The sequence below is a fragment of the Tinamus guttatus genome, unplaced genomic scaffold (assembly GCF_059628265.1).
Source record: "Tinamus guttatus ecotype Peru unplaced genomic scaffold, ASM5962826v1 Tinamus_guttatus_pri_ptg000086l, whole genome shotgun sequence".
NCBI classification, from domain to species: Eukaryota; Metazoa; Chordata; class Aves; order Tinamiformes; family Tinamidae; genus Tinamus; species Tinamus guttatus.
The window spans coordinates 2,533,373-2,605,461 of record NW_028288620.1 but is presented as its reverse complement, the minus strand read 5'-3'; the positions used below and the strand labels follow the sequence as shown (position 1 = coordinate 2,605,461).

The following is a 72,089-nucleotide window of genomic DNA, read 5'->3' as shown; positions in this document are numbered from 1 at the left end:
TTTTTTTTAATCACTTGCACATTCTTTGATCTTTTAGAGTCAGAAGCTAAAATAAATGAACCCTAGTCCTTCCTTTGTCTTGTTTATGCATCTAGATTTATCTTGCAGTGAACTAAGGTAAATGTTTCTCTATTTTTAGCTGAGTAATGATTTTTCCTTTAAAAAAGATTCAGCCCACAAATTATTAGTAACATCTTGAAATGAGACTCTGCTAATTAATCAAAAACTTCTTTTGAGCTCAGACAAGCCAACCCCAAGCGACCTCAAAAGTATATGAAAGCACAGAAGTAAAAACAAGAATTTCTTAGCCAAAGAAAACATCTTTATTCTTTTAATAGGCATGGAGGAAAAGGCTGCTTAGTGCAAGGAACTGTACAGCTGAGCCCTTTTATAGCTTTAGATACAGCAAATGAAGCATTGGCTATTGAAGACCAGCCATTTCTAAAGCATCCAGGTCCTCACTGAAGTTAGCAGTAAAATTTCCTTTTATTCTGAGAAATTAGAAGACCTGCTAGTCCTAGGCAGATATGAGAGTCCTGTGTTAATGGTACTGTTGTCATTACAAGTGTTTTTCATGCCAGGAAGACACTCCCTGCATGAATTTACAATGGCCAGCTACAATGTAATGTTGAGTTTCAGCATCCCACGTGTCATTATATGGGAAGAATGTGTCACTTTCCCACCCACTTCATATCTTTCTTGCAAAAGAATTAGAAAAACTCTACAGAAACCATTTCACTCCTATTTGTTGAATGAGCATAAAGCTAAGCACGAGCGAAGACCTACTTAAACTTTGGGGATTCACTGTTGTAGAAAGAGCACTGGAGAAGGACTTAGCAGTTTCTGTCTTCTAACCTCTCCATTGGGCCAAGTGACTATTAGTGGCAGGGAAAAGTTTTTTCAAGAAGAATAGTCTAAGAAAACTATTAAAGAGTTAAAGGGTTTTTTCAAGGTAACAACTAATTGGGTTATTATCAATTGGTTTCTACTTAAAGCAGTCTGGAGAAGATAGTCAAGAGTACTCCAAAATTCAGAGATGTGGCTAAAAATGGTCACAAAACAAAATAAAACTCTTCTTGGAAACTATTAGTCATCAAAACTTCAAGAAGAGAAAAAGTAGCATGTAATAAGTATCGACTTTCCCTTGTCCTCTGTCAACAGCTTAGATCAAGGACTTTAAACAGGTGTACTGTTGTAGCAACCCATTCTTGATAGCACTCTCAGATTCATTCAGAGAAGACCCAGCAACTAATCTCATGCAGTCCTTTAAGGAGACCTTTTGTAGATACTCAATATAGTCCTCTTGTACCAAAATGTCTTTGCAGAGCCTTAATGCCTAGCAAGTATATTTCTGCTTAAGGCTTCCATGGTTTTCTGCTTCTCTGCATGAAGCAGCGTGATGCAATTGCCATGTGACTTAGAGAAACAGCAGAACTGCCCCATTGCAATCATCCACTTTGATTTTGGGATCAAACCTCACGTCCGCCAGAATTGCGCAAAGTGGTGATTTAGAAAATTTTCATGGTGTGTGAAGGAAAATATCTTATGGTAATTAGTGATGTCCTACGGATCGAGGGGGATGGTGTCCAGAAGAGTAGTTGTGCACCTGTGTTTGGTCTTTTGACCTTTTGACTTTTTATGGAGAATAACAAACCAGTTTTGATGTTCACAGCCGTGGCCTAGATTTTGCCTTGGACTCTGCAGATATGAGGTTGTAAGCACCACATAAAGGCCTTAAAAGTGGAAAAGCCATTCTTTCAAATGTTGTCTAGGGCATTGCTCCAAAATAAGTGGGGAGTTAAGGCTCCTGCCTGAATGGCAGGAAGAGGGAGGGCATCTAAACCTGGCTTCCGGAGATAGTCACTGTTCCAGTGTCACTATAGTGACAAATGTAGCTACCTCTATTTCACAAAGCTCGAGTGACCCTTACTCTGAAGCTGTCTCCCTATTTTAGCTTCCTATCCATGTTTTCTGCACACCATATTCCTTACTTGGACCCATCTATATCCAAAAATGAGCTTTCAGCATTCAAATGGCTGCAAGTCATTTCACTATATAAACAACTTCTGAAGAAAGGCATTCAGTTTGAAATAACATTTTTAGGCTTAAAAAAAGAAGCAGCTTTCTTTCAACTTTAAAAAAGATTTGCTCGTGGGCTGAGAATAGACATCAAGCTTTTTCTTTTCTTTTTTCTTTTCTTCGTCTTTTTGAAGATGGAGTCACTGAAGAGCCCAGACCTAAGCATATGGAATGAACTGTTCTGCAGTTCCAGGTTGCCTGTAATTTTATTCCTCCCTCACTGTCCCAACATCTAAAAATAACATGCCTTTGTAAAGGATGCATATAATTTAAGATAGATTTTGAATACTTTTTTCCCCTAAAAGCCTCCTTTTTATAGAGAAGTTGGTAGATTAGTCTTTAAAGTAGTGCCTGTTTAAAAATTATCTACTGTTATGCAAACAGTCATGTGGTGTCCGCAGCTTTTATTTGGTATATTCATCCTGAAGAATCCAAGACCCTAAATTTAAAGATAAACAAAAGCTGCCTGTTCCCCAAGGAATCTGCTCCACAGATACAGGAGCAACCGCGCACTAAAATGGCAGCAGCAGTGTCACAAGTTCATTTTTATACTAGACCATCTTGAATTGCAACACTAGCACAAGCTGGGTGCTTCTGCTAAAAAAATCAGGGTAGAGGGGGAATATGCTCACAATTCAAAATGTAGGCAACAAAATGCTTATAATTTACTTACAAACTAATGGAAACATAACTATCCAAATACCTCTGAATATTTAAAGCTAGGCTCTTCAATTTCAGTGTTTCTGCTCAGAAAGTCCTTCTAAGATGCTCTCCCAACAGTGGCATTAATATGTTGCTGCCAACTCTCTAACACTTATAAAAACCTTTTGTTATATTTTTTAGCTCTCTATTCTTTTTCACTTGCGATGTGGATTAAAGTCTGTAATCACAACTCTGGTAGTTTGAAGACATTTGATCCTACAGTATTTATCCATTATTAGCTCTGTTTACCCAAGGGAAAATTAAGTGCTGTGCCTTCGAACAGTGAGATATGTAATACACTGATGCCTGCAATGATCTGTGGCAGATGTTAGTCTTTGGGAAAAAAAAAAGAAAAAAGAAAATCAATGTCACTAACTTGGGAAGCCAGTTTTTCAAGCCGTCTGGCTTTGCAGGTGCACTCATAATTATTTGCCATGAAAAGTATACAAAGATGAGAATGTTTCTGATGAATGCTGATTCAATATTATTTTATTTTTATTTCACCTACTTGGAAGTAATTAAGTAAAATTGTTTTAATATGGAAAACACTTCCTTCGTTTTCCTCATGCTCATCCTGGGTAGAAAGGCCCATCAAGATGCAGCTAGGACATTGTTTGCTTACATGGCAAGCAAACAATAAAAACAGCAAAAATCATTCTGAGAAACACAGGGAATTTCTTGGCTCTCAAATTAAGAAAATGCAGATTTTCTCTAGCAAGGGGTAGAACTTGTGGACCCTGAATGCCAGCTTCTCTATAGTGCTGTGTGTTCACATCTTAAGAACTGCTAGGAAATACAAACGATCTATTTATTAGCTTTTTATCTTTAAAGTAGACAGAATAGCTATCTGTAGACAAAATAACTATCTATCTTTTACCTTTATTAATATACAAGCACATGTCTAATACATGGCTAATTGTTGTCTAATTGATATATTGTCTAATTACAATAGTGTTGTAATTAAGCAGTATTTCCTTTTTGCAATACTATATCTGGGATAGGTGGCTTTGATAAACCCTGGTAGACCCGGCTTCCGTGGCATTTCTAAACTATTCAATACTCCACAGGTTGAAGTCTAAGAGTATCTGAACCCTAGGGAAGCTTGGCAGTATCTGTGGCCATCTCTTTAAATTGATTCATGCAATAGTACAAAACACCAACCTCACAAAGCTGTTCTCATACATTTGATTAGGTGGCAACAGGATATATTAATGGCTTGAGTCATTACGGCAGAAGAGCAATAAGGATAAAGGATATATTAAAAAGTAAAGCCTTTTTCTACTCATATTTAACATAGGAGAGCTGTTCACTGCTATTATGTGATCAAAATCCTATAAAGATTGAGGTGATTTCTCCTTGAGCAAAACATCCCCATTGTGGAGTATTTGCTTTAAGGGGACCTAATCTCTTGCTTTTACCCAGACCAAATAGGACAACTACTACATGAACTGTTCCAATGAATTAGAAGCAATCTGCAGTAAAGCACTTCCACTAATGGAAAAAAAAAAAAGAGGTCTTTGTGATTTTTTTGATTTTTTTTTTAATTTATAAAGCCACTCATAGGAAAGCCTATGAACAGATCTACAGACTAAGAAACTTCCTGAGAAAGTAAGATCAGAGCCTGACAACTAGCATTCATCAAAAATGTGCCACGAATGGGAAGACAATGTTTTAATAATGATGCAGATAAGGCTTGAGGGAATGCCCAGAAAAAAAAAAATCCATTTTTTGGGGAGTAAATGTAACATGAGTATAAAAGGGCCAGATCTCTAGTTGAAATAAATCAGTATATCTTTCCTAGAATCAGTAAAACTGTGCTAGCTAAAAGTCATCATTTGATGTGTACAAAAATGAGTACAATAAAAAAATGCAGAATGTCAAAAAGCCTAGTTACTTGCATACACACATAAAATTAACAGTTTTGGCCCATAAATGGGAGTCAACAGAAACATTTAAGAGAATTCAGCTTTGGTTCCAAATACACACCTTAGCCTCAGCTTAGTGCGCTCCAAAGAAATATTTCCTGTATACAAAGCATTTTAATTGTTTTCACATATGACAATTACAAGTATGCATCTCATTGGTAGGATGGATTATAAATATTATCCATGAATAATGATTTGTATTTCAATAGATAGCAGCTGCATTTTGGTAAAGAATGTGGTAGAGACATTTCTTCGATAAAAAAATTGTGACAAAAGACAAAAAAAAAAAGTTAGTCAGGTAAAAGAGAAAATGTAAGTTCCCAGCTCTGAGAAAAGAAAGGACTTGCCTTAAATTATCTGTTCAGCTTGCAGTACTCAGCCCTTTTCAAATATGCAAGAATGATTGATTTAAGGCACCGCAAAACTTCCTTCTCAGTAAGGGTACAGTTACTATTGAAACATGTGTGCCTTGTTTTAAACAATCTCCATGAAAGAAGGGCACAAAATCCTCATTTGGGCTAAAATTATTTCACAGATTATGGAATTTACTGTGTCTTATTTATAAAAGTGGCTACCATCACAGATGTGAACTGCACAAATGGTCAGAACTGATTGATTACTCCATAGATAAATTAATTTCACATATAATCAAGAAAAATTAACATTTGAAATATGGGAATAAGTACAAAATCAATTCAGATTCAAGCATAATATGAAGTGGTTCTAGATGTATAAGAAATTTAATGAAAAGAATGTCCCAAGTAAAAAGGAAAATGATTTCATGAATGGTACATTATGAATATAGTTTTCATTATTAACTTTTTTTAATATTATCAGACAGATAGTCCTATTTTAGAGATTTAATGTCACTGCTTCACTAAATATCAAACCTAACAAATGAATTTCAATACATGAGTAGAGTATGATGAAGGTCTGCTCTTCTCAGTCTTTCTGATAGCTTCAAGAGAATAATACAGTTGTTTGTGGCATGAATGCCAGTCTGACTTGCATACATAAAATCTGGTTTGGAGAACAACCTAAAATTTAATCAATGTTAAAAAAAGGAAGTACGTTTCTTTTTAAACCTTTCTCCGAGAGTTCAAGATTAAAATCTCTGTTGAAGTAAAGGGAAATTTAGCAATCAACCATCAGCCTCTGTGAATTAAGACTTCCCTCAGGAATTCCCCTCTCTCAGGAATAAGACATTATTGACTAATAGTCATTTACAGGGCAACAGTGTCTAGAGGTGCCAGCAGAAATCAGAATTCTCTGTGCTCTTCCTGCTATCCAAGCCCATGTGAGAGGGCACACTGGGAGATACCATCACCTGCCTAGACAAAGTGGATTAAGATTTGAGAGGCAGCAGAGACAGAGAGAGGGTGATTGGCCCAACCAATACAGCCATGTACCCCATGTCCCAGTAGGGTGCTGTGTGCTGCATCTGAGTTTGTCCACCAAACATACTCCTTAACTTATACACAGATGTTATCTATGGCAATGAGCTAAGACAAAGCAATAAGCCTTAGCATTTTTTTCTGCATGTTTCATTTTCCATGTTACGCTCTAGGGGAACAGTTTTCATTTGCAGTTGGGGGATGGAAAGAGGAGGATAGAAATAAGTTTAGTTCTTACTGCCCTCTGCTCAGCTCATCGCTGTCTCCATCCTTCCTTCTTCCTTGGAGAGTTTCTAAAAGCTATGAAGCAAAACCAGGAAGGAATGAGGAATTCCTCCTCCGTATTCTCCAGGTATATTATAGGATAAGCGACATTCAGCAACCAACCCTTCTCATACCCAACCTAGCAATCTTCGCTCTTCTGAGCTGTAACTGATCATTTCAAATGATACCTTCTGAGCTGCGCTGCCTTGGGCCCAGTGGCAGGACCTGAAAAATCTTGTTTGCTCATTTCCACCACCAGCCGTTAGCTGCTTGCTCATCACTTCTTGAAATCAGACTTCTTGTTCGTGTGAGCCTCAAGCCAGCCTTAGAGACATGACTTCACCATGTCCTACACAAGGAAAACTAGATCAGAAAAATCCTCACAAGTACAACACATTTCTATGAGTCTGCAAAAAGCACACAGAGCAATCCAGGAACAAGGAATATGATCAGTATGGGATCAATGCTGTGATCTACATTCAAAAAGCCCTGGGTTTTCTTTGAAGCATAGGCATAGCCAAGCATTGTGGTTCCTTAAGTTAGGCCATATGAATAGTATCGTAAGTTCAGCTTATCTAGACCATTTCCTAGAAATGTCACTTCTTGACAAACTAATTAAAAACTAGGCTAAAAAGAAGGCAGTTGCTAACAAAATGTTAACCCGATAGGGTAACTGTAACTTAAGAATAAATAGTCAGAATATTTATATATATATATATGCATCATATATATATGCATATGCATATATGTGTGTGTGTATGTATAAAGTAAAAAGAAAAAAAAAAACAGAAAAAGAGATAAGATACTGTCCTTCATCTTGGCAAGTTGCACACTATCATCTGTCCATCCCCAGCCATAATAATATTAGTCAGAATCAACTTTTAACTGAATGACCAAATCCACTTGACTGCTAGGGAAGCCTGGGCCTTTTACTGCTTACTAGTCACCTAAGTGGGGCAAGCCCACAAATAAAATATTAACAATGAAAGTGTACCTAACATTCAGTCATGCAATCCTGCACATTATTTTTGCACATTTTACTATGTGCTAGAGATCTGCCTCAAAATATTTTAGAAGCAAACCTGAAAGTTTATACATTTTTAGTAGCTTCTCTTGTGGTACTAAACACAAAGCAAAATAAGAGTTTACTCACAGCCTCCGTGACAGTGAAAGTAAAACCCATCTTTTTCAGGATGATGGAATAACGAACACCTTAGTTTTTTCTTAGTAGCCCCCACCAGGAACAAGGTGATCTCTGTGAAGAAAATGAATGTCCACAGAAATGCTCAGATGAGAAATTGTGCCATACCATCCCCTAAATTTATTTCCATATAGTGCTTGCCTGCTGTTTGCTGGCCTTTTCTGAAACTTAAAGTATATTTTATATTTGTCTTGTGGGCAACAAGCTTTGCACACAGCCATTCTTGTGTGAGGTCTGAAGCTGGTTATCACAAAGTCAATCAGACACACGTTCAGACACCTTCCCTGTAGGTCCCTGGGGTATGCAGAGGGTTTTTTGATCTTTTTTTTTACAAAGCAAACATATCTCACTGTACCTCTAATAAACGCAAGCCATGTCTCATATTTTCATCACAGACGTAGACATACCATGATTCCCTGCAGTCCTATACAAACCCTAGATCGTGTATGCTGAGAATTTTGTCATTTACTTGTTTTGTGAAATTGAGCTATATATTGCTCTGTGTTTCTACATATGGACTTTTCAGACATGTTACGTGCAGGGCTTGCCTGCGTTTGGGAATCCGTGTGTGATATCTGCATTTTATTTTTTGGTGTACATTCTGAGACCCAGGCAGGATTCTCTTTTCCCTGTATCTTATTTATTTTCTCTATTTTCCAGTTAGATTGTCTGACCACCCACTTGCTCAAACAGAAAAATCATTGTCAAACGTATGGACGGTAGTGATCAAGAACTCTGGTTTTCTGAAGTGGAAAGTGTTTTGGGGTGATGGCCTGCCAGAGCTATCTGAGGGAAATACTGCATGTAAAAGATTTGCAGAATCCTGGAGAATATTTCCAAGGAAACCTTAGCTCTGTGCTGCCTATATTCTCAAGAGTCTCTTACAAATGAGTAAGGAGGTGCTGCCTTCACTGAGTTTGTAGAACACTTTTAACTATGGTCGCTGTCTAAAACACAAGGTGAAAAGTCCTGTGATGTTTGCTACTACCCACATCTAATTTGAAGCATTTAGCAAGGCCTCCAGCTCATTGTTTTAAAATCATACATCTTAAAACTGCACAGCTGTTCACCTCTGATTGCCAGCTAGATAACAGCTATAAAATACAAACCATAAGACAAATATTTCTGCAGATTTGCTAAGTTATTGCCAACTGAAAATATTCCCTCTGCTGCCCAATATGCAAACACCCTTTCTACTGTTAGGTTTTATGACTGCCGAGGATGGAAGTTGTAAAGAATGTGATACCATTGTGCTATACCATAAACTGCTATTCCACTAGATTCCCAATTTCTTTGGGGAAATCAAGCACAAAAAAGCAATTATTGTGGAAAAAGCTAATTTATTGGAAATACCTTTCTTCTGGGATACAGTCAACTACATTACCATAAATATGTTTTTCAAATACAGTGCTCTGAGTACAGACCACCCCTATTCCTGCTGGTAGGATGAAGTCTGAGGTTTGCCTGTGTAATAGTGCTTCTCCAGTTCTAACAGTTCTGCATTAATATGGTGTGAAAAACCTATATATAGAATGCTTTTGTTAAAATCAGATTATACTAATTCTATATGAAGTGCTTTAATGAAAAATGTTTAATGGCTGAAATACTATAAGACTGCAGTTAGAGTGCAGGTGCAAAAATGATATTCTACACTCCCTGGAGAGCAAACTTGTACATACTGTGAAATATCAATTAAAGTTTATAGTTGCCTGTACCGGTTAAATGTCTTTTTCATGGGAAATTTTCATCTTCTCTTATGAAGCAATCACTTGGGTTAAAATGTGTACTGAATTATGTGGGCATTTTGAGTTATTAAGGAATAGATTTGTTTTACAAGCAAGCTGCAAGCATTCTTTGCTGTTTTTATGAGGTCATCTACATGACTTTTAAATGGCGCTCTTGGCCAACCTTGATTCTCAGATCAGTTCATTAATTCACACAGCTGTCTTTAAAAACTACAAGAATAATATATACCGCCGTCTAAAAGAAAGGGGTGGATTTCAAGGCTGTATTTCAATCAAGGGGCCTGTTGACATCAGAAACTACGAGAGGACAGCCTAAGCTGTTTCATGAACAGCAGCAGCCTCTTGATTGAAATACAGCCTGGTTAACTGATTTCTTTGAGAATATATGGAGAGAGGATGCACAATTTCACTTGCAAGCAAGTGCACCTTTTGCAAAGGCCGCAGCTCTAGCAAAGTGTTATCTGGGACACATGTAACATTAAGTGCTGGCAAAGGTCATCCCAATAAAATCTTATATTCTTCAGTATATGCTGCAGTAGTCGGCCTGGTCACACGCTGCAGGATTAGGATGGGGAAGATCTGGTTTTAATTTCTGACTCTGACACATTTTCCGGGTGATTTCTGGCCCAGCATTTGATCTCAGCTCTGCTTTGGTTCCACACTTTTCTATTTTTGTATCCTTTTTCTCTTCTTTCTCCTGCTATACTTTCTTGCTTACCTTTCTTTCTGTCTTGTCTTGTTAGCATAAAAGGTTAATGTGTCAGGGACCATCCCCCAACACATGTTCATATAGTATTATTTAATGCAACCAGGCCTAGCCTGCACTGAGAACTTATGATCCTACTGCAGAGCAAATCAAATCCTAAATATACTGTTACACACACACAAACACACACACATACCAACTATTAATAAGAATGTTTAAGAGAATCCAACATTGTCTGGCAAATTTAGATCAAACATCCTAAAAACATCAATCTACCTACCATGCTCTTCTCTTTTGCTTTGCATCTTTCCAAAATCTGGTACAGACAGAAGTCAAAATTTGAGAAAAAACTGCAATTAATCTGGTACACAGTGCTATGGGGACAAACCTGAGAGAGCTGCATTCAGAATGGGACTAAAAAAATAAGGATTCATTAAGGATTCATTACAATATTTTCTTTTTCACCTTGATTACAAGTAGAAAGTGGCACAAACTGTCAGTAAAGAGCTACATAGATTTACACTGTTTTTTTTTTTTTTTTTTTTTTTTTTTTGGCTAAACATGTGAATTTGAGTTGAACGTCTTCCAGCTAATTCACCAGTAATATTTTATTTTAGACTTCACTCTTCTGCTTTCTAAATGTCCTTGAATTGAGAGACTGGTCTTGGTAAGCTGCAACCCTTTTCTCCAACTTTTAGTTCAAACCAAGTCGAGAGCTACCAACAGCTATTTCCATTCAAGAGTCATTCTGTAGCCTGCATGGCAAGGTGGGAGATCTGAACCACCCTTCATGTCCAAAGGCCCACTCTAATCTCTATTTGGCTGTTGACCTCAGTAGGTAGGTCAGAGCCAGAAAGTGTCCACTGCTCTGAGGGAGTCATGACAAATAATGTTAAGTCAGTCTCAGCAGGACTTTGCACTGCTACTGATATATCCAGTTGCCAAGTAGCGTTTGAATGCTGATCTTGAAGTTAATCTCACTGAAACCTTTTTGAGAAGTAATTTGGTAAGAACTACATTTTTTAATATAACATTTGTTTCTATAGTCATAATTGAATATAAAAGCATAAATATATGTCAAATTTGCTGTTGTTTAAGGCAGCCTTTTAATAAATCTATAGATCAGTAGGCAGCTCTGGTAGAGTATATAACCTGGAATCTCTCAGTTCAGTGTTCAGCTGGAATATTAAGGTGCATACAGGGCCAGGGATCTCACCCAGATTTCTGCAAATATTTGAATCAAGGGCTGTCAAGAACATCTTAATAAGTCTCAGTTATTGCATGGAACAAAGAAAGAGCCCATCTCCTGATTTCACTTCAAAAAAACTACAAAAAGAAGAAGATGGGAAAGCTCAAATAGGAGAAAGAGAACATGTCGTTAAAATTATATGTGGAATTTCCCTTCAATCTCCTCCTGACCCTGACTTATTTAGCTGATTTCTGCGGCAGAAACTGGAAAAATGCTGTCAGTGACACACTCATCACCCATTATAGTTGTAAATGTTTGGCACACAGATCATTTGCCTTCTATTTGCTGGCTGTTTGGCCACAAAAAGACTTCAAAATGAAGCAGCAGATGAACTGATGTCCCTCCGCAGCAGACCTAAGGCTAGATTTTCCTGAGGGTGTGTGCCACATCTACACGTCCTGTGGTCCAACTGTTGTCCACCACTCCACTTAGCCTGATCCAGGCCAAAGCAGGCAGGAGGTTTAACAGGCTGCATCACAGTGGAGGAAAGCAGCCAAGTTGGGCTGGAAATCGAGTTTTTCCTGCCCCTCAGAAAGAGCCATAACGATGGGTTATAGTCCGCAAGCCCCTGGAGCGCTGTGAAGGTGCAATGAGAGCATCTGGCAGAGAAACTGTCACCTAAACAGCTTGTATGAGACACTGGAAATTAAACTGTGGAAACTGGCTACTGGTCAAGCCTATAGACTCTGAGACAAAAAAAAAAAAAGAGAATTAATAGGGTCCTTCATTTAGAACATGGAACAGTTAAACACAAATGAAGGAGGAACATGAGGGATGCTGAACAAAGAGCGGTGGAGTTACCATGCTAAGCCTGCAGGATATGACTTTGTTAACTAGCCTGAAGAGAGCCTGTAAGGAGATAGCTGAGACTCTGTTACCACATCCTGTGAGGAAGTTGCTGTGCGCATTAAAATCTATGGAGAGCCCATAAATGACACTGTAGCAGTGCAAATCCCCACAGATCAGATATAGCCTGTTTTTTAACTTAGAGCAAGGAGGAATAGCACAAGTTATTGAAATTGCTTGAGGAAAGGCCCAGATAAGTGCAGGATCTATGCTCGGAAGAATACGGGAACTGCTCTGTTCCCATTTCTGCCAGAGCTTGTGGCATCTTGAGGGCTGGAAAGAGCTGAGCATGATGTTCCTCCAGCTCCGGCGCTGCAGGAGTTCAGGAGAGGTGTGAGGTCTTGTGAGGCTTGCTGTAGCTGGCACTCTGCCCTCCTGCTGCCTCTGGGATGCCCAGACCAAATGGGCTATTTAATGAGATTCAAATATTTTAAAAGCCAGCTTGCTTCACCGAAGAATCTTGCTAAGGGTTATCATTTGTTCTGCTGGCTGGTTCTCCTATTAATGTTCCTCCTTATTAGTTAACTCTCTGTTCTTTGGGTATCTCCAGAAATACAGTGAATTTCTCTCTTTTTTTTTTTCTTTTTGAAAGAATGAATGAATGCATGAATCATATATGTAATATACAGCCAGTCCCAGCTCCATGTTGTGTTTCGAGCATTGACAGCCAAACACGTCATTCATGGTACCCTTCGCTCACCAGTGCTTTCTCCTGGGCCTGCCAGGGGACAAGAGGCAAGTCTTCAGCACACATCACTTCATATGCACAAAATAGGTCCAAAGACCTTTCAAGTGCTTATTTTCAGTCTATACATTTACTTTCAAATCTTGCAGTTTAAAACTGAAACTTTCAGCTTCATGTCTGCACAGGAGCTCATGACAAGTATATGTGTCTAGATTGCCCTTAAAATATCTTTGGAAGTGTCTGGAAAGAGCCCTAAGCTCCAGCCGCGCTTCTGGAAACCTCATTATGGTCCCTGACTCATTCAGAGCAAGCAGGCAAGGCCTCCATCACCACGGAGGGAGTGAAGAAAGCTGGATGGGACATGGGCGATGACATCCCACACATTGCACAACCTCTGTCTTGAGAGGATAAATGGCTTCCCCTTCCAGGACAAATCCCTTTTTCATTATTAACCAGAATCCCTGCCACAAAACGCATTTCATTAAAAAAAAAAAAAAAAGTAAAAAGGAAAGAACAACTAACCCAAACCCTGGGCACAGGCCTTCTTTGCTCCTTGACAGTCCTGGCATGTTGTGGAAAACCAATCGCACAGGTCATAAAATATTTTGCAGCAGGCCATTTGAAACTATGAAACAGGGAAGGCTGTGGCAGCACATATGCATCTCCAGACACACTTTAGAAAAAATCCTTTAACTTAACCACTGCTTCTTGTTCTGCTATATTTGCCACTGGGAAATAGGCTGATATGTGAGGAGACAACAAAGAGAACATGACCCACTCCTCAAGTCTTTATATCTACTTTCGGCTTCAAAGACCCAAATTAAAACTGGCTCTTGTTATCCGGACGGTTACTTTCTTTTTTGCAGTCTTTGCTGTCTTTGGCTGGCAAAGGCCATTAAAAGGAAAGAATAACATGGCTGCCCAGCATTGCTCAACTTGTCTGCGTGCTAAGTGCTCACATTTACACGATACCTTTATTATATAACTCTGCCATATAATGTTCAATTGTCTGGCTCAGTAGCTGGCTTCCTGCAAAGAAAACGTACCTTTCCAAGGCCAGTTTCTTCCACGGAGTGCAATACAAGTGATTTTGCTGATTTTGCTGAGTAGTTGCTTTCTTTTTTTATTTTCCCAGTGGAATTTGTAGCATATCCCCAGCACCTTTGAGCCTGCCACATCTAGCAGTTGAGAAGACGGCACCATTTCCAGTATTTATTTTTTTCAGCACCATTTGCTTCCAGGAACATTTGAAAGTATTAAAGTCACCTGCTCCAGTTTTCTGCCAGTTCCCTTCCAAACTCAGACTGCTTCAGTTAGTCCATTTTTTCCCACTTATGTACTTTATTTCTAACACTGTGTAAAAAAGACATGACACAGGAGTTTTGGCAAGGCTCCTCAGGGCTTTTCCTCCTTAGGTCATTTCCAGGACATAGTCACATGAGACTAGCAGTGATTTTAAAAAATTCACCCCTGCTGCGGGCATGAATTGGCTTCAGTAAGTGCTGTGCTACACAGATGCTTTTGCCCCTCTCTCCTACTTAACTCACCAGGATTTCAAGCCTCTCGGCAAAGCACACGGTGCTTAGCTGTCGTAACTGGTCTTACGTGACTTCCTCTGCTCCTACTGGCTAGAAGTGAGCAGGAAAAGCAAAAGGCAACACTTTTTTTTTTTTTTTTTTTTTTTGCAACAGTTGTTCTAGTCTGCAGCTGCGTTTAATTAATTACTTTGGTAACTGAGATGGATAGAAGAGCTTTTGAAAGCTGTTGAGAACAGAGCTGTCTGCAAGCTAATTATACTGTTATAATAATCCCTTGGCATTCCTGGACTTTTTATCCTCTCACTGAATACCAAGATATCCAAGGATTCATTATATTTTTGAGTAAACAACTGGGAATAGTTTGAAAGAAATGTAGGATCCTTTTAGGATCAGCTAAATGTCTTTCATCTTGCTCACAGGGAAACCATAAAGATTCAGATCCCAAGAAATACACAAAGGATTTTTAAAATACTTCCCATTCTTCCAAAATTTCTGTATATGCCATTTTGTGAATATTGTAGCTTACATGATTCATTTTAATTAAAACACTTAATGATTATCAGAACCACTTAGGAAATCTCCTTATAATGACCAGCATGGCCAAGGTACCAAAGTAGGAAAAATGACCAGAATGTAATGGAATATTTTTGCTCATATTAGGAAGAAAAATGTGAACACAACTATTGGAATACTAAGACCACAGAGCCAAAGAAGAAATTGCTAAAAGGCTTCATAGCATGTATTTGTTTGCCAGAGGAAACTTTCATTTTAGAGCAATACCACTTAAACCTGAGAAATCAAATGGTGGAGAGGAGGACACTCTCCAAGCGTCTGATAAAAGCGACAACAAACAGGACAATTTTGGTAGTTCTCTCACAACTGCTGTGAGACACTTCTCTTTTTTTGTGCATGAAACTATTTGCTCTGAGTTATGCAGCAGATGCAAACAGTAAGCATGATGGAGAAAAGCAAAGAATAAAAATGAAAAAGAGCTTCCAATTTGTGACCGCCAAAGCGTTTTTATTTTACTATGTTAGTCTCTTGTTAAGCCTCATTGAGCTTTCAGCACATAGGTCAGTCTTCAGTGCAGCTACTGGTTTTAAGCACACCACACTCTTAAGAGAGGCATGCATCCTATGCAAACATCCATGAAAATAAATAGCACATAAGTAATCAGGGAAGTGAGTAAAATCAGTGCCAGCCAATGCCTAATGATATCCACCAGAGCCCCTTCTATTAAAGGTTTTCTCTCTTGTTTCTATTCAGCAAGAAAAAGTGATTGAAGGTCATATTAATTCAAGCTATTTGTCAGTTTAAGCATCACCATTTTTAATCCTACTCTATGAAAATAAAAATGTTAGCTGAGTATATTCTCTAGAGCACATCAGCCGTAAATATTAATGGAGGCGTTAGTTCTGTAGGTGTAAGACACAATACTAAAATTGTTAGAAACAGCACCTGAGCTGCTTTGTCTGTGAGGGATATTATTTAAGCATTAAAGTTTTTCCGCAGTGATCAAAACAATAATAATGACCCTATAGTGCATTGATACCCTCTTGATTTCAATGCACATATCCAAAGCTCTGGTATTTCCAGCTTTAGCACGGGTAAGCCCACCGATGTTGTGGATACAACAGCCTTTGCATTAGACATGCGTTTCCAGAGGTCAGGGTACAAAAACAACTTATGACTTATGTGATGATACCACCTCAGTTGTCAATACTGTAGATAAACAGTGGAGAAAAATCTCACTTTTTCTTTAATAAGTCTATGCTTGGATAGGCCGAAAGGGGCAGATAGTGTGAGGCATGGAGAGCCAATTGAGAGGCAACCCAGAGATTTTATCTGACTGCTTGACTGGAGGGACTTTTCTGCAGTACTTCAGGGTTCTGCACATCTAGCAAAAGCAATATGTTTTTTCAGGCTCAAGTTATGCCTAATGCTTTCACTTAGGGCAAATCATTAATAATCTGGCCAAGAGGAAGTACGCCAACACCCAGAACCAATAGCGGGTTTCCAAAAGCAGCTATTGCAACACAACAGTTTCAAAATCCAGCTGACTATTTCTCATGCCTTGATAAGGCCTGTCAGACAGGAGGGTGAGCTGGACAGTGAGCAGTGCTTCCTTCCTGCCCCTCTGCCAGCTTCCTTGTGGAAGCACAAGGCTCTGCTTTGACCTCTTGAGGCTTCTCAGGGAGCACTGTCAACAAGTGATGTCCTAGAGATGTAGCTCCCTCTGCCCAGAGGGCCACATGTGCTCCTGGTAGGGCCCTTTGTAGTGCTGGTGTCCTTATGACTTTCTCTCAAAGTGTCTTCACTGAGGTAAACCTCTGCCTGGGCAGATGTGAGGCTTTCCATCTCCTGATCCCTTTTGGATGATGTGAAATTAAATTGAGTAAGAGGAGGGTGATGGAAAGGATAAACTTACACTTACTGCTGGCTTGTTTGTTCTTCTGATATCCCTTTGGGACTTATATATTCTCAGATTCTAGCTTGACAGTTCAACCCTCTCAAAAGAGAAGACACCTGTGAAGTTCCATCTGGAATTAAATACTTGTCATGAACACAAAGACTGGATCCCTTACAGGACTAGCTTTCAGTCCTCTATTTACAGGTAGGCAGCTCTGTTTAGCTCGGTGCCACGACAGACACCCTTGTCTCTAGCCACACTACAAGGTGTCATTGATTCAACCACAACAATACACTTTAGGCTTTGTTTCATCTCCTTTAGACTAATCCTTGCAGAACTTTCCACAGCTTCTATAGTTGTAGCTCCTTGTTAGGGGAATGTTTAGCATACAGAGACACGCACATAATGAAAACCTTCCTTATGCTTCTTGCCAGGATAAATTGCTTTTATTTTTTCAATTACAGGGTCCAATTAGTTCCACGGACCACCAGAAGGACCAATTTCCTATATAAAGGCTGAGAACAGACAGCAGCAGATGAATGTCACCACACCAAGTGCAGAAGATACAATCACAGTGCTAATGTGAGCAAGACATGGCACCCAATCCCCTTTAAGGTAAAGCAATTTCCATTTGAGTTTTCCATTGCTAGTTATAGCTGAAGTCAACAAACCACTATTTTGGAGATTTTTACAGCACATATCATGGTACATGCTGAAAAGTGGATTCTCCAGTGTCAGTGAATTCAGAAGATTCCAAGACGATCTGTGATCGGGTATCTGAGACTGGATTTCCAGACTCAGTTTGCTTCAGAGTGCTCTAGACAGCATGGACAATACAGATTGTTTAGGTAGTGCTGTAATAGCGTGGTTACAAAGAAGCTCCTCCCTCCCTCCGAAAATGGCAAGGGAACAATAACCAATGATGAAAAAATAAAATAAAATAAAATAAAATAAAATAAAATAAAGACCAGAGAAATAAAAGAAGGAACAACACATCTGCATATTTCTATGGTCAGGAATGTAGAGTGCTTGATCCCATAAAGACGTGGGGTACATGGGGTTTGTTGCATTTTCAGTTGTTTGTCAAAGGTAATTTCCCATTTTAGTGAAATACTTCAATAAGGAGACATTGCTCCCTGGAAAATTCTATCCCAGTTCTTGCAGGCATCCAGCTCCCAGTGGTGAATGATCAGTATATGCTGAAGCAGATAATAATCAAACACTGTCTCTCTCTCTCACCTGGCCTTGAGGTTATTCCTTCAAAAGATAACACTGCCAAATAACTGCTGAAGTGGACAATGCAGCAAATATGAAAAAAGAAAAATCCTCTAATGGTTCTACCAGTGCTAATCACACATGACATTTATTAATGAACTGTATATAATACAGTAAGGCTTTGTTGATTTGATATATAACAGGGAGGGGGGTTCAGTTTTTCTGTCTTACCAGCGTATTTCATGGCTCACTTCTCTTTCCAGTTTTGATTGCATAGCATTCCTGGTGCAGCAATGATTGCTTACATGGTAAGCTGATATTGAGGAAGCATTTGCAGTATATTTTGGCTTTCTCTTAGCAAAAAAAAAAAAAAAAATCAAGATGGAGACAAGGATAGGAGTCAGCAGTATGTGACCAGCTAGCCCGCCGCAGACCAGGGTCTGTCATCCGACAGTCACTAGCCTACATTATACAGCCACCATGTGGAGGATTGGTTACATGGAGTGTTAATTGCTTCTCCAGTTAGATAATAGTATTTTGGCATGCATAGAATTATTGGAATTGCTTTTTGTTTATGGCAGAGAACTACTATAGGAAATGCTGTAGCTACAGTGTAACATTTACATTAATCTGGGGTAACTGAGTTGTTTTTAGGCCAATCGGCCTGAAGTTTACGCCCTCCATATAGGAATGGTTTAACATTAAGAAAATACAACTAATTCTAATCAAATTTGTTTTAGAAATGAAACTTAGGTTCTAGTGGGATTTAGAGGACTGTACGCATTTCATGACTTGAATCAGAGATTTTTGACCTGGAACCAAACAATGAAAAATCCTACGGTGCTATTAGCTCATTTTCTCTTTAATTTTTTGCCAGAATAAGGCTGCTGATTTAAAAAAATACATTCCCAAGAGTTTTGTCTAATCTATTTTTAAGTGACTCATATGATAAGACTTCTGGCATTCCCCTTCAGAGAGTATTCCCAAATCTAATCAACCAATTAGGGTATTTTTCCACTATTACAATGAAATTTGCTGCCCATAAACATTTTTTAACAAGTGTTCAGGTCAGTTCATAATTTGGGTGTGTTGCTATATCAAAATAAAAAATACTCTTAATAATACTATTACTCTATGCTGCACTCTAAGAATATAATGTCATAGTACACATACAAATACAAGTAGATTTTTTAAAAAATCTACTCAATTCCTCTTCATACGAGTTCCAGTGTCTGTGTTGGTGATACAGCTAACAGTGCAGTAACTGTGTCTTCTACTTAAAAAAGAAATCATCCAAATTTCAGACCTACCCTGATGGTCAATGGCTCCCTAGGGGGATGAAGACCAAACTGAGTGGCACCCTGTCAGAGGAGGCACTTCAGAGGTGAAATGAGGAGCAAGCAAGGGGTCCAACAACCCAGGGAAATGTATCTGATCGGCTGCGCAAGATCTCTTTATCTTCTGCCGCCTTCCAGTTTCCCCTCCCCTGCAAGGTCAGGCACTCCAAGGAGCAATTTATAAACTCACAGCTCATATTCTGGTTGCAGCTCCAGAACTGACACAAAATTAAATCAGTCTTGAGTGCAGTAGGATACAAAAATTACCTTCCTAGTTTACTGAGCCCTTCAAGCCTTCCAATAAATCTTCTGGAGGCGGCATTCCAGTGTTGGTTGCCTATCTTTCTTTCCTTACAAAAAGGACTTGAAATGGAAACATAAGGGTTTTCTTTGAAGTCATATTTCATAGCACAGAAAAAGACATGCACAGAAGCAGCTGACTTAAGTGTTTTCTCCCTCTTGTTCAAAGTCTTTTCTGGAAAGTTTTAAATGGGACTTCTTCCTTAATCCCTGGCACTCCTAATTCCTGCAGCCTCATCACGTGAGAGAGAAGGGGCTGATGTCAACAAAAGGTCCTTTTAAAGCAGATAAGGGCAAAGCTCTTTAAAAATATGCTGGCTAGCAGAAATATCATTGGGCTTCATCTAATTGCATTCCTCCACTGAAAATTATAGCACTCCTCCCTAAAAAATATTAAACTCCAGCAGATACATTCACTTCAGCTGAGACTTGGCCCTGAGTGCAGATGCAATATATCTCTTTGTAATTGTTAAATAGAGAAAGCCATGATTATCCCTACTAAGATTCCCTGGACTTCAGGAGGGATGTGTTTAAGCTGAACTCTTCCCTCTTGGAGAAACCCTTCTGTTTGCACTTTGTGAAACAACGAATAGGACTCAGTGCTGACTCAAGGTGGTTGAGAGACTCTTCTCCTGGTGTGGGGCCCAGTGCTGGTCTCCCTGTGCTATTAATACTTATGGGGAAGGGGAGACTGAGCGGTTTAGGCTAAATTCCCTTCCTCAAGAGCTTGATGAAGCTAATAGACCAGCAGGCCCGTTGAGGGGCCAAAGAGACCCATTCACTCTGAATATTTCCTCATCAATGAATATTATATATTCGCTTTGAATATTCCCTCATCGGTGAATATTATGCTCTTTGGTGAGGGGGGAATTCACAGTAGGAGCAGAGCGGGCCCTGTATTGCAGCTTCCTTCTCCTGGCTGACTCTGCTGGGAAAGGGGAGCATTTTGGGGCCTCTTCAAAGGCCAGCCCCAGGACTATTGCGATTTCTTGGGTGTCAGGCTCTCTGTTGCTTCAGCCACCTCTAATATTTTATAGTGGAAGTGGGCTTCGGCCCTTGCACCTCCCAAGCCTCGATCCTGATACCGATCCACACTTTGGCCTGAGGCCTGTGTCTATTTTATGCGCAGAGCTTTCTCAATCTGTCTTTCTTTGTACCAGCGGGCTCCAAAAGGAATTCCCACGTGAGAGACCCGTGAAGACTTCATTTTGTTTTAGGCTGCCTAAAGTGTTATTGGAAAATTTTGTGAGGCAGCTCAAGTGAGTGAAAATGATTTGCTTAGGATGAATGTAACCACCAGTGCATTACTTCACATAATCTAAACAGAGCTTCAGGAACACTTCATCGATCATTCCTTGAAAGAGAGAGGCTGAGTTAATGCTCCCTGACAAATATTATGTTTCTCAGGCAGCCCCGGTGCTGTCTTCCGCGTTTCCTGACCTACTTTGATTAGATATATAAACAGCACGAGTACAACACAGGTTGAGTTTTGCTGTTAAAAACACAAGATAAGGATTGCATGAGGATTCCTCAACACCCGGGTGCTTTCACGCTGCAGCGTGTGCTGCAGAGCACTCAGGAGATCAGAGATTCTTTCTCCGTGCTGTAAGATGAGTCAGTTGGCTCATAACAGTAATTTATAGGAGTGATTTAATAGATCCCGGGGTGCTAGTGCAGCAGAGGGTAGGGTGTTGCACCTCAGGATGATTGCCTCCAGGGAGGAAGGAAGAAGAGGACGAAGAGTAAAACAGAGAGCCGCCTTGGCAGCAGCGAGGAATCTGGAGTTGGACTGTGTTGATACTTGCAGCTGCTGATAAGCATCACTCAGACCATTGCTGATGAGAAGGACACACCACAAAAAGCGGAGCACAAAAAAAAGCAGGGTCTCTACTCAGTGATGAGCGTGTAACAATGGCCTTGCTAAGCCTGGGACTTTCTTCTGAATATGAAATGTGCCTCAGGGCCAGGGTTTAGCACTGAATAGTGAAGAAAGAAAATTATTTCTCATAGCTACTGTCTTCGTTACAAAATGCCCTGTGTGACTGGTGAGTCTTTCTGCTCTACAGTCTATGAAATAAGCCACAGAGTAGGTTAAACTCCCCTTAAAAACACCCAGGGCCCCGAATGTATTTATTAATTAGTTCTAAATGGGCTCATAGCCATTTCTCTGGGCATATGTACAAAAAAGCAATCACGAGAAAACTGGAACATTTTTTCCAAACATGAAAACCTCCCACATTTGTCAAACTAAGATTCCCCTAAAGTGAATCCTGACCGCTCACTTTCCCAGAAAGGAGCATTGCAGAATGGCTTGGACGTCAACAAACAAAGTATGAGACACGCAAATTAACCATATTCCTAATCCAAAGGGCTTGGGGGTTAACTGAGAGCTGGCAGGAAGAACAAAAAAAAGTTTTCTGTATCTGGTTTCCCTGATACCATCATGATAAAACATTGGCTGAGGGAGCGAGGGCTTAATACAGAGCTCCAGAGAGCTGGGCTTATGCCCTATCTTCAGATCTTCTTTCATTTGTTCGAGCAGAAAAATACAAAATGAGTTACTTCGCCTTCCACAGGCTGTCCAGAGAGGGGGGTGCAGCTCCTTCTAGCGGAGCCACATGGTGAAAACTACCGTCTGACCTAGGGGTCCTAGACTCCGTCCCCTTGCTGAGGGACAGCTCGGGGGCATGCCAGGCAAGCCAGGCATGCCAGCAGCTGGAGCTGAGCACGGTGTAGTCCCCTGTGACGCTCTGCAGAGCTTGAAAATACGTTTCACAAGCCAAATCAAGAAAACGAATGAAAGCGCTCAATCTGAAGCAATAATCCTAAAGCTGACAATTGAAATTTAAAAATCAAACAGTGATCTATCAAATTCGGATACCTAATTCTGATAATTAGAAAATATTTTTAGTATTTAGCTTTTCTTTCTTTCTTTCTTTCTTTCTTTCTTTCTTTCTTTCTTTCTTTCTTTCTTTCTTTCTTTCTTTCTTTCTTTCTTTCTTTCTTTCTTTCTTTCTTTCTTTCTTTCTTTCTTTCTTTCTTTCTTTCTTTCTCTTTTTTTAACAATAAACTGACTCAAATTTCAAAAACAAATATTAAACTGGCAATCAGGATCTTCACATTTAAAGATATCAAAAATGAGATGTTTTCACAATTTATCAGTTTCGAGGGGAAACCAATATATTTTGATGAATCAGTATTTTATGATGAAAAATATTATGTAAAAAAAAATTAAACAATCTAATGATATGCATTGATGTTTCCTTGTCTGTGCCAAAGTTAAGAGCAGTGACTTCATGAAGATGCCATGAATAGAGCTTACAAAGTACTTATCTTTCTGGGTGCTATAGTACTGGAATGCAGCGTTTTTATGCATGGTTTTATTCTTAAGAAAAATCTGAAGAGTGGCAATCACTATCTAAAAGGTTCCTTCAGGTGGCTAAATTGCTAATTGCTATAATTAAGAATACTTTGTGTATATAATCTGATTAAATGAACCTCAAACTTTTATTTGTTGCTCTGTAAAGGAAAAACCTCTTCTTATAAAATCTTTTCTAACAGATACCCCATCTTAATTACTACTTAATATTGGGATAGGGAGAAGAGTATGCCAGGATCACTGGTATTTTTTCTCAGATTTGTAATATAGAATCATAGAATCATAGAGTCATTATGGTTGGAAAGGACTTTGTCCTTCTGTTACTGTATTTAGTGAAATTATTATACAGAAAAACCAAATGTCCCAAATTTTATGGGAAAAGGGAATAAAATATGTTAAACAAAAAGACTGCTATTCCTAAGGAATCAAAAAAGCAGCAATTGAGAAATATCTCTTGTGAAATACTTGCTCTTCTGTAGGTGTGCTGGTTTACGAGCCATGGCGATAGAGCAATTTTCAAGGTAGTTTCAGCTGCCTCTGGAAATTATCACACCAAAAGCCTGAAGTGGAGTCTGTGAAGCTTAGGTTTCACTCGGTCAGATACCACTTCAGTAACCAAATTTGTGATTAGGAGAAATTTATGAAAGAGAGGTCAATTTATTAAGGACTGGATTGTAAAATTAGTAAACACCCTTCAAAGAGTTAGGTACTAATGAAACAGGGGTCAGAGGACAGCTAACAGTCCAGCTAATGGTCTATAAAGTAAAAAAGCAAGCAGAATCACCTAGTTGCCTCTTTTACCCTATTTTTTCTGCAGGAAGAACAAATTGACTTCCCTGAAGCCTAATTTAACTCTTTCAGTATGAAGATTAAAATCTAATGTTTCCAATGAATATAACGAAGCTCTCCATAGGAAAGCGCTTCTCCGTACCAGGACGTGGCACTTCCTAGCAGTCCTGAGTTAGGTCCTGGCTAGCATGAGCGAATCGTTAACCCTGTTTCTGCACTCCTTAAGCCAAACCAAAGGCACAGCCCTGACAGGACAGTTTAAAGCTGCTCATCAGAAACATTTATAAATGACAACTGATGCATGAGCTGCTGTACGTGCAAATTCTGGCAGTAAACATGAAAGAGGCCAATATGCCTCATGGCTTTGGGCTTTTCCTGCCTTTCTCTGATCTTGTTTCTGAGAGAAAGCCTGCCTTGCCCCTGCTTCCTCTTCAAATGTTTCAAAGAAGAGGTGAGGGCGCTCACGGCACTTTAGATGGCCCTGGCTGGTGATCCTTGTTGCCAGTGTGAGCACCAGCCCACGTGACTGAGCCTGTCAGGAGCAAGTCAGCTGAAATCTATATTTCAGCAATAGGAATTGCAACGATTTCCTGGTGCTTCACATCTGTGGGGTGGATTTCAGCCTGCTATGAGTTTTGCGGGCTACTGTCTTCCACCTTTCTTTCTTTACTGATATTGAGTTGTTTCCCTTTAGTCCGTCCTTGGTATATTTTTCACCATCCTTGAACTGTGTTCAGGTTGCTGTAATATGTCAAAGCACCCCTGGAATCTAATTTAAAGCTTTCTGAAGTAGATACGAATCTTTTCTTTGCTTTCAACAAGCCTCAGAACATGCTGTCATGGTGGTTATGTTGCAGTGACTTCTATGAAGCTATAAATTAGTTCACTTAATAGCAAAAGATGAGTAAGGGATGAGCAGTAAGTAGCAGCTTTGAAGGCACCTACATTCTCCTTCCACTCCCAGGACAGCTCTGCTGTGTTGTGAAAGGCTGTAAAGCGCCAACATGAGATATTACAGCAGGGGCATCTACGAGACTCTGCAACTCTGAAAGCCTTTAGAAAACATCATATGGCTTCAACTTGTGAAAGACCACACACATTACAGTACTTATGCCACCTGTTACACATTTTTGCCAGTGGCTGCATTGCTTTGCTTTGCTTGTTCTGATGTAGAAGGTGCTCTTGGAAACCTTCCTGTTTTACTAACCTGATATTGTTACCGCAATAATACATATACTTCACCTTATAAACATACTGGGGGTATGAGCGCAAACTACTTAACCAGCAAAAGCCAAACAGTTGGTAGAAGTGGAGTTCTGCAGCCAGTTAAAGGTTTCCCAGCTGATTAGAGTAATAACCTGGGCCAACACTGTTTTGGAGGTTAAGTTTATCTTTTAATATATGACTTTGAATACATAAATATTGGGAGCTCAATATTGGGAGCCCAGCAGCTCCCAAAGAGGAGGCCAGCCAATTTCAGTTATGGGTAGTAGGGTGACCGCATAGGATGGAGAGCCCTCATGACAATAACAAATGGCCCTGCCCTATCCAGGATTATTTGTAACTGCTTCCCTGAAAAAAATAGATAGTGCTGATTGATAGAAAACACAAGAAACAAGTGCTGTGCTAGCATGGAGGTCCTACTAGAACAGTCAATGTAGACAGAAAAGGGGATAACAGAAAAGGGGGTATAATTTGAACAGTGAAGGGGTCATACCGTCTACTCACACTTTGACAGAAGTAAAAGTTTGGTGTTCCTTCACTGAAGAATGTATTTGGTGCAGGATTTTATAGCATAGGGTTAAACACCTTGGTGATTCTCCTTAGAGTGAGTTCAGACACGTATATGCTCAAAATTGGCATAATTTACATGAATATTTCAGGCATTTCTAAAGTTATCCGAGGCTTGTAACATCAAATCTGAGCTAAGTGCTACCTCCTGTCTGTGTCCCAGACCAGGACTGTGTCCTGCTCCATTGGATGACCCAGGCCTTTTATCTGAGACTCTTCTCCCCTGCATCTGGCCCAACCATATCGGCTTCCTGGGAGTCAGGAGGCACATCAGACATCTTCTAACCTCTTTCATCTTAAGTATTTTATCTAAAGTCTAGATATGAATCTAAACCACTGTGATTCTAGGCAATCCTTTGCCAGTACCTGATAGATACTAACTGAATGTTGCAAAATCGAATATTTCACCAGAAGAATCACACTCTTCAATTAGCTGTGCTGACTGAGTGCAGAAAGATCTGTGATTTTGCAGCTAGAAGCTGCAGAGATGAAAGGGGCAGAAAGCTAGCAAAGTTTTCTAACAGCCCTTTTTAGTCTTTGCAGAACCATGATAGATCTCTTGCTGGCAATATTCAGCTACCTGCTAACACCTTATTTGAACTTTTGTTTTATCAGTGCTTGTGTAATCTCTTGCAAAGAATCTAATTGCCAATGAGGCTAATAAGAAGGTGTTGTGAAGGGTGAATGAAGGTGGCAGGGAAGTAGAGAAAATTCAAAACCCACCTTTGATAACCCCCAAATGGAATATCTGAAGTAAACCAGCCCAGGATTATTTCATTCCATTTGTATAAAACAACAGAGCAGTATTATATCCCCCTTTCTGGAAATAAGAGTGAATTGCTGGACTAGGAGAGGAGGGAAGAGGACTCAAAGCAGATTGACTGAGCTGGGTCGGGACTCCAGAGCATCATCCAGCCAGCATGGTTTATTTCCCAACAGCAAATGAGAAAGAATCAAGACTAATCAATACTCAGCATATACTATTTTTTGATGAAACTCAAATCTCACGGAAATCAAGAAGGGATTCATCCTAGAAGTCAGAATAACCAGGTTTGTTGTTTACTGTTCTCTAACACAGTGCAAAGGCGTACGTTAAGACATATTAGGTTTTGTGATGACACTAATGTTGCCAAATCTAAGAATAACCAACTGCTCCATTTTTGTTTTAGTCTCAATGAAGTATTTTGCCCTCCAGGACCCTAACTATTTAGATACATTATAAAATAAACAAAAAATCCTTGCTTAAGTGATGTTTATTTTTATTTTCTTCAGCCCCTCTTATTTCTCCCTTGCTAGACGTTTTAACTATTTGTAAAATCCAAGAGGAAAGACATCCACAGGCCTCAACATGTATTATTATTTGATTTTGTGATTGAAGAGCCCATTGCTTGTCATTTAGTCTTTGTCTGAAGGTTACTTTGTAAAGTCGGATTGTAAGCAGAAGATTAAAAGCAAACTTTAAAACAGAAAATATGTTTCTCGAGTTAATTTGTATTGTCTTTAGAGTCATTAATACATGTTTTATGAGTTCTTCAGGCATAATTTGTGTATTGTTGTGTTTATTCAGAGAAGTGGATGATGCTTTTATGACTCTGCTGGAAAACAAATAAAGCTCCTTGGTGACTCATGGTCCTTGTTATGGAAAATTATTGCCTCCATCTTAATTCCCTCGGCACTCCCTGGCTTTTATTCCCGCAGTCAGCACATAGGAAGCTTTATACCCTTGCAAAGATTGCTGTCCCAAGCCCAGACACCAGAATTGTCCTCTGAGCTGCCTGTAGTATTGCACCTTTCACGTTGTTTCCTCTCTGTTTAAGCTCTGCCGTAGTTGTCAATAGTCCCTAGCGGGGGTAGGTCATGCTCATGTCCAGGTTTGCCATAAGGGAAGCATTTGCGTTTAGGGAACCACCAGGTCATGGGGAGGTTCCCAGCTTCAGAGAGCAGCTAATACTGTGTCTTAGAGGAAATAAAAACATATTCTGTTCACCACCTTCCTAGGGCACGTTTTGAGTGTTTAGCTGCCCATGTGTCCACCTTAACTGCCTGCAACAAGTTTCTGCAGGAAAGTCTTCATTTCTCCAACTGTTTTACCTTGGTTGTAGCAGCAAAACCGATGGATTTCTTTCAGTCTTTCTACCAGACCAACCCTTTTCTCTTCTGGGAGGTTAAATGTAGGCTGACATAATTGTAACATGAGTTTTACACCCATAGCTGTTAGTTGCTTTTGTTACAGAACCACAGAGAAGCTTTCAAAGCAAAATACTGTTTGCTTGCTTCTGATGGAGGAATAAAAAGAGCAGGGAAAGCTCTTAGCTAGTTTAATAAATTAATACAGAAACATGAAGTAACATGCTCGGAAATTGCTATTGTAACTAGCTAGGGAACAAACTAATGCAATGAAATCAGTCTGGTTCCAATACTTAGCACAGTTTGTTGAAGCTAAAGGCTATGGTCATGCAAAACTCCCTATCTTTTTCTATGTGTGTGAAACTTCTTCATACCAAAACTGTGCACTTTTAACAGGAGTATCAGCTAGTTTTTTAAAATTTAGCAAGGGGAGGCATCTCTCCTGAGCATGAGGCTACAACCTGTCCTGTGCAGCTCACAGGAGAGGGGAGAGATGAAGAGCAGCAGCGCAGAGTAAGGATCCCATCCTTGGGCATCTCTGTCAAAATAGGATGTTGCTTCTTCTGAATAGAGCAGTATCACTCTGAGAACAAATTTGCTTTTAGGTATCTGTTTTATCCAAGACCATTTCATTTGGCACTAACTGTCCACTGAGGATTCTTGTAATTCATAACCTCAGTACTTAGTGATTCTCAAGTATCAGTGTTGACTCTTTGTCCAAAGAGTAAGTAAGTAACTGCCTCTTCCTTGCTTTAGAAAAGCTGCGTTGTGGCCAAGACCAGACAAAGCCACCTCCTGGACAGACAGGCGATAGACAAAATCTATTTACTACTAGCACAGTATTTAAATTGACAGAAAATAGCATAGGCATTCACTGTGAATAAAATGTCCTTTTATACAGGCAAGCCATGATTATTCCTCAATGCATTTTCCTTTCTACACAAAATTTCTGTACAAGTCCCATATGACATAGCCAGTGTGAGAAATGAGGGTAACAATAAAGGACATCAATTATGTTTTTGACTAGAAAAAATGTATCTTCTTTGGTTATTCTGCGTTACCCCTCTAGGAAGATCCATCTTAAACACAAAAACATGATTCTTCTCGTTATTAATTTTTTGCAGGAAGAATCCTGTATATAGATCCCATGTATAAAACTGGACGCTTTGGTTCCATGGTGACAGATAAGAGAGATGCTGACATTTTCAGAAGCAAAGTGATTTCCTTCCTGCATTTTTTACCACAGTGGAGCAGTAACATGAGAGCTTCACAGTGCCATAATGCTGTCATGGTCATGGATGTGTGAGGTCGTGATCCTAGTGGAACAGACTGAAGTTCTAGATCACGAGATTGTTCTCCTTCCCAGCTTTGATCTCAAATAAAATATATGCATGAAACTACTACTTATCTTGCTCTCAGGACAACAAAAAAGGCACCTACATTTTCCTGAGTATTCTACCCAAGCTGAAGACGTAAGTCCAACTCTACCGTTTCCCACTAACTTTGAATATCTTCTTCTCTGATAACTTATTTGAATTTTGTTGGTAATCCTTGCTTGAAAACAGTTGGGGTGCTTTTCTAGCTATATTTATCCTTGTAGCTCAGCTGAGGCCTGGAGGATGCTGAAGGCAGCTGGAACGGGTGCTCACACAGCAGATGCAGTGGGAGAAGACGCTCAAAGCAAGGTGCAGGGCTCAGGGATGAACAGTCCAGAGGGATCACTGCCGGCGTGCCAAAGCAGTGTTTGGAAGCATATAGGTGAGAGATCCACACTTTATATCCCAGACTGTCTCCAGACAGGCAGCTTGGCTGATGAGAAAAAAATGGGATGCGTGGGATAAGCAGGGAAATGAGAAAGTGCAAGGCCGGGAGGACTGCTACGCAAACCATGCATGGTGCCCATGAAGGTCAGCAAGGTCTTTGCCAATGAGCAGAGTGACCGTTGTTGGGGAGTGCAAGTAGCAACTCTAAGGACACCCAAAAATCTTTTTAAAAACATATACGCACACATTAAAAAAAAAAAAAAAGCCATAACTCCGGTGAACAGTCTTATATTCTCTGAGTGTAATAGTCATACATACCCCAAAATAGAATATCAGGAATATTAAGAGTTAAAAATAAACATATTTTTTATCAACAAAGTCCCCAAAAGCAAAGATCCAGCAAAATTAGAGTTCATCCATTAAAATACCTGAAATAGCCCTTTGATTGAGTGCTAAGCAATAGCACCTTATTCTTACTAGGGCAAACTATTTCCTTCACTCTCGAGCACTCTATGTGCTTTTTTCGCAAAGCATTTCACGCTAGGAAAGTGTCACTATTCCTTGGCCTGAGAACCCCTGCACTTCATTAGAGGTGCCATGCTTCCATTTTTCATATACAGATGTGGACACCACCTTCAAGCTGATACAAGGAAGATCAAATACTCTGAAATGCACAAGCTCCTTTCCTCATGATACAGTAACAATTCCAACAATAACTTCTACATTTAGTCATTTAGTGCAACTATAATGCTCACAGACAGTGGGAAGGCATGCTGGGAATGTTAAAATTCAAATCTGCAGAAAGGGAATCAGTGTAACAGGCGAGAAGCTGTCCTGAACATTATGCCAATCCATCACAGCACCACGTTCACCCTTCCTCCTTGAATCATTCCAACAGCCATGGCGAGATCCAGGAATTATCATTAGGACTGAGCTCAGAAACATGCTTTCTGGTTTTAAAAATATAAATGATATTAGCTCTCCCAGATCTAGATTTAATGTCATTGGAGGTAGCTGAATTTGACATTTCTGTGAGCACCACTGGGATTCTCAGGCTGGCCTAATGGAGCCCTGGGATTTTCAGTCCTCTTTGAAGTGGCTACACTAATGTGTGGGTCACTCCCAGGTTCTCCCCTTTCTTTTCCAGGCCTGTTTGACCTTTCTCTTCTTGTCAATCCTCAGCTTCCTGCTACTGACTGATTTTAGGCTGCAATCACCTTTCTGATTAAAAAGATATTAACAATTATGAATAATAACAAAATAAGTAGTTATTGTTCACTTCTGAAGTGAATAGTTTTGCTTTCAAAGCTGTGATTCCCAACCATATAACCTAAAATGCCTTACTTTCCATCAGACACATTTCTTGCTGTCTTGATTTCTTTTCTTTGCTGAGATATCTCCCACATGAACTGATTTATAGGTCGGTTCCACCCAGTCGAAGTATCTTTGTACTGCTCTAAGATGCTGCTTTAAAGAATCAACTTTTTTTTCCCCCCATATCCTTTGCTATATTTTTTAGTTTCTCATTCATTTCAAAAGGAAATCTCAAAAGCACTCTTCTGCTTTCAGCAACTTTTCAGAGCAAGGTTTGCTACTTTTCTCCTTCTTTGTTCATTAAGGATAATGTGGACCTCGTCTATAAACCAATTTTCCCTACAGCAAGTACCATCTGCAGCTCAGGAAGGGCTACATTTTGCTCTCAGATGTTCTAAAAAGCCCCTTTTGCAGAAAGCTACAGGTAGGAAAATGTTACACGATAGAGTAAGGAGAATGCAAGGCTGAGCATTTCCTTAGAAACAAAACGAAAGTCAAAAAAAGACTGAGGTTGGTTTGTAGTTTGGCTCTGCCTTTGTTCCAGTAGTGTTAAAAGACACAACTATACACAACACTCAGTCCCATCTGTCCCAGCAAGGCCTCCTTTGGGGACTCCAGGGACATGGACAAAAAGATCTGGCATAACCCTGTCCTGCTTTTGGTGGGAAGAGGCAAGTCCAGACCACCTTCCTCCTTTCTTCGAGGAGGAAAACACTGCCCCAACTGCTGAGCAGCAGGAAATGAGCTGGAGTATTTACCTTCATGACAAGAAATACTTGATACGCAGGAGAGAGAGAAAAATATATATATATATAAATCCTAAATGATACTGACACATGGTTACAGAGCTCTTTGTACCCTGAATGGAGATTACGTGGTATTTCCATATATTCTGCTTTCTGTTCCGCAGAGATTAATAATTACAGTATTGATTATACTACACATGGTTTAACTTCAGCTAGTGAAGTCACTGCAACACTTTGGGTATTTTGGATATTTTAGGAAGGATTCCTAGCTTGCTTAAACTGTGAGCAGATCCTCTATATTGCAGATCCTCCTAGCACTGAGTGTCCGTACTTGCGAAACTGAAGTGGTTGATAAATACTGATAAATATAGATAAACACACTAGTCATAGCTTGTAGACAAGATTATAAGAACTAATTTCAGTTGAGTTTGAGAGATCAATCTGCGTTGATCTCTCTTTGTTATTTCAAAATATTAATGATATGATGGCATGATTTTTTATTAAATATGGTGGTACCCAACAGGATTGGATCTAGTGATCACTTGGATGACCCAGTTTCTTCAGCAAAGTCTACATAATTTTTAAGTAACTGGCATTTGTGTTCCTACTGATAAGACATGAATTAAGTTTCTTGGGTCTGTACTTCTCCATCTTTATTGGATATTTCTAAATATCACATGTCCATCAAATAACTATAGTGTGAGGATTTCCACAGAAAAGTAAATATCCGACCAAGTATTGGTATTAGCTAATTAAAAATCCCTTTTGTCTTTCTGAATAAAAACTGTTAACCAAGCATGGATTTTTTTCCTAATTTTCAGTTAATACTAGTACTTAGAATCACACTGGATTTCCAAGCTGTATGGTCACTTTTCTTTGTAGAAGAGCAGTTGCTCTAAAATTTAACAGGCTGTTAACTTGTTATAATAAATATGTTTGTTTACTATAATATAGTAAATAAAACACAGTGAAGCCACTGGGGGATCTGGGAAACTGCAAACAATCACCACCCAATGGTCCTCCGTGAAGGCAGACTGTTCACTGGCTTATGGTCAGCTTTGGATGTGTACCAGGGGAAGAATGGATATGCTTATGCATACTTCCCCCAGAATGAAGCTGCTAAATGAATGAAAGCAGATAAACTTAAGAACAAAAATAGAAAATATTTCTAAAATTATAAGTTAAAAGCTCAGAAGAACTTAAGTCTCTATCTCAAGAGGCTGCTGTGTATAAATGCCTCTGGGCTCTGCTTAAAGAGGCTTGAGAGGCTCAAACCTTAAAAGTGCAGATGATGGCTACTTTCTTTCACTTGCAAACTTGCTGTTGTTACTATTCACTTAAAACTATGCATTTGAGGCTCAATTTACTTATCAGAAAGTGTTATCACTCACTGCCATCTAGTGTTAATTGTACAGACTGTCAGGAATTTTCAGATGACTTTTCTGGCTTTAAGAATGAAGACCTGTGTTTTTACAAAATTGGCCTCAACATCCTGGCACCCGTTGCCGCTGATGGGGCTGCAGATGTGCAGCAGCGCACAAAAACTGACACTTTGTCACTGAAATATACTTGACTTTAGAGGCCACAGAGTAATTTGGACATGCAATTCAGATTTTACTTCTTCGCAGTTCTTCAGTATTTTGAATTAATTACTTCTTCAGTGATTATTTTCTTGATTCTATACTTCACGTACTGTTAGACTCGATACCACCAAGTAACATGTGACATTCAAAGTATGGTATTATTGGAGATCTTCAAGACCTGCCTGATTGCGACCCTGTGCTCCGGGTATCCCTGCTGGAGCAGGGGTTTGGACTAGATGATCTCTAGAGGTCCCTTCCAACCTCAGCCGTTCTGTGATCTTGCTGGTGCTCTTCCATCTCGCTCTCCATTTCACGCCCACGCGACTTCTCCTGCCGCCGTCCCCCAGGGTCCCCCCGGCAGACCGCAGGGCACCGCCGCACGCTTCCCGCCGCAGGTTCCTCACGCCCCCGTTATGCCGAGAACGCTGGAGCTGCCCCACTCTCTGTGCACCACATTGCTTTCCTCTCCGGTGTGCGAGGAGGAGGGGGACACGCCAGATGTCAACAGCAGAGAGAAGGCAATTGGAGGGCAGGAGGGCTTCCTCCTGAGGAAGGCTCTGGGGCTCCCCTGAACACGTCTTTGGATACACTCATACAGCAGCGCTAATGTCCATGTCCACGTCCCATCTTACTGCCTGTATGGAGCAGCCAAATACCAATTTTCTGCCTTGTCTTACTCAAGACTAATTTTATGCAGTTGCATTTTAATGCAAAACACCTATTTGTTTTTTCTTGTTTTGGTGGTGAAATCACAATGGAACTTCAGATTTAAATAGCAAACATCTTCAGTTATACCTGGTACAGATTTATGCCACAGAATTCAAAGACTGATGAATCTTGTTAGTGAAATGAACTCCAAAGACCTCCTGACTCTCTACAGGTGCCTCTGACAATAGACAGTAATGTCTTTCACAGACATTTTAAAGTACAAATCTCACAAATCAATGGGGCATCTTCCTATTTTTTTTGTGAGGACTGGACAATTTCCGTGTTATGTGAATATCCCTGTTTATAAATAAGAGGAATATAGTTTTTCTTTATATGGAGAATTAAAGTATAATAAGTGCTTAAAGATAAAGTGTGAATTCAAAGGCAGACCACGGAATATTACAATCACATATTTCCATAAAGTTAGGTACAAAAAACAGAACGTAAGGTCAGGTACTTAAACACTGTTTAATTCATGTTTATTTCTACATTTCATACATTACTGTATATTACATAATGCACTGAATACCCAATAAATAAATAACAGAACCAAAGTGCAGATTAAAGCAGCAAGGGCAGTTCTTCAGACACCAGGAACGCCAAAACCACAGCAGCAGCACAAGGAAGTGTAAGCTGTAAATGACTTAACATCAGCATGTCCTTCTACCACTGCTATATTCCTGCTAGTCCAAACTATCCCTCCAGGAATTGCAGTTAGTTATCCACAGGAGAAAAGAGTCCTTCTACTAACATTGTATTTTCATAATCTATTTATTTCTTACCTTTCAGGCCTGATCCTGCAGTCCTTACTCAGCAAAACTCCCAAAGCAGCTTGTCAGCTTAGTTCCTCACTTTTTCTTAATGCTGTATGAAACCTATTTGCTCTCTCAAAGGGCAGAATACTAGACGAATTAGAGCTTGAATTTCTGATAAAAATATTTGTAACAGAGATCAATGCAATTAAATACATAATCAAGAGTGTCAGGGCCAGATCCAGCACAGACTTAGCCAGAAGCCTCGGGAACTGCCGGCGCAGCAAGGTTGGCTCTGGTGAGTTAGGCACTTTCATGATCGGGCAGCCATTTGGGGGATCCCAGTTTTGGATGTAGGCATCTTCAGGCTGCTTAAAGGCTGTTTTGGACACCTACATCCATTTTCTTTTGGACCAGGCCCTATTTCTATACTTGAACACATGATGTACCACAGTAACATATGCACAGACATTAAGAGAAGTGACCCTAACACAAAATAAAATAAAAATATATATATAATACAACATGATCTCATAGCCATTTCTAGAAGAAGCTATTGTTCTTTTCTGTGCTTGGGTTAGCCACGTTTGTTTTAACAGCTTTTAATACTGTATCCCATTTACTATTCTTCTGTTCTAACTGTCGTTTCCTAAACTTGTGCTGAAATAAATCATTGCTGTCTTCATCCTCAGCCTCTGACACTATCTCCATTTTCTGTATAATCAGTTTAAGGAGGTCGTGCTGCTTTTCCAATAGCGTTGAAATATCTTTGAGCCTAAAACAAAAGAAAAATATGCATATAGCAGGCTTCATCATTTGGTTTCAAAGGACATTTTAGTCATTAAAATTACAGGTGCAAAACATCTGACAGCCTTCAGCTTCACTCTTCTGCTAGTAAAGAATATTCTCCAGAGAATTTCTGCAATTCTTATAGGTACAGAGCTTGCATCAGGCCTACACAAGACGTATTCTTCTTCTTATCTTTTTTAAAAAATGAAGAAATAGGAAGCATAAGAACAGCAGCATAAGAACATTTATAGCTAGAGAAAGGTGATCTATAAAGTATAATCTCATATATTTGACAAACAAGTAAATATATTTCAAAACATGTGAAAAACCTAAGAATTTTAACATTCCAGCAACTAGCTAGCATTCATAGAAGGAAAAAAAAAAGGCAAAAAAGAGTATGTCCTCAGGTCTGATTGTCACTATCTTCAGTTTTGAGCTCCAACAATTCAATGTATGAGCTTTTCAAGCAGTATTTTCAAAGGAGAAAACATAATATTCCATAGTGTGCAGCTGTGCCAAATAATTTCAAATTTTAGAAGAAAAAAAATAGTTCTTTCCCCTTCTCTTTGGGAAAAAAAATGTTCATTGATGTGGCATGGATTTCAAAAAAAAAAAAAAAGAAAAAAAAAAAACTTGTTAAATTCTATGGTTTGACTACAGCTCTTAAGGAAATATTCTCACACACTCTCTACTATTGCAGTTAGTCCTGCAAAAAATGTTTAAACTGAGTATGTGCTGGGAGAAGATTTTAGTAGACAAAGAAAAGAGAGAAAGAGAGAGCGGGCAGAAAGAGAGAGATTTCCTAGCTGTACATTGACTGAAAGCTTTTCTGCAACCATCCTTATGGATATATTGATGAATAAGGAAAAGGCTTCTAAGGCTTTGGGAAACAGGCGATTTGTTTGTCAGGCCAGCAGTCCATTTTTGGGAAATCACTTTGAAGTAGATTTCCCTGTCTAACCATTGGGAGATCAACTATAGATTGTGCATATTTATAAAACAGTCAGAATTACATTTACTGTAAGTTTAAAATGTCTTGTACAGCTCCATACACAAACCTCTAATCGCGAAATCAAAGGGTCTTTTCTCATATAGGTTCACTTTAATGAGCTAAGAAACCCATGCTCTTTTTCTGCCTTGGGAATAAAACCTCACATTTTGAAATACATTACAGAATACCAAGTACTAAGACACTGTAGTGATGGAACTTAATTAACTTATAGATACATTTAATTTTATTTTTGTGTACAACAAGGAATCTTACAACCCTGTTGTTAAATAGGACTATCTATGCAGTATTTGCTCCACTTACTAGTACAGTAATAAAATAACACAACAAATACCTGTATTTCTGCTTCAGAACTTCCAGTTCTAGACTTGTATCAGTGCTCTGTGCATATGTGGTAGAGTCCTCACAGCCAAAGCAGTACTGGAACACGCTCTAAAGGCAACACATGAACCAAGCTGAAATCACCTGCTACCATTTGACAACACATTAGAAACCCCAAATGGGTGAGCCATAAAAGTCTCTGCCTTGGTGTTAAAGTTGAAAGCAGTTTCTGTTATGAAGTTATTTTAATTGTAATAAAACTATGCAAAAAGACTTTGCAAAATGGTGTTTAATCAGCAAATTCAGGCTATTAACAGGAGTTAAAATGAAAAGTAAACAAATAATGGAACAAATGTCAAAAAGTAATGGTTACAAGTTCAATCTAAATAACTTCTTTTAGCTTATGCCTCCTAATAAAAATCACAGATCACTGACAACTCACACATCAAATATCTGAACATATCACGCTGCACTGAAGCCAATTTAGCATTTTCACAGAGGATGCTGCATATCTAATCACACTTCCACTGATATTAGCTTATGACTGATCTTGATTAACACATCGCTCCTAGCACTCCAAGTACATACAAATCATACGTCTACCATATTGCATATAGGAAGAATACCTTGCTCTAAGATTTTCCATCTTACCATAAATCCACAGTATCTTGGTCTGTTGGGATACACAGTGATTGATTCCTGGTCCACTCGACTTAAGAACCAAAATGGCAGCTTCTTCTCCAAGTTTGTGTGAAGATTGACCTAAACATATTTTTCATTCAGAATGTAATTATTCTCTTCGGATTAAAAACACATGATCATGAGAAAAGAGCCATTAAGTCACTATCTTCTATTACTAGATTTCAAGTCCCAGAGGATACCTACACCGCAAACGGTGGTGTAATGTTTAAACAATCGAGCTCAGACATGAGACATTCCCTCATCGGAGCAGTAGGGAGTTTCTTAGCAGGGATAATTATTCCACATAGGTATGTACTCTTATAACTAAACTGATTCCAAAAGTGAGATAGCTCTTCTATAATGGCTTGAGTCTCTGTTTACTATATTGAAGGTTACAGCATAGAATTATAGGGCAGAAATGATCAAGTCCATAATATCATACCCACAGAATTGGAAATCAATTTATAACGAAAAGGAGAGTGATCATTCTATCTTTAATTCTGCTTTTACTAGGTTATGAGAGAGCCTGTAGAGATTAAGATGCCTATGAAAAGCCCATGGGAACGGTTTTCCCAGGGATAGAACAAAGGTGTTATATATATGACTGCCTTTTCAGGTGATGCTACCTCTTCATTCATTCTAAAATTCCTACAGAAATACTAACGTATATTTATTACCTTAAAAGAAAAAGATACAAAGTACAAGCCTATTTCAGACAACCATAATCCTGTCAAACCTATGGAAGGTCTCAGGCTTCATAAAGATTTCATGGCACGCTGTGATATTGCAAGACACAGTCTTTCCTGAAGATTCTGTTTGCCAAGAAATACCTCAACAGGCGAAAAACATGACCTGCTTCAAGAATTGCCCTTAAATCCCTGATTTAGTCACTTGTATTTCTAGCAAAAAATACCTCTGCCAAGAAATAGCTCTTGGGAGGCAGCTTTATGCTAAAAGGGAATCGATCCTCTAATCATGTCCTTGGGCATTCTGTGTCTGCATACATCTCTCCTTTCTGCTCTGGAGTAAGCAGAGCCACCAGGGAGCACATGCAAAACGCTCCCTACATCAATTTTACAAATGCTCGGGTCTTCCCCCAATACAGACTTCAAGTGGAAAACTTCAAGGTATTATAGGGACAGATACTTTCTCTGACTATGGCAATAAAAAGGAATCTTTACTTTTTATTTAACAGCTGTATATTTTGTGCACTTCCAGCTGTGAAAGTCAAACTTGACATACAAATTCACATGGAAAAAATGTCAAAACTATACTGCAAAGTTAGAGTTTGTTAAAAGGAAAACTCTACAAAGTCATGTTGCTGGACCTAGACCTAACATATAAGCAAAAAGGACTCCATTTGCAAAAGCTAACTCTACAATATTTAAGATACACATAGCTTTAAAAAGTATACACACTGCTAAATTCTTCTGTTTTCAACAGAAATAATGTTAGGCGCTATTTGCAACTTTAGGTATCTATATACATTTAGAAATATGACCCTAAGATCCTTTGTTATGTTTGGCATTGCAGAGTTGTCTCCTCAGAACACAAATTGAGCGCCCCTGTATATTGCAATGAATTCGGAGTCCCTCTGATTTCTGTGAACTTCAACATTCTTCCTACTCCATCAACTCATCTTTAAAAGACAACCTTCTGATTTCAAACATTATATTAACTTCTTTTGAGATTCTTAAACTCATTAAACTGACTCTTCAAAGTTCTCAAAAGTGCATTTGCCTATTAAAAATAATTCCTTTAAATGACTCACATGACTGAAAATGAGAATCAGAATAGGAAGACCATGTTCATTAATCTGTTTTACAGAGATGTGAAGTAGTTTAATCCTAAATTAGCTAATTATCTGGACAGTGCCGAAATAATATTTACTTTCTATAGCTGTTGCTCCTATGACATGTTACTTACCTGCATTGCAATCCTTTTCAGAGCTGCATATTTTTGCACTTCAGCTATATCCCCAACAGCCAAACCAATCTAAAAATACAGAAGAGGATCAAAGGACTATTATACTCACTACTTTTTCAAAGTCTGTGACTTTACTTGTATTTCTCTTTCACAATTGAATCCAAAATGACTCAAGTTAAATTTGCTTTGTTTCACTCAAATCTGGAAACACCTTTCTTCTTTGCATATTTGAAAAATCCATATCAAGAAACACAGTATTTTTTTTTTTAAGATCAACTATCTAGCTATCGCTAACACAATAAAGAGCTACTTTAAATGCTAAAAATAACATTAATTCTTTGTGGTTCTTCGTGACTACTGTTGTGCTAAATACAAGCTGAATCTCAGATGAAATAGGATCAGGGCAACACCACAAATCCCAACAAAACCCTGAACTGTTTGGTTTTCATAGTCCAGCTCATGTAAAAGCCTATTCTCCTACCAAAGCTTTTGCTCAATGGAATGTGACTGAAGATGAATTACACATCTATCCTGTTTTCCCTACGACAGTTTTCTGATTGTTTTGTTTTGCTTCAGCCTCATTTCTTTGTTTTTAACAAAACAAAACTGCTGAAAGATATATTCTGCCCAACAAGGATCTGGGTCTTTGCTTTTTTTGTCATTGTCAATGCTAGGGTCCAGTGACAAAATACAGTGAATGGTTAAAGAACTGAGGCTATGTCTGGGCTTTGGAGCAGGAATGTAACTAAGATCTCTCCAAGTCATGGTTCTCCAGTTGTTTCCATCAGGATCTCATATCAAAATATGGCAGCTCTAAATCAAGCATGGCTTTGGAAACCAGGGTCATTCTTTGACACAAAGTTAGATTAAAATTAGAAAATGTTGGTTCTAAATCACTCCAGAGTCCTGCAAACTCTCAGGTCTCATATTTCTTCTAGGGACAGGGTAAAGCCAGAGTGATGCAGGAGACACCAGAGGACTATGCCTCAGGAAAGAATAAAAATATTTTCTTCTGCTTTTTGTGTACCTTTTCATTAACCTAAAAGAATATTTTTCTACTCTCTGATAGAAGAGGGTCATATTTCTGTCTGCTCTAGAGATGCGTACAGAAGGCAGGAAAGACTTTCCTGCATACCTTCCCTGGCAGCTGAACAAATTCTATCAATCAATCACAGATGTTCCCTAAAAATGTATAAGATTAACTTTGCAACAGTTGGAACAACTATGGAAAAATACTTAAAATAGTAAATAGGAAGAAAAACGAGCCAAAAGAAAGCTATTCTACATACTAATACTGTACATGAACCTGGGTATAATCACTTTTGTGTATTAATGAATACTTACTAGCAAGTTCATCAGAAGGATTGGAATAAGTAAGGTAAAGATAATGAGAACTGTGTAACTCAGAAATGGATATGGCAATTCATTGCTTAGTAATGGATCAAGGAAAGCATCATGATAATTAATGTCTCCCAGCATCATTGCAAATGTCTTCATGACAGAAAGCAAAGGTGTGCTATAGGTTTGCTGCAAAAGAAGAAATTTAAAAAAATCAGTAAAAAGCAAAACTACAAGATTTATAAATAAGCTCCCCTTTGAAATTCTCAATCAAAGCGTGATATCTGTAATTATATTAAAAAAAAAAAGAAAAAAAAAAGAAAAACTATATCATGCAACTAACCTGTGAACCCAAAAGGACAAAGAAGCTGAGTCCAAAGGCCAATATCAGGAAAAAGAAAACAACAGCAATTCGAATCAAAGTCCTCAAAATTTCCCAGAACATGACAACATAGATGCCGTAATTTTCAAATCTAGGAAATAATTCAGTGTGAAAGATAACCAAAATTAAGTATCAAACCAAGATTCTTTTACAGTTACATACATAAGATAGTAAGTGATCCCAGTTTTCATGTGTGATAACAGACATTTAGTCTCTCTGAGGCATTCTGAGATGGTCTAACAGTCTGTAATTTCATGCCCAAAAGAATGCAAATAATCTTACTTATTTACTCGGTAACTTCAACTGAGGGATCTCATATTTTAATACAATAAAGCAGTACTTGTCAGAGATATTGTTTTTCATGGATAATATTTTTTTTTTGTCCATAGTCACAGATAGTACAATACAGTAGGACAACTGCTGTATGCAGCACAATAACACAAAGAAAATTTTCAATTTTTGATGTTTTTAAATGTCAGTTAGTAACCAAAACAGGATGCACAAACCAGATTGCTTTATAAGATTTTTCTTTTTAAGAACTCTGGCTTACACTTGATAATATGTCACTACGAATTACAGAAAAGAAACAAACAAACCAAAAATCCCCACGCAGGAAGAGGAGCAGAGGATAGTTTTAAGTTGCCTGTATTTCCAACAAGTCTGCCCTCTGGTAAGCCTCTCCTAGTCTTGGTTTAAACATAAACCAGATATTGGAACATGAGTTGTCATAAAGCAGATTAAGTTCCTTCTTCCCAAATAAGAAATTAGGAATTTATGTACTCTGCCAAATTCAGGGACCAGATGACTGTTTTATGCCATAACAGTAGCAAATGAGAAAATCCTTCCATAGAGTTTTCTCCCTGAAATATTATGTGTGAGGTTGAAAAGATCAGGCTGCAGGTAAAACAGGCCTAATCTCCTACCCTGGTTTCTATTAGGCAAAATTCCACTGAGGTCAGTGGAGCTATAGGTGGCTTCCAGAAAAGCCTCATTGAGTTAGAAGAATTATGTGTAGAGAACCTGTGAAGTTGAATAACCAATGCTCAGGGAAGGAAATCATTTTAGCTAGTAGAGAAGAAAGGATGGACAATCTCTTTTTTGCTGTTTTGTTTTGTTTTATGGTTTAGGTTCAACCCCCTTTTGCCCACAGAACACCTCAAAGGAGAGAGGTATCAAGTCCATTCATTAGTCATCCAAAGTCTGACACAGGCAGGACAAAGTTTGTCATAAACCTACCAGCTCTTTATGGCACTACTGCTGCTTACAGAGCTTGCCCTGACTGTGGCCTTAAACATTGCAACTACAGTAAAACACTCCTGAAATTACCCAGCAAATGCTGTGCTTGTCTTCTCATCTCACATGGGCAATATATATGGACAAGTGCATATATACACTAAGAACGAGAAGGGCAGTGTTACTGCACACAGTCCTCCTTAAAGTGTGAACAGCTTCAAACCTTTTTTTTTTTTTTTCTGTTCACATACATTTCATCTCTGTGTAAGGCACTCCCACCAAGGCACAAACATGTTTTATTAGATTTAAGCACTACAGCCACCCTGTTTTTCCCCACCTCCCAAATCTCCTCAAGTCCTAATCTACCAGTGATTGCATCAAGACCATTCAAGACAATTATGAGCCCTTATATAAACCAAGTTGATAATCTCACCCATTTTATTTCCTTAGGACAGTGAGGGTGTAGAAAACTGAGGTTTACCACTTAATCTACAAATGATAAGAGACATTACCTTGTTCAAGGCATCATCAATAACAACAAAATCTTCCTTTTATTTCCTTTTCCCTGTAGTATTTAATGTATTTTGGGTTGATTGGCCTTTTTTTTTTTTAGAGATAATGAAATAATTTCTAAAAGTATATAACATTGGCGTTGCTTACATAACACAAAAATACACACAGTATTATTTTACTTGCCATAGTAAGCTTTGTGAAACTCAACAAGAAAAACACCAAAACCTAAATTATAGTTCATCAGAAGAAAAATAAAAACAACTTAAGGTCCTAATCTGCAAACCTATATAGTTAGAAGCAGAAATAGGGCTACCAAATGTGATCAGTTGACTTCTAGTACGTGTAAAACATCTGAAAATTATACAGGATGCTATTGTAAAGTATGTAAATATTTATTACCGTTGAAGGTAAAGCAAGAAGTTCATCCAAGACAAGTATACAGCAATTGCTCCACATTCCCACTGCAAATGAGCTGGTGTATTAATAAATAAAGAAGACACAAAAATTATGCTTGTAGTATAAATTGTCCAGTCCAGTAGATTGGAGTAATCCAACAAATATTTCAATTTCTAGGATTTAAGAGAAACAGATGCATATTTACAAGTCATTCATCACTAATGGACTGAATTTAATAATATTATTTAAATCCTCTTCTCTCTTTTAATCTTATTTGTAACAATTAAAGAAAAATCAGATGCCATTCAATATCATTAAAACTATGCAAGCATACTTTCATTAATGTGTATAGACTATTTCTGTATATATTTACCTGCTGAATGAGCTGAAATATTTCTTTGCAGATTCCCAGTAAACTCATAATTAAAACTAAACACATACACACCCTTGTGAAATATGAATCCTGAAACACAAATCACAGACCACAGAAAAATTTAGAAATCTGTAAATGAACAATCTTTAGTTAAACTCTACCTACTTCATACACATTATACTACCACCCATTATTTTATCTGTTAACTTGCTTCTGATTAACTTCTCATTGCCATCTGAATTCTGTTCTACTAATGTTTATAGTCAAATCCATGCCATGTGTATTGTTGTTAAGTAATTCAAACCAAGAACAAAATGTTTGGCATTCCCATGATAAACAGCTGGTGCACCAATTCCTTTCGACTACTTCAGCTGGGGAATTGAAATTGCAGTAATTAGGCCACTTTTTCAGTGATGTAAAGTCTTTACAAATTCTTGTAAGTCAAGAAGTGCCTGAGAGAGGCGCATACAATGATGGTGAATTTCATCCTTACTAAACAAACTGTAAAGCTGATTTCCCATCTGAAGGGTTGACTGATTCATGGCTAGACCATAAATTCCTAAATTTACTTTTCAGTGATGCTGCAATACACATCTGCATACACACTGCGCTAACCCTCTCTAAACTAGGTAAGAGGACTTTACCAACATTGTGTAATGCTGTGCTCCTACAGAGATGCAATTGCCCATTCTATTCCCATTACTGGGTCATTACGACGTTGCTTCCTTCACTGCATGACACTGCACACAAGTGATTTTTCTTGCTTTAATCTCTCAGGCAGCCCCTTCACACTGCTGTCCTGTTCATTGGCTCTGCACTAGCTGGCATCATCACTGCTCAGCCAAGCACTGGGCTCTGTCTGTGCTCCTTCCACCTAGTCTCTGATGTCCCACCAGGCTGCATCAGCCTCAAGTCACAGCTCTGGTTTGTGCAGCTCTTCTCATGGGGAGCTGGTGCAGCATCAATTCTTCCAGTCCTGCCTTCTGAAGCTTTCAGAATGCTCTAGCTACTGCTCTGGGCTTGATATTTTCATGTATCAGGATACCCAGGTGAACTTTTTATATTCTTTGAGTTTATCTTATTTCATATTACTATGAAACTTGCAGCAAATCCCTTTGAGCTCCTATTGCAGTTGTATGTTCTTTTCCCCAAAAGAAGAACTACAAAATATCTGTCTTGATTTTTTTTTTCCCAATAACCTTGGCTTTAGTGATATATTCACCTATTTGAAATGAAGAATTTGAAAAAAATCATCTCACAACTGACTTCTCACCACTAACACCAGCACATCATAGTTTCAGGGCTAACGACACAGGTTTTCTTCTCAGAATACACTACTTCGTGCCTCTTGGAGGCAGAGCTCTGTCACTCTCCCGTTCTTCAACTGGACACAGGAATATAACACTGAGTTTGAGTTGTTCATAGGAACCATGGAATCACAGGTTCAAAAAACAGCAGTACTTGCGGTTTTACCCTCTCGGTGTCTTACAGTATGCGGCTCGGTGACAACTCGGCCTTCTTGAAAGCCAGAATACAGCTTAATTTTAAGGAAGGAGACACTTACAAAAGGACACTGGTCAGTTGCACCAATGTCTCTTTTCTAAAGTCCCATTCCCCTATAGCTGAGGGCCTGGCAAGTCTAACTTGTTCAGTTCAATATAGTGCCCTAATTACCCCAGTTTCGGCTTCTGAAAAAAAGTTTGAGCTTTTCTCTTAACAACGCTGGTACAGCTACAGAGGACAGGTTTCTCCTGAGACAGGGTCACCCTTGCTTGCTTTCCTTATGGATCAGCTAAAGAATAACTTCCACTGAATCTGTATCACCAAACAGCTCATATACAAAGTTCATATATCCTTACAGAGTACCCCCACATCTACAGTAACTTTGAGAATCAAACATTCAAAACTCAAAATGATGCACAGGTACTCTGTTACCTAATCAAGCTCTTCGTTTTGAGATGTCATCGCGACTCCACAATGGTAGTCCCTCATTCACATTTTGGAACACAATTTTTCCTAATTCTTTTGAAGTTTATGCATAACGATTCCAGGAAACATCCTACCCCCTTAAAGACCTTTCTTGGAGCGCTCCACAAATACCTTGTTACATTCTGCAGTTACACGCCTCGCTACCATGAGGGCTGCCTATATACAGGCTGGCAAAATGTATTCTACCTTAGCTTCATATTTTACAAGTCTAACAGAGAAATATTGCGCATGTAAGGAAAGTAATATACAGACAGGCAAATAAAACTGTATCTGAATGCTCAGATGCACTTTATTTAATGATGATTGTTTCTATGTCCAATTTATAATATGTAATGTCCAGTTATTTTGGCTAATCATTAAAAAAGACATAAAAAGCTAAAAAAAAATCTTCTATCCTTTCATACTTAAATATGCTTTCTTCTTCTCAACTTTAAGGAAATGTTCACTTTAAGGAAAAGACTGAAATAACCATTCACAAAAATTAAATTTACAGAAAAGAGATTAAAAATAAGAAATTTTAGCTACATAAACTGTTGCTGAATGCATAAAAACAAGCACTTTGATTTTATTCCTACAGTTGATAGATAATAAATGTAGAAAATGATTGAGAAATATTTTCAAATGATTTAAATAACTGGTCTCTTCCAATAAGAATCATAAGCATATTGTCACTAATAGAAAAACCCCAGTACCTCATATTCTAATGGTCTTGTTTCATAAGTTTCTGTTCCATTCAAGGGTCTTCCTGGCTGTATGTGGGTGACGAGAAGAGTCAGTGGGATGAGACCAAGAGAATATATTCCTAAATTCATTAGATGTGCTCGAAACCCGTAGGCCATCCTTGAAAGCAAAAATGTTAACATTTGAACAATTTACAAATTGAGAAAATCAAGGATTTAAATTTCATGGCAAACAATGCTTCTACTCTGAGGAAATAAACATTTCTTCAAGTTGTGCATGGACATAAGGCATTAGTCATTCTGATGATTTGCTCATTTTCTGTCTAATTCAGTGATAATATTACATATTCTTGCAAAAAAAGTGAAAGCAAAAATGATGGTGGTCACCTCCGTAAATCTCTGAGAGTCATTTATGAAGTTCTATGCAGTATTTTGTATGATAGTCAGCAGCATATTTTAAATATTTTTATGAGTGGTTACATGGAAAATACATTTTTTTAATATGACACTAAAAATACATGCATCCAGTGCACAGCTTTTAGGTATCACAGCTGCCAGTGTAACCTGCAGTAGTGTATTTTGTATACATTAAAACACACCTACCATTTCATAAGCAAATATTCTTTACATACGGGATGACTCAGTAGCTCCATGCGATTGTGGCGTACCATGGCCTACAAAACAAGAGTAAAAGGATCAAACTTAGCTTGTGTAGTGGAGCAAAATGCTCCCAAAACTGGCTAAACCACCTTTGTCATTTGAAGACTAGCCCAATCAAAAGCACAGCGTGTTTATGTACTATGGCCCAAATCTACTACTAGATTGTTATTTGACTACCACGCCATCCACCTTTTCTCATGAGGTTCTGTCTTTAAAACTAAAAAAGAAAAATCATAACCATACAAAGACAGTATATTTTGCAAAATAAAAATAAGACTCATAATTGTGACATTTTTCAGGTTGGGAGCTATAGATGAGAGATAATCTTGCTTTTCTAGTTATATTTAACTATAATATATTTATTCATTATTAAACAACACACCCAGTCTAATTACCAATAATAAGCTCAAAAGAGGTGATCAAATAAAGCCACTGAAGTCATTCTTTAAATGAATTCTGACAAAACTTACGGGAACAGACTGACCATGTTTAAGAACTACCGATTTTTTAAGATACAGAATATATTTTTCAATTAGCATATGAAGAAAAGAAAGTGAGAGCACATCAGTTTTGTCATTTTTCATTGTCTTATATTCCCATGACTGGTCACTATAATGACAAGGTATAGTGTACTGTATCTGTGTATAAAGTATGTTCTCTTGAAACATTATTAGCCGCTCAAATAACTAACAATTTCTATCTAAACCTAACATAAATGTTATTTGTTACTTAGATTATAAATACTTTGTCCTGTATGCCATTCCAATATCCCAAAGCTCTACATATTTCGAGAATTATCATGATGAAAAAATTCCAAACCCTTGAAGTTAAGTCCAAGATAGCATGGATTGATGTAAGAGTAAAATGACTTACATTTAAAGTGGTAAGTGGCTCATAAAAAATCTCTTCATCATCCTTAAATTTCTTGTTAAGCGTCAGAGGACACTGGAGATATCTGAAGTTATATTCAATCTGAATAATAGAGATACCAGCATTACATTAAGACAAAATGCCACTGAAAAGTGTCAGGATTCAATGAAGTATATTTTAAAATTCATACCAATACTGAGGTTTTTGTGACAAATGCATATTAAAAGCACAGATTCAAAATCAGGTATTAGTGAATAACTCCTGAACTATCCATGATGCATCAAATGTACTAGCTGATTCCAACTTACATCATGATTCTTGTAAAACTGCAGAAAATACTTAAGAGATAGTAAAACCTAGTATGGTATCAGTAGCCAAATGTTTGACAACTTTCTAACTTAAAGATTCATTGCTACTAACATATTGCTACAGACATTGCGACATGTTGCAGCCTAAAATGATAATTAACTTTAATACATACTGTCTTCACATTTTTCCCCCCACTTACATAGAAGTCTCGACTCGTCTTTTCTTCTGAAGACTCAATTATGCAGTTATCCAAAACGAGCTTTGAAGATGAACGAGAAAGTAAATTAAGGTGATTACTGATGACAGTCATTAGGAAAGAATACAAAATGCATGCATCTGAAGAAAACAATCTTCAAAAGTACGGAATCAGGTTTTATGGCATTGAATGCAAGAAACTTTACAAGTGTAAAATGTGAAGTATTTATTTACACGAAATATCAAGTTATTTGATATTTTAGCCAAAAAGTTTTTTTTTTTTTTTTTTTTGACATTGGTTTAGTATTTAATGAGAAGGTGGAGAAACACTGCTACTGGTTTGGATTTCAATTCTCTTATCTTTTTATACTCAGCTCACTTTTATACTCAACTCCATTAACGTCAGAAACTTAAGACTTCCAGAAATAAGAAATTAAAGTGAGCTATCTGCAAGTGTTAGTAGAATAACTGAATTTATTCATCTATGAATTGATATTATTATTTTAGTGTTTGTGAGTGTTTAGGGTTAGTGAGTACTGCATTTGGAAAAAAATAACACAAGGTGCAACATAACTAGAGCTTTTCTATAGTCATTTCTTAGTGACTAAACTTACTTTAAGTGATTCAGGAAGATACTCAACCATTTCCAACAAAGGACACTTATTGGCACTAGAATAGTGAGAGAAGGTCAAAACAGCTTCTTCCCATCTGCAAAAATGCATTGAAGTAACAGAAAATGAATTGATTGCTTCTTTTTAACATGAAATTGATTTTAGATAATTTGAGTTTTATTTAAGGCATTATCTCGCAAATCACAGCCAATAATACATTTATACGTCAGAAAACCAAAAATCATATGCTAGGGAAGTAATTGAGTAATGCTCTGGATTCCTCCCTAAGAACGATTCATATTTAATTCTGTTCTCAAATAAAGAGAATTGTTTCAATAACACTAAGTCCTTCTCAAGAGCTGATGTCTTTCTCTGTACTCCATATGAACCCTGAACTAAAGCTGGCAACGTGGGATACAATATTAGGTGGGTAATAGTGAATTTGGTAAAATACTTGCTGTCTTCCTGCAACTTTTAGCAAAAGATGCAATCTTTAGGGTGACATTTTTACTCCAGAAATGGGACTTAGTAGGCTTGGCAACATTTTTATACGAAAACATTCTAAACTGCAAAGAACTTACCACATTTTAAATATTTGCAACATATTTAAAACAACAACTTTAAATCAAGTCACTTGAATTATATCAATTGTGTTTAAAATTCTGTATGTATATATTTATTCCATGGAAGGTCAATATTCTCTATGTATGAAGAGGAAAAACATGGGAGAAGATTATGTATTTCTTATGGCCCCTAGGTGTTTTTCTTATGGAAACATTCAACTTAACATGGAAAGGAACTGCCACATAACTGATCCTCATTGTAATTAAACCATTTTAATGGGTTTTTAGACCACAATGCCAGAACTTTAAAATAGGCACTTAAATCATTTCATTAAACCACAACTTTCCAGAACTTAAATTAACTGCAAATAAAAAAGTTGGATGGCAGGAAGTTACCTTGAAAAGCATTTTCTGTTTACCTTACCTTTTGTGCAGAATGACAGCAGATACTACATCTTTCCTCCTATTGTGTATTGCTTCATGGAAAAAAGAAGCTACTGCTTTGTTCAACAGAATTTTTGCACCGTAGTCAAGAAGAAGTCTTACTGCTTTTGCATGTCCCTCTCTTGCAGCTAGGTGCAATGCTGTGTTCTGTACAGAAAAGGAGTAGAACAAAGCATACATGTGGATCATTTTAAAACAATGCATATTTCAGTTTATTTTCCATCATCAAAAAGTCACAGTCTGTTCTTAGCTGCAAGTTCTCAATGCTTTTACTAGCAACATTAAAACACAGAATCTCTTCCTAGAGATTCTTATGGAAATTACAGAAAAGTTCCTTATTCCATGTCTACAGCAACAAGAGTGTTAAAATCTGAAGAGGAAACTCAGCTGCAAATAAGAAAGGGCAATTCATTAATAGTAGTTTTGTAGCTAACAAATTGTGAGTCACAAAGAGGTAAAAGTGATGGTATCTCCAGAAACAGAAAGTCTGCATTGGATAAATCAGGAAGAGGGGCAGTCCAAATTACATCCAGATGTACTTGTATAAACAAATCCAAGCAACTCTGCAGACACAGCTTTTTAATATGAGCATTTTATTCCTTGGTATGTGCATAACAGTAAGACAATGTTTAAAGCGGTTTAGGAATCAAGTCACATTGCAAGTTACTTCTGAAAGCCTTCCCAACTCATTCAGGCTCTCCTGAGAAAAATTAAGCAACAAATGTTAACAGTGATGATGTACTGAGGTTTTAAAACTGACAAAGAAAATAGAATATTATGAATGCAATTCATAGTGAAACTGATCTCCTAATAGGGTATCACAGACATTTCCTCTAGAAGTAATAATAGACTAGAAACAAATAATATTTGGTGAATACATACCCCTTCTTCATCCACTCTGTCAGTGCATTTCACATTAGTATCCAAAATTATCTGCATTGTGCGAGTGTATCCTCCAAAGGCAGCATGGTGCAGGGCAGTCCAACCTTTATAATCACTTAGACATAGCAGGTATAAAAAATAGTAATTAAAAATGGAAAAGCTTTTCACAATTTGAAAATAAATGCAACTTCTTTTTCTCCAATATCTTTCTTTGGTATGGCCACTGCAGAGATGTCCATGTCTTCTGTTAAGTATTAAGTGATTATCAATGCACCACTCAGAAGTAAAAGGTTGAAATATTTCGGTATCTTCTCTTTGTATTTGCTCTATGATTTACACACTCTGATTGTGTCTGTTTGCACCTGTTTTCTTATATGTCTCTTTCTAATGACTGAAAAGCTTAGAATATTCTGTTATGAACACCTGGCAACATATGTAACATCCATGGCCATATTACAGAATTTTGCTTTTGAAGACAGTGAACACACACAGCAGTACAAGCACACAACTTTATTTCTATTCATATTACTTCATCTTAGTGTAATGAAACTCAATATGCTTTTCATCACATAAAATTCACCACGAACTTTTATTAGAAAATACCAATTTTAAGCTTAAGTTAGCACTAAATATATACACAGACATACATGTGTGTGCACACATGTGTGTGTGTGTGTGTGAGAGGCAGAGAGAGAGATCGATTACACACCTTAATTTTGCCAGCTTCGGAAAGAGATGGACTGGGATTCTTGACTAACCTCTATCCTTGTTGAGAAGACAAGCCTGTCTAAGAATCATGAAGAAAGGGGCTTGGCAGCAGTCCACTGAGTGGCTTCTCTGTGGTGCATAAGCTCTGAACACAGGTGACTGTCTGCTAGGGCATCTCCCCTGAACACTTAGGCCCTAGCTCCAAGATGCAGCTGCACTGTAGACTGTCCTGGATGTGGGAGCCCAGAAGCGAGAGCTCTACACTACATCTTGCAAAAAAAGAATCTAAAGTCTTAGCATTTTTGGCTCCTGGATCTGCAGCTATGGCCCTGGAAGCTTTAAAAATCCTAACAGGACATGGTCCTGCCAGTGATCTGAGGCTCTCTGACCTGAAATCAGGACTTCAGAGTGCCTGTGCAAGCTGCATGTGAGCCACCCATTCTGCCTACCCAAGCCTGTTAGTGAACCTGACATGATAATATTTCCAAAATATTTTTTTTCATCAGAGTTTACAATTCATCAAAAATGTCAGTGTTGTTCTCTCCATTCGATTCGGAGAGACCTCACTTTCGCAAGCCCTACAACCTCTGCTTTACAGCTGGCCATAATTCTGTGTGAGAGACAGAAGCAAGGCATGGCCAGCTTAGTTTTACAAAGATCTTACAAACATGGTCTTACACTTCACAAGGCCTGACACCAACTTACATATTTAATAATGTATAAATATTTTTTGACAGATATTTGTATTACTTCCCAGGTGATTAATAATTTCCCAGGCATGGATATCAAATGTAAAGTGATAACTCCTCTTTACCCTAACAAAGGAAATCTGTATACTTACCAGAGGAAAAGGGCCCCTCTCTTCAGAAGAAACTGAACTACCTTCTCATGGCCATTCTGTGCTGCCAAGTGCAGGGGAGTCATTCCCTTCTTATCACCTTCATTCAAAAGTCTTGTGTCTTTCATATCCCTTATAAGTCGCTGGCACGTATTGATGCGTCCATAGCTTTAAAAGTTTTAACATAGAAATTAATATCAATGAAATCTGAGTGGAAAAAAATGACACTGATTCATTGCCTAAGCTACACTACTCACCTGGCAGCAAAGTGTAATGGTGATTTCTTGTCCCTACTCTTAGAATATATGGAAACGTTCAGGCTGAGTAAGTTGTTTACAGAGAGGGCCACCCCTTGCCTGCAGGCATAATGCAGCGGAGTGCATCCTTCATTATCTTCATCCACTACAAGGTTCTTAATATGCTCCATCTGTTACCAAGAGAAAAACAAAAAACCACCACAAAATTGCATTCATATTGCTAACGCTCCACAGCTTCTAACAGTTCCTAACATCAGCTTTAGTATTTTTAAAATAGTACGTAAAAATATGAAAGAAGCCTTAAGTAAGGTAAATTTAGTAAGAGCGAGGATTTGGCATGTCTGCTGATTAGTGAGTCACCATTTTTTAAAAGATTTCCTGGTCAAAGAACAGAGCAACTTGCCATTCTGAGCCCTCACTGCAATACATCCACAGAATGAGTAAAACACAGGAGACTCCTAACCACACTTGGCCATTCACAACCATAACAGGCACTGCTGTCAGCTGTATGTGGCACAGCTGTCAGGCACTATCAGGGTTCTGCTTTATAACTGCATTTCTCTTCCTCTTCTTCATTTCCCTGTCGTTCTACCCCTCTGGTCACTCACTGTCTTATGCATAACCTTTCTTATAAAGAACTGAGATCCATCCCAGTCGGCTCCACTCCTTTGTCTGAATTTTTAGAAGAAGATTACAAAGTCAATGCAGTCACTAGATCAAAAATCTCCGTTTAAAATTTGATTCACAAAATCTACTGAAAAAGGGAGGTTAAATCCATTCTGAATTACTAACTGAAGTACTAACCCTGTCCAGATTACAGTGGATGCCATTACATCATTTTTATTTGATTCCCATTAAAGATGCTATTCCCAGTACTCTGAATGATAGAAAACTTCTATCCTTCAAGTGAGTTGGAGCTCTAGCAATATGAATACTTTACCTAAGCACAGCCAAATGTTTGAAAACTATTTTCAAACAAAATCAAAGACTTCATTACAGTTTAAGCCACGGATAATTGCAGCAGAACAGGCTGTAAACTATGCAAGCCCTGGAGTTTGAGTGCAAACGGGCACCTCCCCTAGCTTTACTGCATGCAGACTGGGAGAGTAAAAGTGAAAAATTCTCTATTATATTGTCTACCTCTTGAGCTATTCAATCTGCCAACAGCAAAATAATTTATGGGGTTATTCCTTTGCCTGGCAATAAGAAAACTGTATTACTGGCTTTGAAATGTTTTCATGAGAGATATGCACCTGTTCAAACTATTTTCTGGGACACTGGGTAAGCAAAACGAATCTTTTACAACCATTCCAAAAAGAGGGAAAGTAGTTGTCTTTCTCTTCTATTTTCTAATAATGGTAACTGAAGGATACAAACTGATGCTCACTGTACCTGCAGAAATTTCTCATTGAGATGCTGCAATCCTCCAGGCTGCAATACCGTCAAATGCAGGAAATTCCGACCCAAATGATCTTTTAATGATACGTTTGCTCCTAGATAAATAAGAAAACAAATAACAGGAGTTTCAAAACTGCTGGCCTCTGGCATTGATTGATATTATTCAATTATTAGTGAACAAATCTATGAAATAAATATTTCAAGTCAATACTATGATGCATCACTTTATCACAAAAGATTACTCTTCTCGGTGTGATTTCATCATTATCTCACACATGTACGATACCACATCTCACTAGAGCACTAAGATTTACCCATGGCCCTTGTACTTAAGGGTACTGAGCTCCCACAAATCTCAACATGATTTAAAGATGCAGATGACCACCACTTTTACTGTTCACTCCCAATCACACTGTCTCAATGATGTTTTACTACATTCAAAATCACTGTTATTTTATGTGGCAGTTATTTGAGTTAATTATTCATAGAAACATTTTATATAAAGCAACCAGAAATGAGTGAATTTTTGCCAGCTGGAAAAAAAAGTCTTAACAAAGTCCTTCATCTTGTTACTATGTTAAAACTTTTTTAAGAAGATAAAAACACTAACAAATTAAATTATGTTAATAACAAGAAAATATACCAAGTTTAGCTTACACCACACATATGGCAATTGAAAAAGAAAGCTCAAACCTTGTGAAGATATAATATAGTAATAATAGTATTAATGATAAAAACCAATACTGATTACTGCTGACAAACATGGCTCTGTATTTATTCCACCATGGAGAGCTCCTAAGGAACACAGGGATGGAGCGCAAGTGCCACCTGCACCTTCAGGAGGCAGGGGCTGACAAAGTCTATACTCTTTTCCATAGTCTGTTCACTCTACATGAAAAGGGGTGAAATCACCATCCTAATTCTTCCTTTATCTTCAGGGCTACCAGCACATAACAGCTGCTTACTTGAGTTGTTCCTGGACTACATGCTGAGGTGTTGAATTGAAATTAACAGAAAAATTAGATGTAGGGTTTTAACAGGTGTAAACTTTGCTCAAATGAAGTGTATCATCATTGGTGTATATTCTTTTGTACCTTTGGAGAGCAGTAAATTCACAATTTTCCATGACGCACAAGAAGTAGCCAACAGAAGGGGGGATCGACCTTCTATGTCAACACTATCAATATTTGCTCCCTGCAACAGAAAATTTCAAGTTTTTCAAGAAAAACAAATTTTAAAGGGTGCTGAACTTTATAAATATTGCAGAATTATAGGTATTCTTAGGCAAGTCCAGATTAAATAAATTGAATGAACACATCTTTATATACAAAAAGCATGTTTTTTAAACTATCAGCCACAGTGTAGTCATCTGAATTCATATTTGCACACCTATGTAACAGTGGCCTACTTCTACATATACTGACTGTGCGCCTGGTGAGCTTTTATTGCTATACTTTGACATGCATTTATTTTTCTTTAAGTATATAATCCTGATTTGAAAATAATGGAAAAGTAACAAAATTACAGCTCTTTTGAATGATGTGCTCTTACCTAACAAACTATTATCAGAATAAGACACTTCGGAACCACTGTACTAACATATACAAACACTGTTCTACCAATTCAGTAACTAGCATGTTTTAACCTGAATTGTTTGATATATCCTCTTTTCTTTTGCCAAAATGAACTGAACCAGCCAAGTTGTTTTTGACCACAAAGTAGTTGTATCAACAGCATATTTTTATTATTCAAACCTAAAGGTTTTGAAATGACTTATTTGGCTTAAGGAAAGCACAAGGGCTGGAGGGAATGGAATACTACAGCAAAAGCTCAGTTTTGCTGTTTTGCCTGTTTTTGCATGAGGTGCATGTTGCCAAGCCAACACATCACTATGATCATACCAGTAACACACCACAATCATAAATCTGCATCCATCAGCCCCATGAAGATGAGCTAGCAAAATGAGTTAACAAAAAGTGTATTTTATGATGTTTTAGATACTGCTTTGTTGTGGGGGTTTTTTGGGTTTTGTTTGTTTGTTTGTTTGTTTTGTTTTGTTTTGTTTTTTCTAGAAATTGAGCTGTAAGACTAATTGGATGAGGCTATCAAAGTATATAACAAAATCTGTTTTATTTCACATGTTATCCAAAGATCACTGAAAGGCTGCTGGCAGCTTCTCCATTAACCTGCATAGTATTTGGGTCAAGCTCTAAATCAAACGAGAATTAACTATACTCATGATCAATATTTACTTTGTAGGATAATAAAACCTGCAATAATAAGAAATATGCAGTAAATGGTCAATGATTACTTCTCCATAGAGAACAGGAAGCTTCTAGTGTATGCTGATGAAATGCTTGAGTGTAACCCACACAGAATTCATTTTCCCACTTACTCTTCTAGAAAGTAGCCATCCTGTGAGAAATGTTCTTATTCATCAAAAGAACAAACAGGGACCCTCTCTCCAAGTAGCTCATTCATTTCAGTGAACATAAGGGCAGTGATTTACAGTTAATAGCATAATCTTATAATCACTTCCTCTCTAGCTAGTATTATTCAGTGCTCAGCAAAATGAACTCAGAAACATTCATCACATATTAGCACAACAAGAAGCATCTCATATACTGACACAAATATTTATGATATGGCTGAGTTAACCATTTATAAGTTTAGCTTCTGAACTTCTTTTACTTTTCATTTATACATTTACATATATATGAATCAAACACAAATAAACAGACATATAAATATAATATGCAAAAACTGTAAATACCAACTAGTACTTATACAAATTTAATCTTCTGTTATGCTTTATTGAAACGGAACAGAAAAAAGGAAAATATAACGCCTGAAAAGAGGCAAAAATGTATAAAAGTATTACTCAATTAGTTTGAAGAATCACACGTATCAAGAGAATTTACGAAGCGAAACAATCTTCAAGAGATGTGAGCTCAGGAAGCAGCAGACATGTCAAGACTTAATTGTCCACAATGCACAAAAAATACTAAAAGATTCAAAGAAATAGCTAACATACTTAAGCTGTAACACTCCTCTGATTTTCCTATCTTAACTCTTTTTTCAATAACACACATAACCTGCACGTACAGTTGCACTGCTTGTGTGCACAGACGCACACACTATATACATAAATAGCAACTGGGGTGAAGACCACAATGCCATTAGTTGTTAATATTGTGCTTCATTTGAATACCTAACTACAAATACAGATTTTTATTCCCACTATTTTAAAGCTTCGGTTCACCTAGCTGACAAATATTAAAGGACATCTGTGTAAGTCATTGAAACAACAGCATCTGCATAGCATTTCACATACTCTGTCACATACTCTGTGAAATGCTATGCAGAGGCCATAGCACCAAAAATGGTGCAACTGAGATATAAAAAGTTTACCAGAAAATATGTTTTAACATAGATAATTTTGTACATATTTTCTGGAAGAGCTAGTAATAGTCTATCCATCTAGAATGACTTTTATCATCATAAACAAAAGTGCCAAAAAACGACCATAAAGTACATTACTTATGAGCTAATGTGCATCAAATGCACATATCTAAAGCATAAAATAAATACATTTTGTCCTTTACTAAAACCAGAAAGCCATTCTGAACGGACATTTGCCATTCTTTTTAAGCAGTAAAATCACTGCCAGGGTCTATCCACCTTTCCTGTCTCACTCTGAAGTGCTTTTTCCCTACAGCAGTGGATGATGCCGAGTGATCCTGCCGGAGTTCGGGAGAGGCGGCAGCACAGGTAGCATGTGCTGCACCCCACTGACTCTGACTGCCATTTTTTAATCTATTCCCGGGTCAAATAAAAACAGCCCTGAAGCTTCAAACATACTTCATATGGAAAGTCAAACAAACTTTCAACATGGGTTCCTTTCTATGAAAGAGGCCAAAATCTTTAAAGAACACGTTTGTTCTTTGCGAATGGATTGTAAAAGACTTTTCTCTAACAGTTTGTGCACACAAGCCTTCACACGCAAAAACTTTTGTCTGCATTTCTCAGGTAATAATGTCTGCAGATGGGTTATTTTTTCGGACAAGTTTCAGCAGTCAAACAACACCAGCTAACATTTGGTAATGCACTAAAAATACGCACAACATCCAGTTCTGACTAAATCAAATCCCTTTAACAGAGTTCCTTAGAAAAGCAAAATTTTATGCAGAAGAGAACATTTCTAATATTTTTGGCAAGAAATTAAGTAAAAACTGACATAAAATGGAAAAGTTCCATTGGCTTCTGAGATTTTCCTGAACACCCTCGGAGCCAGGCATGTAATGGCAGTATGAACCCTAATAACCGGGGCTAATGAACACTTTTAGAGTAGCCAGCAGCATCTCAAGTCACATTTTTTCTTTTCCTCCACAATTACTAAGTGAAGAAATATAACTAAACTATATAGAGAGTAAAAAATACTTCTAGATCAGGCACAAAGCTCAATATATGGCTATGTGACCCAGAAGAAACAGACGTACATACACTAGAGAAAGTATTTCTTTCTGTGAAAAGTAGGTTAAACTCACTGCATGTTTAACACTCATTTCATTTACATAGTTCATACCCTAAACGTGAGGATGACTGATTTTGCATAGCTGATAAAAAAATTTTTATGAGACCTTTCGCAGTAAAACAAAAATGCAGATTTTCATCCTTTGTAATCATGGGATTTTGTTATGAAGCCAAAATTACCACTGTTATTTCATATATACATAGATCTCTCAAAACCTATACCTGAGAAAATATTCTCCTTTATGAATTTCTCTATGCAGATCTGTAAGAATAGACAGCAATAACCGCTATAAACATGTTGTTTGATTAAATATTTACCATTGAAATCAAATATTCCGCCAGTTCGTAATGATCAAACAATGCTGTCCTGTGGGGAAAAAATGCAAAAATAGATTACAATTAGAATGGACAATGAGTTTTCAAAGTAAAAGTCAGTAGTTTTTCCAATTGCTGAAGTTTTCAGTATTTTCAAATAAGCACCTTTTTATTACAACAGAAAAAGAGTGATATAACTTACCACATATTTTTTTAACAACATACTGTTTCCATTCTTGTTATTCACTTTTTGTGTCAGATCTTTTGCTGTGTCACACAACATCAATATAGAATTTTACAAACTTCAGACTCAATTTGTTCCATGCAGGCCTAGAGTCTCAAATCAATTTCACTAATCCAATCACCAAAAAAAAATTCTACATACATTCCTAAAGCCAGGGCTAAGATTGTAATAACTCGGCTAAATGTGTATCAGACTGTGACAGGAATTTCCACTCCAAAAATAAGAAAAAAAAATATACTGCCTGATAAAAATGATGGTGACATTTCTTAATTTTCCTGCTAAGTTTCAACAATGAAGTTCACAATGAGCAACACAGCAGTACAGTGCCAAGGTTATTCTGTACCTTGAAGATAACACTTCCCTGAGCACCACTGGAAGTAATAACACAGCATACACTACAGCTGGAAGCAATTACTCAAAAGATGGTCTTTAATAATAAAGGCATGGTTCCACATGGGTAGACACACCTCCAGTATCTACAGTGGGCCTCTCCAGTCACGTCATGCATAAATATGGAGGGTTTCACACACTCCCAAAGAAATTCCAAGGGGTCTGAACAGAAGGCAAAAGCATTTTACAAAAACTCAGACAGAAACATGACATGAGGAATGCGACTGAATCATGTCCAGCCTATATGTTTCTTCACTGCTCTCACCAAGATGAAGTTCCTCCTTAGTTTAATTATATTCTAAGAGATTCAGATGACTTTCTGAAATTCTTGATTTTTTCTGTTTCACAGCTATAGGGAGCAAAAAGTATCATTCATGATTGTCCAGAACTTTTTCCTAGGACAATCATTTCCATAGTTATGATGGCCAGACACCTAGTAGGTTGCGAGGCTCCAACATGTTTGCCCAATTTTCTTTGGTGCTGTCATCACATGGTTTTCAGCAGTGTTTTACCGCTGTAACATTTCCAAATGCACCTAGTCTTTAGATTAACTTTCCAACACACCCCACTTCAAATGCCTTCATTGACTATAAATTATTCCATTTTAGCCCCACTATACAAAGCACAAGCGTAACTACTGCCTCCAGGTTTCTACTATTTATTTTATATTGTAAATCTCTTTGTAGAGTAACAATGCAAAATTATTGCACTCTATTTAAGGTCACTGCTTACACAGTGTCTTTCTTGCAATCTTTCTTGCAAAAATTCATACATGATGAGATAAACAACTTTCCATAAAGCAGGCAGACAACACATCTATGCGCCTTTCTCTTACAGAAGACTAGGAAAACTCTACCACAGTTTTTGCTCTCATTTCAATAGATGTTAAAAGCTAGAAGGTTGTTACACACACACACAACCTTTGCAGGCTATCATCTACCTTTACCTGATCCGGAACTCTATGATTAAAAAAAACAAAGATTACTGTTGATATATTTTTTTTTCATCTTCTGGAGAATATAGGCCCAGTTACATGATGTTTAATGCCCACTTGTTCCACAGCGTTCAAAGATGCTGATTCACCTACTAATTCTTTACTAGATTAAATTTTCAGTAAACGTTCAGCGATTCCTAGGCATAGTTCTGAGATAACCAGATCATATCATTTTGATTTTTATCTCAGCACAAAATCTTTAATATTTTGACCAAATTACTGTCTGCTTTGTGTGTTACTAAGATTATCTCTCACTCCACAGAAAAGTTCCAACACACGTGGAAGGTCTCCCACTTGTTATTTACTTTATACAAATATGTTATATAGTATAACTGGATGCTGTTAAAATGGTGGGACTAGTTAGGGACATCCTGGTTCACAATTTATAAATTCTCCTACCTGTGAAGCAGTGTTTCCTTATTGCCATCCACAGCATCAATGATAGATTCCTCACCAGCATAGGATGACATCATTAACTTGACAATCTCGGTTGCTCCTTGAGTGGCAGCAAAATGCAGCGCTGTGCATTTTTCGTTCTGTGCACGGGACAAGAAAACAACATCTGGACATTGCCTAAGTTCCAACCTATTAAATATGCTAGTGATCTAGCCCAAGATCCTAGTTGTCTATATTTCTACACAATTATTTTTAATATTCTTAACTTTTCTGGTACTATATTAGATGTCTCCCTTAAATATTCCCTGCAGATTTATTATAAGTAGCTTGGTGTAATACATTATTGAACAATCATAAACTAAAATAATGTATCGTAAAAATTATTAAACAGTTAATGATTGGAACAAGATTTGCCAGAGCAAGGTGTCATTCAGCTAGATGGGACAAACTAGCTTTGGAATGTGCCTGAGGGATTTTATCCTTGTGCATTTCAGGAAATGCTTCCCTGAATGAATTGGATTACAGGTCAAGGCATCTTCACATCCCATTTCTAAGGATGGATGCTAGCAGGTGTATTGGAAGGAGCTTGTGAGCACGGGGAGCACTGAGCAACACTTGTCCATACTGCCCTCCCAGCCCCTATCAATTTATGACTCAAGACTATCAGAGCCACGGAGCATCATCTCTTTGTACTTGCCAGATGTAGGTGGCTTTTTCTTTCATGCATTTTCCCAATTGCTTTTTGAACCCATGCCAGCTTTGCAAACCCTCTGCATTCTAGATAGCTCGTGTAAAGAAAGCAAAACTTTGTTTCACTCCGCTGCCCATTTTACCTGTTTTAGATCAATTTGGGCTCCAAATTCAATGCACATTTTGATCATTTCCAAATCTCCACTTTGAACTGCCAAATGGAGGGGACTGCACTTCCCATTATTGGTAAAATTTATGTGAGTTTTAGCAGAGTGACCTAATTCTTCACCTGAGAGATGAAAGAAAATGTAAAATTTTAAGTAAGAACAAGGTAACATAAAATACTAAGGTTTTAAAAAATTAGTATTTTAATTTAGGAATAACATTTCCCCCCTCAATATAAGAACATTTCACACCTATCATTAAACAATGAATGGGTACACATTTAGGAAGCCAGTTAAGCTGTTGCTGCAATCCCAGGAAAGTGACTCAAGCAAATAATTTTGCCCATGGGAACAGCTGTGTTAACTTCTTGCAAGTTCAGTCACATATGTAAGTGCTTCCTTGTGCAGCTCTTTGAGAGGTAAAGCAGAAAACTGGCAATGTTATTATAAATACTAAATCTCATCAACTGATTTGGGACAAATTATTTACCTTTTTTTAAGAGAATTTCCATACATGTTTTTGCACCTGAAAATGCAGCTGCATGGATAGGCATACATCCCGTTTTGTTTGCTTTACATATTTTCCCTCCATTTTCAATCTGAAAAACAATCCTTAGATGTAGCTTAAAGTGATACAGAAAATTCTGACTACTAAACACATTGTCACAGATACAGTTTCTATTGTGTCCTTTTTTAAAAAGTACATGCATTTTAAAATTTATAATCATTTTTTTCACAACACAGACAGGACTTAGAAGTCCGATAAACAAGTAAAGGAGGTCATGTATCGGTGTTTTTTTTTCCTACAGTTTTCAAAATCACAAGATCTCAGTTTTGCAAAATACATTTCTCAAAATATACACACCTCAAAAAGCCTAAGAGTTTCTGGCACTGTTTTTTCAAGTAAATTATAATCATTTCATTAACAAAACTTCTTCAGGCTGTTTTAGAAGTGTGTAAGTGAAAGCATGAATAAAGAATGGCATAGAGAAAAATAAAACACTTTAATGTAGGAAAAATATACTTTTTTTGAGCTTTAAATCATTATTATTTTTCCCAAGAGATGCTCCCTTTACATAATGGACTGTGGTAATACAGCAGTAACCACTGAACATTTATCTGCAGTACAAACATCTCAGGAAATAAAAAGCAGCACACTACGTAAAGCACTGTAAATATTAAGCCCTTGATTTGCATGCAAGTTTCCCTCACTAAACCAAGAGAGAATACAGGAACAGAAGAACATTGTGTCAAGATAAGCAGAGCCATGTTAAAAGGCAACGGATAGTTTATACCTACCAGGAGTGTCAGTGCTTCAGGGTTATCCTTGTAACACGCTACAATTATAGGTGTGTTGCCTGCTTCACCTTCCAGATTAACATCTGTACTGCTATGCTGGACTAAAATCTGAATGTTTAAAACAACACTGAGTCAAGCATAAGCCAAACACAACAACAAAAGCCTATTCCATTACTGCTGCTGTTTGCCACACATAGTTGCTCCTATCATGACTTGTTCTATTTGCACACCAGCAGCCCACACAAGGCAGAGGAGGAACAAAATGATTTAGATTTTAGATTTAATGAAAACAGGGGCCCTTACAGCCTTGTATTCCTAACGTGAGCCCTCTGTTTACAGCCAACACTGAGCTACCAGTGTTACCAAGCATCACAACAACTGCTTCCATGGTATTTTTGGGAAGGGATTATACGAATAACCACACTGCACCGTGTATTTATTCCTCTATCTAGATATTTATGCTTTTTTTTTTTTTTTTCTGTTTCAGCAATTCCAAGGAATTTAGTGCACTGGAAAAATGGCATGTTTTAATCACTCTTGGGCAATCTGACAACAGAAACCAAAGGAGAATTCACTTGAATAAACAACATAGCAGAGAAGAAATGAGAGGATATATTCTGTCAAGGGCAGAGCTCTAAAATAATCCAAATCCCGAATGAATAACTTTATTAGTCTAAACTGACTGTAAATTTGGACTTGGTAGAAGATTTGAGAACCACGAGATCATTCAATGCTGGCAGTCTCTAAAATAATTCTAATTTTTTCAATACAGAGATATCTTTCTCCTTCTTGTACTTAGATGCATTAGCGAAAGAGACAAAAGTAAAAAATGAGCTGCTGTGGTGTTAAGGTTAGATTAACCTAGTTGATTCAAGAATTTTACAAGTTCTAAAATGCCAGACAGTTACCTAAAATGGAATGCAAGTTTTCTCACTATGTTTACTCAGATGATGAAAAATACTTTGTTTAAAATTACAGTGCTTTTTCTATTTTACATGTTTCAAAATAGACACCCTAGTAATGATTTCGTCACAACTTCTTCTCATTCTTTTACATTTTTTATTGAATAATGGCAAAATCAAAGCAGAAAAGTTATTAAAATATTTTTAAGAGCTATGCTTTCTGATTAAAACCCACTAAAATAAATAAAACACTAACTTATTTGTTTCACAATTATTTTTGATAGTTCTGTGACTCTCTGTGCAATTTAAATGAAAGCTTTCAGAACGAAAACAGTTAAAATACCAAAATATGTACTTAAATTTTAAGTACATTAAGTTTATTGCTAGGACTATTACAATGGCACACCTATCAATATCTAAATCAATAAGTTATTTCTTATTTGCTGAGAACACACAAGCCTCCCTATAAGCACCGTACATCCTACTTGTTCCACAAAGCACACGAGGAGCTACGCCCAGGACACAGCCATATAACCAAGTCCTTGGGGTCCTGCATGCAGTTGGCGAGCCACTTATCAAGTTCGTTTACTTACGTGAACTTCAGACTTACCTTAACAATTTCATTATGCAGGGACTGCACAGCCATATGCAAGGGTGCCATCATATTGGAGTTGAGAATATTCGGATTGGCTCCTCTACCGAGGAGTAAACTAACGCTTTCCACCTGGTTCTTCTTCGTGGCCCAGTGCAGTGGTGTATTCCCAGAAGAATCCATCACATTTAATACTGGCTCAAAGGAGAGAGAAGAAAAAAAAACACACACAAAGCAAAGCTGTCAAATGTTCTCATCATACTGAAAAAAAGAATGTTTTCAACTGAAGTTTTACTCTGGATTATTGAACTGCTTGAAGTGAAAAATGAAGAGGCCCTCTCTGATGCAGCCAGGCTGCGGGTCACAGGCACTGTCACATTCAACTTATTGTGCCCAGAACAACATATTGTTTAGAGAAAATGTTCTATTAGACGTACGGGTATATTGAAATACAGTGAAAAGGCTAGGAAATACCAATAAAGCCTTTTGTTAGATTGTCTCAAATTATAATAGTGGAAAGATCAGAGGGGTACAACAACTGTCTTATTTCTTCCTCGATATTTTACTTCCTGTTTTTTCTTTTTTTTTTTCCAAAAATCTTGATTTTCTTCTTTGTTTCTTCTCTTTCACATTTTTCTTTGAATTTGCAGCTATTGCTTTAATGGCCATACTGAAGAAGTGAGTCCAAATAACTCAAATGAGAAATAATAAATAACCGGTCGCAAATTATTAGATGACTGAAAACCAAATCTTTTCTGATTCACTTAACACCATAGAGGTAAATCAGTACATGTTGATGGGAAGTTGGTCTGGTCTATACATATAATCTGAGTTTCAAAATTGGAGATGACCTTCAACAAATACTCTGCAGAATTAATAAACTGAAAAAAAAGTTCTTCAGGCTGAAAATTATTTTGATTTTATGAACTATTTTATTTAACAGAATAATTAAGTCCAATAATATAGTACCTTCACAGGAAGAATCATCCATGATCATCTGCATTAATTCTATTTGACCTCCTTCTGCAGCATGATGCAGGGGGGTAGCATTTAATTCATCCACTTTGGTAAGCCCAGAACGATTCTTCTTAATGAAGCTCCGCAGCCTGCACGCACTTCCGTCTGAAATCACCTATTTTGGATACAAATATTCTCATTTTTATATTTTCCTAACAGACAAGATGTTAGTAGTGTGTGGCCGATGGCAGTTCAGCACTCTGTAATTCTCCCTCAGCTCTGCAGTTTTCACAGAGAAGCACCCAGTTAAGCGAAACACAGCAAAACACAGATTGATTCTATGGATTGCAAAGGCACATCTCCAGGTAAAGAAAACAGCAAAATTAACAAAAATGAAAATGATCTTGTATCCTTTATTTTGATTTCTGTAGCGGGATCAGGATCCTCCCTCCACCACAAGAAATCCAAAGAAATCAACCAAGCAAATTTGTCACTTGCATTTTTCATTCCCTCTGCAGCTATGGCCCAGTCAAATGAATTCAGCGAAGAGAAAAAATGAATAATCTTGGTAATTTCCTCCTCTAAACCTTTCTAATGAGACTGACAGTATGAGCAATGCTATTGAGTTCAGCCCTTGGGGCTCTATGATGTTCCACACATCAGGGCAAGCCACAAATCCTTTAATTTACAGCACTACTCCAAGTGTGTCCCATGGGCTAATCCTCAGCCTGAAACAACCACGGTCTGTGTCGTATAATGTAAAACACCTTCTGACTGCTCAGCCCCCTGCACCTTCTGCTGCATTTTGTGACCACAGCACGCTCTGGAAAACCTTCTCATTCTTATGATGGGAAGTTCTCCTAGTTGCTTTACTACAGCATTTCAAAAAGCATCGTTGTTAATGAGCAAAAGAGAGAGAAGGAGCGATTGCAATGCAATGAGCAGGAAATCTCAAAACAAGTTATTAAAAAGATCAAAAGGGAATAAAAAAAGAAGAAAAATAATTCAACATAACAAAATGTGAAACAAACCTTCCCGAACAGAAGTAAGGAAGCAAAGCAAGGAAAAAAAGGAAATCCCCTAAATCACTGTTCTCTCCTCAACTGCCAAAAGAACAAAACTTTGGTCTCCAGTGTCTCTCAAGCCATAAAAATGTCAGTTTTTGCTTTCATTAAGTGAACATACAATATGGAGCTGCTCATGTTAAACTTCTTTCTGCTAACTAGTCCCACTGACCGCAGTGAGATTACTCATGCGAACAGTGTTACAAACGTTTCCAAATATTTAGAAGATTGGGGCCAAACACATGGATAGCATCCGCTTCAAAAGTACAGTCAGAAGATGCTGACAGAAAACAGGTGGTATCACCGCTAAAAGGGTATTTAATGAGTCAACAGTCATAATAATGACGTCTATTATGTACACAAATATCCACACATTTCATACCCACCATAAAGGAAAACATTTTACAGCCCTATATATGTGCACACAATATCTTTTATCCTGTCTTTTATTCTAACTTGATTCTAACTGTAATGAATTTTAAATCTTTTCATTGATTTAAACCAGATTCTGCCACTAATTACATCGGAATTTTTTGTTAACATTAAGAAAAAATGGGGCCAAAGCTTTGTACAATGATAACTTTTACTAACACCACCAATGAAGAAGATATTTTAGAAAACACTGCTGTGTTTCCCTACCAAAATAATAAGGGAAGAAATCCACTAGGTTTTCTCAGTGCCTTCAACTTCTGGAAGAGCAAAGCAAGGGATTTTGAACGAGAGCAGCTCCCCTGTGTTTTATCCGCATGGTCCCACGGTGGCAGATTACCCACCAAAGTGACACTCATGTGACACAGAAGAGCTGCTGCTCACAACCACATCTGGCCGCACGTACAGAAAATGAGGCTGGAAACGACCTGGAGGGGTCACCAATCCCATCCACATTGGCACATTTGCTTGGTCTGGTCTTAAAAAACTCTGAAGTTGCCCAACGTCTTCCCTTGCTTAATTATTCCCAGCTACAAAACAGTTTTAAAATGCTTTCCCCGTGCCCACGCTTGTTGTCCCTATGCAAATGCATCATTCCTTGTCCTGCACGGACTTGGGAACGGATTACATCTTTCTGGGGGTCAATGTTGTATTTACAGATCACAACAGCATCTCCCTTTCAGCTCATGGCAGCCCCAGCTCCTTCAGATTTCCCTTCTGGGACATTTTGCCCAGATTCCGGCTCACTCGCGCTGCTCGTCTTTGGAGAGCCCCGTCCGAGATGGCTGCCACCTCCCCACCCGCCACGCGCTCCAGACACCCTCGTCCATGCGACGACGACGCCACTTCACGTGGCACCTCCGGGCCCATCTCCCACCCTCCGGCCGCCCTTCCCGCGGCGCGAGGAAGGACAGATCGAGGAGGGACCGATCCCACCGCCCGTCCTCCCGGCGCCCCCTCTGCCCCGGCGGCTCCCGCCGCGCGGCCCCCCGCACGCACCTTGAAGACGTCCTGCGAGGCGACCGAGGCGGCGTCCGCCTCGCACACGACGCCCTGGTACGAGCTGGCCGCCGCCGCCTTCTCCCGCGAGCGGCAGAGCCGCAGCAGCGAGCGCTTCATGGCGCCCGCCCGCGCCGCTGCCCGCGCCGGCTCCGGCTACCTGCGGGAGAGGCGAGAGAGCGCGCTGAGGCGGGAGGCGGGGAAGGGCGGGCGGAGGGGCCGCCCGAGGCGGCGGCGCTGCCGCTACCGCCCGCCCCTCGCCGCGCCGGGCAGCGGCGCCGCCGCGGCCGCGGTGGCTTCCGCTGAGGGAAGCGTCGCGCGGCGGGGCGGGAGGAGAGCAGAGGAGGAGCGGGAGGGGGTCCCAGCCTCGCCGTGCCGGCACCGGAGCGAAAAAATGAAAAATAGACAAGAAAATCCCCTCAACTTCGCTAGTCCGAGCGGCGAGAGCGGGTTGGGGCTCCTCGGGGAGCTGCGCGGGTGCCGGAGCGGCCGCCGCGGGCTGCGTATTTGGGAACCGACCTCGGAACATCGTTAACTGAAAAAAATATATAAAAGAAAAACCCTACCATGAGGGCAGCTCAAACGCGAAAAAAAAAAAGTTAAAAAAAAATTTAAAAAATGCAAACATGCAGTCACAAACACCTGTTGCAAACTGTGAGAGGAAAAAAAGTGTTTGGGGCGTGCTTAGTCCCTTAGGGCAACTTTTTTATTTGTTTATTGTTTTTTCTTGTCTATTGTTTTTCTGATGAGGGCTGATTTAAACCTGTTTTGTAACCTTAAAATGCTGAATTTTCCGTGGAGTTATTTTGCATTGAGACAAGTTTTCTTATTAATAATTTTAGAAATTGTTTTATCAGAAAAAGATATTAAAAGCCTGAGCTTCCTTATCATGACTAGGTATTTCAGAGGGTTAATGGCCACAGCCGCTCTAAGCCAGTCATTCTTGATGCGTCTTTAATGGGCTCGTTTGTAATTCAGGAGCTCTAATGGTCACTGAATTTCCTCTGACATTTCATTACCGCATACCAAACCTTGTGGGATCCCTCTCCAGCTACCCACCGTCAGCTTTGTTTTTGCTCATTCTGAATAATTCTGCGACTCCTTCCAGATCACCAGAGTTATCTTTACGCTGTCAATCTCAATGCTGATCTTAAGGAGACCTAAGGAACCTCCTTGCTTTGCAGTCCATTTGTTCCTTTTCCATGTGTCATAACCTTTAGTCAGGTACAGAAGATCCTTGCTGCCTGTCATATGACACTGGTTTCTTCAAAAAAATCTGGCCACGCGTGTGATGCTTCGTTCTGCAAAAGCTCTGTTCATTTGTTTATTTGTTTATTTATTGATCCTGGAGACTCCAGAACCTTTTATATTGAGCTACTAAAGCTACACAGCCTTAATTAATTAGTCTTGAAATCATTAGACCGGATAATTTTAAGACTAACTAAGTTGTTTTAAGCACGTGTCATGTAGGGTTTTGGACATAACAATTTTCAGGCAATATTAAAACAAAAAAACCCTAATTTCTTCAGCATGTGTCCTTTCATAGTTACTACATCTAATAATAGCATGTTAAGATACGTTCTTATAGTTATGTTTTCATTAACTGTCATTGAAAGAAACAGGGTAAGTAGTTTACACTATTGCAAGGAAACCATGCTCAGGAAAGCTAACCATTACTGTAATCTAGGGATGAAGTCACTGTGGAGGAGCCCTCCCCAGTTCCAGTTCCCTTTTCCTGGTACTTCCACTGAGAACAGCCAGAGCTGGTGAGGTTGTTCACCTTTCCAGGGTGAAGTTCCCTTTAATTCCCTGTTTGCCCTTGTCACTCATACTCTTTATAGGAAATTCAACTCAACAAATAACAGCCTAGACATTGGTGAATTTTGGGAAATTCTATATTTTATTTTATTTATTTTATTTTATATTCCTAAAATCCCCTGAACTGCAGCCAGAATGAAAAAACCTGAGTCGTGATCCTAGAACAACTATGGATTTAGTTATTTTCTTGGCTATGATTTTACTATCTCTTCCTTTAAAATTACTGTTAGGTTTTAGTCTTCTAGTAAATGTTCAGAAGAATGTTCACAGTATGAATAATAATACAAAGATTTTCTATTCCCAGAAGGAATCAAATGGAATTGTAAGTAGGCTGACCGCAGCTTTTATTTCTACATAACGATTTGACATAAGAAACTAATTCACGTAAGTGGTCAAAGAGTAACCTTACTTGCAATTGTTTTTCCCAAGAGTAGAGTAAAATACATTCATACCATTTTATTTCAAATATGATCTTGCTAATGGTAGAATAGTGGATCCATTAGCACAAGCAAAATTCACTAAAGGTAACCATACTGCAACACTTCATAAAAAAGGTGATTGTTTAATAATTAAATTGCATATGCAGTAAATATGCATCATTCCAGTCCTATAGCCAGAGTAAGAGAATAGTATAATTTCATTAATTTTTGTGGGCTTAGGAACTGCAAATTCAAGCAAATACATACAGTGAGAAGAACGCACTGCTGCATGTTTTTGTTTGTTTTTTTGTAGTTTTGCAAGTGCCTTATTTGGCAACTGTTATACAAGTTGTGATGTGTAAAATGATATTTAAAGTTTTATATTGTCTGCTTAATTTAATAAGCCAAGTGATTTTGTGTGGTTGCTTGTCAGATATTTATTTCAGTCATCTAGTAATTAATCTGCATTATTGCCTAAACAAGCAAGGCCACATCGTCTCCTGCCAGTTATTATAGATATTAGTAGTTTTCAGGAAGAAAAATTCTGGTATCTTTAAAAATGAAGATGAAATAATTCACATTTTACATGTCTAATAGAATTTTCATTGCATTTTTTTCTATGCTTCTCATAGTATTTAAGTTACTGATGGCTTTGTTACACGCCTCATTAAAATAAAATATGACAGTAATTCATTTTATTGTGCTGCACAATCTTTTTTTTTTTTTTGAATGATAAATATATGAAACAATATCCTATCACTTTTGAGTATTCCATTTTACTGCTATGAACAAGAAGAAGTTAAAATAGAAGACCAGACAGGGAAAGTACACTCTGAAAGTGAGCATAAATCAACCATAAAGTTAATGGTATATCATTCATAATAAATTGAGAGGCAGGACACCTAATGAGAACCTGCTTAGGGAGGATGCTTCCCAAGGTGTCCAGCAATTAATTGTAGTGCCTAGTAGCTGCAAATTTCTTCTCAGACAAAAGCTTTTAGGTATGTCGGCCAGATCTATTAAAGGTTGAGGTTTGTGGTAGCTGCCTCAAAAGTGAGTAGTCATTCAGTCTGTGAAGCAAAGATCTCAGTCATCAACATCTCCAAACTTAGGAAAAAGCTAAATACTAGGCTTCTGAAATGTTCTCACCTGTAATAATCAATAATAATATAGTCTTTGAGATGGAAATCCTAAAAAAAAAATGGCTATGGAAAAGAAAATCAGAATGTCTCCCAGTAATTCATAACACTCTTCAGAAATATAACTGAGTTTTCAATGCCCAGTAGCAGAGAAACAAAATAAGTAGGAATAATTCTTTATCACAATTACCTTACTTGTTGTATTAATGGGTTGAACGTTTCCACGCATTCATTATTTCCTATTTATTTCCTAATGAAAATTCACAGTAAATTCTAACTCATGGTCCTGGAGTTTCCCTGTTGTGTAGGATGTACTTTTTTAGATAGAGTAAGTTGCTTTCTAAAACAAATGTCATCAGGGGATTAAAATAGTAGTAGAAGTATATTTCTTCTATGTATTAGATGTACATGTATCATGCCGTACAGTCAATTATATTTGTAGAAATTAGCGCTTCAAAGACATATTCTGTCAGAAAGTAATGGAAATTAAAATGAAATAGAAAAGTGACAACTTTAGGGAAAACAAAACCAAGTAGAAATGAACTAAATGTAAATGAACTAAATGTAAAACTACATTCCTAATGAATGAAGGAATGAAGTTGAATAAAAACGCATCTCAGCATTCATTTTTCAGGGGGAAAATACTGACACTGTTTTCTTAGAAGAGTGGATGGTCGTATACTCTAGAAACATCTCACAGCTAGACCAAAATTCTCAAACTTTTTTCAGTTTTTTTTTTTTTTGCTTTTCCAGGGGACTGCTCATGGAAAACCCTACTTCATCCAGTTTGCAACATATATTGACCAGTTTTCAGACAAATAAAATGATGAAT

At 38.1% G+C, this 72,089-nt stretch overlaps 1 protein-coding gene across 1 annotated transcript; it reads right to left on the bottom strand.

Moving 5' to 3' along the window:
• Positions 1-34,389: 34,389 nt before the first annotated feature.
• TRPA1 (transient receptor potential cation channel subfamily A member 1) lies at positions 34,390-68,031 on the bottom strand. Its single transcript, XM_088520317.1, has 27 exons — positions 67,882-68,031; positions 65,402-65,564; positions 64,451-64,626; positions 62,939-63,046; positions 62,130-62,238; positions 61,619-61,764; positions 60,789-60,925; positions 58,765-58,813; positions 55,008-55,107; positions 53,908-54,008; positions 52,516-52,685; positions 52,262-52,426; positions 50,713-50,827; positions 49,811-49,977; positions 48,827-48,920; positions 48,217-48,276; positions 47,712-47,810; positions 46,782-46,852; positions 46,191-46,338; positions 43,510-43,599; positions 43,140-43,309; positions 40,956-41,085; positions 40,619-40,801; positions 39,275-39,343; positions 37,319-37,429; positions 36,681-36,778; positions 34,390-35,323 (listed from the first exon to the last, which is right to left on the bottom strand). The coding sequence occupies exons 1-27, from the start codon at positions 67,999-68,001 to the stop codon at positions 35,092-35,094; spliced, it is 3,381 nt and encodes a 1,126-aa protein (XP_088376443.1). The 5' UTR covers positions 68,002-68,031; the 3' UTR covers positions 34,390-35,091.
• Positions 68,032-72,089: the final 4,058 nt, after the last annotated feature.

What these genes read in the sequence shown, in the direction of transcription:
- TRPA1 (XM_088520317.1), bottom strand. Translation starts at nt 68,001, where the DNA reads ATGAAGCGCTCGCTGCTGCGGCTCTGCCGCTCGCGGGAGAAGGCGGCG. An exon ending in CGGAATATTTGATTTCAATG is followed by an intron (nt 55,108 to 58,764) that starts GTAAATATTTAA and finishes TTTCTGTTGCAG; the next exon opens with GGAGCAAATATTGATAGTGT. An exon ending in GAATATTTGCTTATGAAATG is followed by an intron (nt 46,339 to 46,781) that starts GTAGGTGTGTTT and finishes TTTGCTTTCAAG; the next exon opens with GATGGCCTACGGGTTTCGAG.